A 72,089-nucleotide genomic window follows, 5' to 3' on the forward strand; every position below is an offset into this window, starting at 1 on the left:
GTCTTGGCCCCAAAATACTCTGCGCCATTAAGGCAATATATTCAGCTCCCCGGACCTCTGTGACGGTGAACGGTGGCTACTCAAGGTGGTTCCCATTAGAGAGAGGCACCAGGCAAGGCTGCCCATTATCTGCTATACTGTTTGTGTTGTCTCTCGAACCACTGGCACAGAAGCTTAGACTTGATAAAAGGGTGGGAGGAATTACAGTAGGGGATCAGGAATACAAGCTAGGCCTATATGCTGACGATATCCTCCTGCATACAACGAACCCCCTGAGCTCGATACCTGCGGCCATGGAAATAATTGGCGAATATGGTCAATTGGCGGGCCTGAAAATCAACACAGAGAAATCGGTCCTCCTCCCGCTAGACAAGAGTAGGGACTCAGAGGTTGAGCGATTTACACCCCTAGGGATGGAGGTTAGTCTCACTACGCTGCGATATCTGGGCATCAATGTGACTCGTAACCTGGGTGACCTGTTTGAAGCCAACTTCCCCCCCATGCTTAGCACAACACAAAAAGACATTGAACGGTGGACAAGGCTCACCATCTCGTGGATGGGCCGACTGAACACCATTAAAATTGTAATCCTACCAAAGTAACTTTACCTATTTCAGATGCTCCCCATACAACTCCCCAGGGACTTCTTTATAACCACCAAAAAAGTCCTACATACCTTCCTGTGGCAAAACAAAAAACCCAGGGTCCCTGCTGCCTTACTTCACCTCCCGAAAGACGAGGGCGGGGTGGGTCTCCCAGACATAGAGCTGTACTATAGAGCAGCACAACTGCGAGTACTAATCCCACACAGCAGACAACAAAAAGACCTCCAATGGATAGGCTTAGACAACTACCATCTTCGTCCTTTTATTGTGGGGGAATGGTTATGGGTACCTGGGCCCCAATTACGAAATAGCATCAAAAACCACCCCACCCTCTGGACCATATGGGCCATATGGAAACCAAACAAAGGAATTAAAGGGCCCAATGAAACAACATGGCCCTCCCCCCTGGCGCATTTGTGGGCCCCGGGCATCCAAGATGACATTCCCGATCCAGGCAGTTTCGAATCATGGTGCGAGGCAGGGCTTGAAAGGGCAGGCCAATTACGGAGGAATAACGCCTTCATCACTATCCAAGAGCTGGAAGAAGCTCTCGGCATAGGTCGGCTCTCAGTTTTCCAATACCCAAGACTAAAAGGTGTTATGACCCGGGAGGTATGGAGGGAGGCCCTGCAGAGAGACCTCACACTGTTCGAAAAAATTCTAGACACATACATAGGCTCCAAGGGACTCATCAGTGCAATATATGCAGCACTAGTTGGAGTCAACACAACCCCCTCAATCGCTCTGAAACAAAAGTGGGAAAAAGACCTTGGGAGACATCTCACCCCAGAAACATGGCTCAAGATTTGTAGAAGGACCTCGAAAACCTCTATCTCCTGCCAGTACAAATTGCATGGGATCAAGCTTTTGTATGGGTGGCAGTACAACCCACTGCGACTAGCCAGGATGTATCAGGATGTGAGTCCTCTCTGCTGGCGGGGCTGTGGCCAGAAAGCGGACTATTGGCACATGTGGTGGGGATGTAGGGCGGTCCAGGCATATTGGGACGAAGTACTCAGTTGGATAAAAGAGGTTGAAGGAGAGGAAAGGGAGAAGCACCCACTCTTGATCCTATTTGGTTTGGTCGAAACAGAAGAACAAACAACCAAATTGCCCATAATGACGCATGGGCTCTTGCTTGCTGCGAGGGCCTGCCTTACAACTGTGTGGAAAAGAATTAATTTACCAACTAAAGCTGAGTGGATCAACGTCTCCCGTAATATCTTCAACATGGATAAGCTAACAGCAGCCATTCATGGTGACCGCACTTCCATTGAAAATGAATGGCCCGAGTTCCCAGCCATGGATATCGCCAAAGTTGAGTGTGCAGCATGATATAGCCAAAGCACCATTGCAGTGATCTGCCTACTGCTCTAATGTTAATTTTGAAATGTCTTATGCAAATGCCACTTTTCCAAAAATTCTTTTGCCTATGAACTCCTTCACCGGACTGTAAAAATTACCTTAGACCAAATGTCGTTTCAAGGGCTGCAGGGTGGGGGGAGGGGGTCAAGTTGTGGTTAGTCAGTAAGTATGTGCAAATGTAAAGCAGTTGAGTTATTCTGTATTCTTTGTAATGAAAACTGCATTCTCTAGGTTTGAAAAACAATAAAACCAATTTACAAAAAGAAATTTAAAAAATTGCGCCAGAGCAGTTACATTACCCAGCGCATATGACAAAGGAGAATCTAGCAGCAACGCTCCCGGAAGACTGGTTCATAACGAATTTAGCTGAGCAGGTTGCATTCTTTATGTTGAACTGCATAATATGCCAGCAATTCACCGCTGGGAACACATTAAAAGTTATGAGAGGAGTCATCCCCAGGCCAAATGGGCCTTTTCAGCACTTGCATGTCCATTACGTTGACATGATTCAAGTATGCAATGGGTACAGATACTTAATTGTTGTGGTGTGTGCATTCTCTAGTTGGATAGTGGCAGGTCCATGTACACACCCAAACTCTATCTGTGCGGCCCAGTTTTTAGTGAGGGAAGTGTTCCCCAGGTGGGGGGTGTGTGAAGTCATGAGATCAGATAATGGGGCTCACTTTGTCAATGCAGCGTTCAAACAGATTAACTTGCTGCTTGGTATAAAGCACAAGTTCTCGTCGGCGTATCATCCACAACATAATGGGATCTGTGAGAAGCTCAATGGCTTATTAAAGGAAAGTATAGCCAAGTTGAAGCTTGCTCTAAGGAAGGGATGGTTGCACTGCCTTTCACTGGCATTGTATGCTCTTCAGAACCAACCTTGCTCCGACCATCATCTTACGCCACACGAGGTAGCCACAGAAAGAAGAATGAGAACTCCCTCAAAACCCCGAGCTAGATGTGATGCCCAGTCAACAGGAGAGGTTTTAGTGTCTGAAATGCAAAACTATCTGAACTGCATGACATCTTGCCTTACTGTAATTTCAGACCAGCTGCAGCAACAATGAAAAGAGTGCAGCGAAGCACAGGACACAGAAGGAGACACTGCAACAGACCCAGTTCCAGGTCTACGTTTTCCACTCATCTTCCCTGGAGACGCCGTCTTCGTGAGGAATCACACAAGGAAAAGGTGGGACGAGCCAAGTTTCAATGGACCGTTCACAGTTGAAGACGTTACTCCTTTGTTGTCAAGCTACAAGGAAGAAGAGCTTGGATGTTACTGGGTGATATCAAGCCATACATCGAAGGAATCCCACTGCCTGCACCCCACCACGAAGAGACTATAGACAATGGGGAAGAACCACAGCACGTGCAGACGAGATCCATGACGAGGAAGAAGGACGCATGACCAGCAAAGTAAAGACAAAGAACCTTTTGCAAGTTGTGGCTTAACTTGGACACTTCCTCTAAGCAAAAAATGGGATAAGGACATAGAAACTGACACTCTGTGCATCCTAGTTGCAGGGTGAAGAAGAAAATTGCACGTATAAGCCACAACATGTTTTGTTGATTTGAGCTTTGAGCTGAGGCACACTTAAGCCTTGATGATAAAAAAGACTATGGCCCTCTGTTTACACCATGGTGGATGGCGGATTTACCGCCCCATTCCAAGGTGAGTGGGGAAGGCGCTAATTACGGCACCGTAAATTACGGTGCCGTAATTAGCACCAAGGACGCTTAGCGCCTTGGTACTTAACGCCTGCTAAAAGATTTTAAATCAGGCGTTAAGGATTAACAGCGCCGACAGTGCTGTTAAACCCTTAACGCCTGGGTTGGAATGAGGGCCTATGACAAATGTTGACCAAGGACACTTACATTGGAAGCAAATACAGTATCCTGATTCGTTCAGTAGTGAGACCTTATTCGAAATCACTTATGGTGTCCCACAGTAGAGATATCACAAAGGACCTAGTCACCTACTTTGAACTTGTGCTAAGATCATACCCGTCATTGGTAGGGAGGCTCACAAGTGTCACAGACTTTCTCCAAGATCCTGAAAAGAAAAAATAATAAAACAACTGCTTACTGTTATTGCTCAACAACTAATCCTACTACCTGAGTACAGTGAGAAAGAATCCAATGCTCCCAACACAGGTGGAAATAGATGAGCTCATCAAAACACTGTTCTTTCGCATAATCGAAGACTGTCCAACCATTGTCGGAAGAACTACAGACACACTAACATTTCTTCGAGATCCAGCAAACATGGAATATTTGAGCGGTCTCTTGAATAAGATAATCATTTTGGTCAGACTCCCCGCGACCGGACAGTGCAAACATTGTTTACATCAAGGAAAAAATCCATGATCCAGAATCTTAACAAAGACAGAACAGATGTCCTTGTCACCAGAAGACAGCAGATTGGCATACAACGTCTCATTTCACCTTATCGAAGACTTTCCAGAGCTAATGGGAAGATCAATCAATGTTGACGTACTTACATTTCTCTGCGATCCAGTAAAGTGTACTCAGCTAAACATGCTCCTGCATGGTATTATAGCTCAAATCAAAATTTCCGATCTCCATCGAATCCTTAGGAGAAGATTGTGAAACTTTCCTCTGAAGGACAGATCGAGGAAGCAGAGTCAAGAACTTAATTTGTTATATTTGTTGTCATTTTTTCCCTATTTCTTCATACTGACCAGTGTCCAACATGTCCTCAGGACTGAAGCAGATTCGAGGGGTGGACTGGGAGCTCACGTACTTTGAACATGCACAGTAAAAGTGACTCACAGAAGTATTATTTTAATCTATTTTTCCCCTAGTCTAGCAAAGGAACTGTATCCTGCATTAAGAGACAAGTGTCACTCGCAAGAGGGGGGACACTTGTGAAGCACCTGACACTTTTGACACAGAACTCGAAAAACGATATTGGGTGGGGGAACAATAACATTGACATTTGGCGAATGATCGAGATGGGGGCTCAGAGCAGCAACCTGTTCCTCCCACAAGCAGAGAGGCCCCCCGCTTCTCTGGAAGGAAATACTGCCGCCTTACATATCGAACCATAATGCACTTATGCATCGTATTTGTCATTATTTTACTGTCATTAACAATCAGAACTGCATTCTTTATCAGTGCACAAAGCGTTCCAATTTCAGTGCACCCACCAGATGATACACGCATTAAAACTACGAAAGTGCCCAGACCTTATATAGTCATTCCAGTCACTAGAAAATCTGATGGTAGAGTAAATGAACTTGAAATTAATGTGATCAATAGTGATATACACACATTTATATACACACATTTATGGTAACAAATGAGTAGGAAAGCGGAGACAGGTTCAGCATTAAATGAATGAAAAAAAACACTGACAACTACACGCACAGACACACTGAATGCACACGAAACAGGCCTATTATCAATAATCGCAGAACCACAAACGAAAGGAGCAGAAAAGATGAGACTGCCTGCTATAAAAACCTTCACAGAAGATAGTGCGAGAAAACAAGAAGAATTAAGAGAAAGACCAACAGGAGCAGTCATATCAGAAACTCTTAAGAAAATGGAAGCGGTGTCAGAAAAACTTTCCGCAAGGACACAAATGTTAATAGACTTATTATTCCTGCACATAGCTAGAGCGAGGAAACTGCATGAGGAACTGAAAAATAAAACCACGGAGACTGCATTACCCAGCATATATGTTCCAACACAAGGGACAAGTACCAGTTCCACAATACAGCCATATACCGGACCAGTGTCGGGCTGGTTGACATGGGCATTTGCACGCGGCAGTGAAGAAATGCACGAGGACCAGGAAAGAGCTGCCAGACTCCTGTCCCCTCAAATGGCACAGTTGAAGAAGCCTGCACCATGGGCCAGGATACCTGAGAAACCTCCGGCAAGAAAAAGCCATACAGAGGCATTCAGAGATGTAGTTATAGCAAACTACAGGAAAACCTTAAGAATCAAGAGAAGCATGCATGAAGATAATAATGAATAAATGACTACCTGGATAGCACAGCACATCTAGGAAACAGCATTTGGTATCAGTACATGAAAGAAGTTGGAAGACGAAATTCAGAAGAAGAATGCTTTGTTTGTGCACTTCTACCATACAGCATGGGGAAGTCCAAGATCTTCGTAGCTGTAGAAATCGATATCCCGACAGCTCACTGTCGATCGCACATAGCAATGTGCAACACCACAGGCCAGTTCATAGGAAGGGATGCCTCATTAATATGGGCAACTGAGACAGCTTATCCCGATGAAAATGATTATGTTCAGGACATTAAGACGAGAAACAGAGATCATACTAGAAATCACGTGATCAGGTACGAGAAACCTGACGTTAAAGGAGCAGGAATAAGATGGGAAATAAACCCGAGACTAAATGTCCAAGGAAACACTCCAGAAGAGGCTCAAATTTGGAAAAACAGAGCCCAAATGAAGATTTGGGGAACAGTGCTTTCACCAAACAGATGGGAAGAAGGAGTAGTGATCTGCTGAGCATGGATGGTCCTTGGAGCCAGCAAGGAAGCAATAGAAAACTCACAGAGACTGTGCAAACCACTATGGCCTTAACTTACAAAATTACTAACATGGGTCGAAGACAGAGGAGGACCCTTGCAGATAGTGCCACTCGAAAGCCCGAAATTTTGCTTCAGGAACAATGGCACGGGGAAGATGGGAGAAAATCAGAACTGCGGACACATTTTTGAGGCTCCTGGAATGACTCATGGGACTGCAGTAATTATGGATCATTATTGAGCATGCGGATCCAAAGCATACATCAGACTGCTGAAAAACTGGGGAGGCATATGCAAAGTAGTGAATGTCCACGTTCCAGCACTAGTAATCCCGAAAAGCGACCTGAATATTGATAGTTTCCCAAAAGCAGATGCTCACCTGAGGAAGAAGAGATCTGTGGAACTGATAACCAGAATGAAGAGAGAGAATTACTACTCTGCCAAATCAGAAGAAGCATTTCATGCAATCCCATATGAACACAGGCTGTTCAGCCTCACCTCATCAGTGTTCACAACGATCTTCATGCCACGAATCCAAGTTCGAGTAAATACTAAATGGTTGCAGATAACCAGATGTGATTTATTGCAGACCATCAACACGACCATAAAAGGATTTAATGCAATTAAGGAAGAGTTAAGAGCAATTCGACTGATGACTCTCCAGAACAGATATGTCCTTGACATGATCACAGCTATGGATGGAGGAGTTTGTGCAAAAATTGGAGAATCATGTTGCACATTTATACCTTCTTAATACGAGGAAAATTGAACTTTAACAGAAGATATAAGTATGCTGACAAACCTGCAGAACCAGATGATCAAAGAAACCGACAAAGTTGATGATGACAGCTGGTTTGGATCACTGTTTCATGGGTTCCAAAATGGATGGCGGATGCATTCAAATTCTTAGGAGCCCTGCTAGTGATGATATTACTAGGATTTTGTTTTATCAAGATAATACTCTCGCAATGCCAGAAACCTGCAAAGAAAGCAATAGGGATGAAGATCATGATTGATGTCAAACCAACATGGAAGCCCAGAGATCTGGCTGATGAGGAAATAAGAGACTTTGCGAAGGCTAGCAAGCACACACCAGAAGGTAAAATTTTTCTTTATCCCAGAAAACGCAGAAATTATGAAGGAAAATTGATCTATTGCAGCACAAATGGACAGCTGATGAGATGGAGCAAAGACGAATATGTCAGGACAGCAGGAAGCCTGAAAGGAGTGATAAAAATATGGACTCCAAAGAGACACTTCTTCAAACCCTCATGTACAAACCCAGAAGATGAAGAAGGAATGAACCCAGAAGATGAAGTGAAGATAAATACATGAGAACCAAGTAAGATGAATCCAAAGGAGGAAGCAGAAGTGGTTGATGGATCGACCAGAGGGGGGGGTGTAGAGGAGGTCCCAAATAAATCCTTCACTCCAGTCACCCATTTTGAAGTACCAGGAACCTTCACACCGAGATATGTAACGTATGATGAGCAAATAAACCAGCAGAGAGCTGCAGTAGGGCTCTGCCCAGTGCCTATCAGAAGAAAAATACCTGTTGAAGTACCAATAATCCGACAACCATGGACAGTAAGGTATCCATTGAGAAAACCCTACCAGCGAATGAGACGAAATTAAGATAGCCTAAACACTGTCGCGGAAGAAACTCAAAAGACCTTAATTGAAGATGAATGGTGGCGTCACGAAGGCCCGGACAGACTTGCAGATAGAAGATAAGATGACCCAAAGATGACACACAGAGACGAATGCCATGAATGAGGATATTGTGAACCTAGAAGGAGAGACAATGTCAAAATATAAAGAACCTAGGCTGTAAAGCAGGATGAAGTCATTCAAACCAGCTAAACGCCTGTACATATGCTTGTAACCGCAAGAAAGCTAAGAAAACAGTGTGGCTTGCTATGCTTAGTAGAAGATAGACCACGGCAAGCACCATTATACACAATCTACCTCAAAACAAAGCATCTTATATAAGTGCAAGTCCACTTTACACAAAAGCAGAATTAACTAAGGTTACTAAAGGTCAAACAGGACAGGATTCGTATTCCAGCTAAAACGAGAAGAGATGGCTGAATCAAAACTCAGCAGAGGCAACGTGCACCAGGAAGAGCCAAGGTCAGGCCAATAGAAGGAGCGAACAGTAGCTTTGCAGAATGGAAACTTAAGAACAGAACAGCCTATCTCAGGAAGGCCGAGATAAGGGGGCCCAGGCTGCTGGCAAGCCGAACAAGAATTAAATGCACAAACTGAAGAAAACTAGGCAGATCCACGGTGTGAGCAGCACGTGACCATCCGAGCAAGAAGAGGCATGGGTTCACACCTACGCCTGGCTGTCGGCCAGACAGAGATATCATAACTTCTTCTGACAAGAAGATACAGTTTCGAGGCCGAACACAGCCAACTAATTGACACATAGCCACTAAAGTAATTATCGATTGAAGGGAGGCCGGGTGAATCTTGGGGCATCCTGCACCTGGCTGACCATTCTGCATGCTGCTAAATAAAGTGGAGATTTATGCATGGGGTTGAAGCCAACCCAATCACAATGGACCAAATAATCTAGGGTCCTATAGATAGTAGAACCAATGGGATGTCATACTCATAGTGACATCTACTAGAGTAATGTTAGAAGGAAGGTCTTAGATGCCTACCTGATAGTGTTTATCCAATCCCCTCACTCCGTTACCATATACAGATATAGTACCTAAAGTAAAGTTACCTTTTCCCAACCAATATAATTGCATGTTAACTTTTCGAGTGTTACACGTCAATGATGACGAGTTTTGGGTATAAATGTTATTGTTTGTATGAAGTTCTTGGGAGTTGAAGCGAGACAGACAATTGCATCACTGTTGATTTCCATGTTTTCCCGTCTTTTGTACTTGTCATTAAAGAGACTCCCCTTTGCCAAACCATTCAGTTGTCCTTATTGATTGGTGTTGGAGTATTATGCCCACACCCCCATCCATCTCAAAGGTGCAGCTATCTCCTCTTAAAATACTGCGGAGCAAACCCCGACTCTATGGGCCGGCCGGGGGTCTCTCCAGTACAGTTCAAGATTGGATTAGATATCTTCCTCTGTTCTCTGGGAGATGTTTAGGGGGGGATCTTGCTTCCCTCTTGGAGGTCATGGCATGCCTTCACTGTCTGGTGGAAAATGTAAGGCAAACTGTACATTCAGCCAGTGTCCAATGACAAGTTATTTCTGCTTCTGGTGAAATCTTCAAATGATCTTCCAGAAGAGGGGCTTGGCCCTCATTTAAAGCCAAATGGACCACAGGGAGTGGTGTTGGGTAAGCCTACCTTAATGAGCTAATCCTGGGTTCCCAAAGCAAACTCCTGTAAGATGGAGGTGATGACCATAGTGATTTGCAACAGAAAAGGCAAAGGATTAAAAACATGTAATACTAAGTCCCACCCATCTTCCTGTATGTTGTGGATCAAAGGGTCCCTCTGATTAATGGAGCTCTCTGCGGTTACTGATTAAAGCAGCAGTTCTCCCTTGAAGCTGTGGCAAGACCAGAATTTCTGGCTTTGTAAAACCACATACGCGTACCTTCTGAATGGGGTGCACCTGCAGGGATTATTACTGTACACACGCATTCCCAGACATAACATTTCACTGTCAATTGATACTTAGGGCGGCAGCTGGCTTCAGGTTAACACAGTGCATATGAAAGGTTGTCAGCATTTCCTGTCTCCTTTGTTGGCCTCTGCATCCAGGTCTCATGTGGGTCTGTTTGAATTAAACTCTAAATGGTGTGCAAATGCTGCCACCAGCTATACGGCTCAAGAAAAGGAGAGGGTGGATCCTTGGAGCATTTGTTAGTTAATTAGGCTGGCCATGGCAGGTCTAAGGTTTGTCCCTCCCCCTTCTGGAGCTGCATCATGTACTCCACCTGTAAGATCCCAACTAAATATGACAGGGAGGACTGCACCTACAGGCTGTATCCACCCAGAGTACACTGGTCTATGCGTATGCCATGCAGTGTGCATAGGAAAATGTGTGCAATTTAGACCCATACATTTTCTGGAGGTTGAACTACCATCGTTCAATTTCTTTTAAAAAAATAAAAAGCCCAGGTGAGCGCACACCCACTGTGTGGTTGGTCAAATTCCTCAAAGTACACTTGGATAGGCTAAGCATATGACATACATGGTCCTTAATGGTTACCATGTTCAGTCACAGGCTATAATAAAAGAACCTCTTCATTTACATTGCAATCTGTCCATGGCCAAACATTTTCAACAGGGTCATACTGCTACTTGAAGCCTACCTTTAAAAGTAACTTGAGACATACATGAAGTCTGGCTACCATATTCAAAAGCAAATGGTCCCAGCAGTAGATGCGTTTTTCACTTCTAGTTTTTAACTTGTATTTTTGTAAGATTCCATTAAGAAGTTATTTTATATTTACATTAGTGCCCATTTCGGGCATGCAGTCATCTTGTAGTCCTTTTTTTCCTTTATCTCCCCCACTGTAGATCTCATTCTGTAACTGCTGGGGATTTGTTATTTTTCTATTAAATTGACTGGAGCAGCATGGCACAATAGACCAACAAGGTAATCATAAAGGGTCTTGCTGATTCTTAATAAATTGGTGACACAGAATGACCTGACGCAAACCACACATGGCACTATGGTTGTCCTGCCACAACAAAAAGGCCACATGGACCACCCGAGATGTGAGGGCAGCATGACAGGTGGTCACCACTTCCAAAAGTAGGACTGTCAGCCTTCAAATGCCATTAGAAAAGCAAAAAAATCCTCATGGACTGCATGGGGACTGAGGCAAAAGAATGCTAGAAGTCATTGCTACCACGTCCACTGGTGGTGAACATACAGAGGAAGGCATTTCGAAGAGACAGCCACCAAACTGTACTACCCTTCCAAAATGTACATGGCAATGGAAAGACACCTTTTCACACCAGATATCAACAACCTGGTGAGACCATTGCAGAATACATAGCAGCGCTATGCATATTTGCCAACACATGCAATTTTGGAAGCTTTGTGGAAGAAGTTCTACATGATCAAATCATGGGCCATGAAAACTTCAATAGGACAATTAAAAGGCTGTGGCAGGCAGCAGACATCATGCTAGATCTGGCACTACAGCTAACAGAAAACGAGGAAGAGCCCATAACCTGGAGTTCAGCTTTCACAAAGGAAAGACAGAAGCTGAGATCCAACAGCATCCTCATCAGCAAACCTAACTTCATGCTCTTCAAGAGACAGTCCAGGAAGAACTGCAAGCCACCCCAGATGCCACCGGAAGCTGGTCCAAGGTCCCTAAGTGAACTCAAGCTAGGGTGTTACTGCTGAAGTGAGCCACACCCATGGGTAACATGCCAGAAATTGCCAGAAGATAGATTTTCTCTACGTGCGGTAGGAGGACCCTTTCACCACAGTGTGCTTGCAAAGTCTGGAAGGATTCACACCAGAGTGGTTCAGTCACCCTACACGATGGACCGGATGAGGATTAGCACAACCTGGATGCCCTTGTGACTTGAAAAACAACAATAAAATTAAGAGACAAAAAAACACTATTTTTGTACCAACCTCAGGTGGACAAATCCTAGTCCTGAAGAACTGAGCAGACTTCAGGATGACCCTCAAACCTGGAAGATTGGAACAAGAACACTCATTTAACAATGATGGTCTAACAAGACCAAGGAATAAGGTGATAAAATAGTGTCTGATGCGTTGAGTCAACGGTTGGACAAACTGATTGGGTACAAACAGAGAATCATCCTCAAACCCAGATGCATACCTGTTAAACAAAGTTTGAGGAGGGTGCTGCTAAGGCTAGCACCTAAACTAGAAGAGCCCCTGAGACAATAAGAGAGAGTAGGGATCAATGAGCCAACAGACTCGTCCAATCGCATCTCACATATTGTGTGTGCTGGCAAGAGTGAGTTGAATGGGATAGGTATTTGAGTAACTTAGGTCACTGAACAAGAATATCCTAGTGAGTTAGTACCCTCTCGTCAGCATAAATGAGATGGTGAATTTTCCAATAGGTTTCAGAATATTCTCCACACTCGATAAATAAATTTACTAGATTGAACTGAGCACATAATCCAAACACACAACAGGATTTGGAATCCCCTTCAGCACCTTTCAATCCTTACTGATGGCCTTTGGGGTAGCCAGAGCAAAGGCCACAGTAGCGTGTGAATGGTTTATTTTCTTTTCTCAGGATATTGGCTCCGCAAGCCAAACCAATCTTCTGAGAAAAAAACAAAAAAACAAGAAGGCCGCCACAATAGGGAAAAGGGACTTAGTCCCTTTTCCATTTCTATGGTGGCTGGGAGTGGGAGGAGTGCCAGGACCGGTGCACAAAGCTCCCATCCAGCAGGTACATGGGGAGGAGAAGGGTTGGGGAAGGGATTTGGTTGGTTTTGAGGGGTGGCGAGGTGGGGAGGCAACAGGGAGAGGCTGCCTGTTGCCTCCCCACATTCAGCAAAAAATAAATGATGGCGCCATCTGGGAAAGGACCTCGGGTGGCTGGAAACAGCAGGCAGAGAAAGTGTATTCTCGCCTGTTGTTCCAGCCACCTGATTGGCTCAGTGCCCTTCCCCGGATGCAAATACAACATATGTGTAGATTTTCTATATTTTTGGAAAGTCTTTGTGCAATTAAAAAGGGAAAGCAAATACAAACAGCTTTGATAAAACCCTGACCGAAATTCTTTGGTGACAGCCCTATTTGCGTTTTTGTTTCTTTTTCTAATTTGCACAGTGCAATACACAGTGAAGATTGGCAGACTTTATAGAGTATTGTGAGTGGTCGTTTGACCAAAGATTGAAGGTTGCAATCTTCTGCCATGGGAAGTACTCCAAGTGTACCTTTCAAGGAATGGTGCAGCCTTATGATGGGGGAAGCCCAGCATTGGCAACAGCTACAAATATAGAGTTGGGGATACACTTCTGTATCTTCCCAGTTAGGAACAGAAGTGCCCACATTGAAATATGTTCTATGTCAACCTTATGCATAGTATAGGTTTTGCCAATCTCAAAGGTATGATTGATAGGGTCTTAAGATCCTGGAGAAGTAGCTTAAATTGCAGGTATGGAAGGTTTTCTGTATCCGGTAGAAACAAATGATGTTAGCTTCTGTTTCTAATAGGGGCCAAGTCAGGGCTTTGTGAGCTGTTGTCATTCTCAATGTCATTATTCCCATCAGCAATGGAGGAGAGATCATTGTAAAATGACATTCCCACAGTCCTGGCATTTTGGATGTTGGGGATGGCTTCACAGTGCCCGATCAGAAAAATCGAGATATGTCAACCGGGCCCATGATGAAGGTCTCCCTTTTTATCCGTTTGGGCACAATCAATTTGTCTGCACCCATTTTTGGGACAGTCTGCAATCTGGCAAGAATACGTTTGTCCTCAATCAAGATTGAGATGAATCAGAGATGAATCAGAAAATGATCTGGGGAGTGGTTTGGTGGGGCATGCATAAACACTGGTTGTGGCATGGACCTTTCATGTGTCTGGAGTTCAACTTATTGCTGAAAAATGCTATCAAATACTCACATAATTCAAAGAGTTCCAGTTTCCTGTAAATATGAGACACAACTTTACAACTTTGGTATGATTACCAAAGCATGTGATACAGGCCAACAGAAAATAATTCTTCTTTGACCTAGTGCCGGCAATCTTCTAAGTATTTAGGTCGAACTAGCACTCAGTGGGATTGTCAGTTGATTGCTTTGGGGACCATTGGCATTCCAGAGAAGAGCCATTTTGCTTGATCTGACTGAGATCATCTGATCTGACTGAGATCATCAGTGAGACATTTTTAATTGCTTCTGTGGCTTAAAGTGTCTTTGTTGGTCTTAAAATGTGCATTTACACGTGAGCAAATATATCCCATGGGGTCACAATGACAAGATATTGAATTTTAAGCAGTCTTTATGAGGTAGTTTGGGAGGCAATTGTTTCAGGTCCTTTGCTGAAACTAATGAGAGTAGGTAGCAGCTGTAAATCATGAGCTCATTGGGAAGTGATCAAACTGTTTCAGTCAATGTCCCCTCGAGTGGATTGATTTGCATTCAGGGTGGGTGAATGGTGATGGTAGTAGGTGGTGTTGTTATCCTGCCAGATGTTCAAGTGCCTGAAAGTGAAGGCTTGTTTGGGGACAATTATGATACAGTGAGTTAGGTTGAGATTATCTTACTTTCCGATTTGCATGCACACAAGCCCAACAATGGATGCATGCCACTACAAATGTCTTAGTGAGGATATAAGCTGTTTCACAGATTACACTGGATATAGCCTTCTTCCTGCTCCCTAAATTGTGACCAAATCACCAAACTATGACTTTGTACATACTTTGGAGATATTGAATCTCCCATTCAGATCATGGAGCCTTCCATGTGAGCTCACAGTGATTTTATGTGGGATGCTCACAGAAAGGGGTTTTATTTAGGAGCATTGGGTTTCCCCAAATAATATGATATAAAAGCTGGTTTAGTAAAATGAAACTCTGCACATGACCAGACCAAAATCCTGTAACCTTCTGACTATTTACGTATCTACCTTTACACATATGGACATATTTATAGTCAAGACAAGAGAAGGCTCTTCCAGTGCTGCCAGTATGTCTGTTTTTTTAAGACCAACAGCAATACCAATTACGATGTCCACACAGCCAGAGAAAGGAGTATTGGAAATGTTGCACGGTTCACTGCAGAAACAGTATGTGCTACAATTGTTTAGGAAGGACCACATTTTGGCTGGTCAAAAAGTACAGCATCAGTCAGTGACCACAGATTGCATACCAACCACTGCAAGCATTCAAACGCTGGTCATGATGTTTGCTATTACTGCTTCTAATGTTATCAATGGCTTAGCTGTTTCTCTCACTTAACTGTAGCCAGCCCAAATTCCAACCTCCAGAAAATCAGAGTCTGGCAGAAGTGGAGATGTATCTATTGATCTCGTGTTGAAACAGTTAATCTTACATGCCCAGGTTCTGCAGGGGTCCCTTGGGGTGCCTGATGAAGAGCTTTTCGCTGAATCTGTGGCAGCAAGTGGAGATGTTCTTGAGGGCTGTTTTGATTTCCATCTCTGGCCAGGAGGTCAGTGGCAGCAAAGCCATGCCCAGTTAAAGGAGCAGAATGTTTCTCAGCTTAGCCCAACAACTCTATTACTCACTGCTTCATCTCTTTTGATGATGGCAATGGTGGTGACTATGATAACCAGAGTGTTGATAACACCCCCTCTTCTAATAAGAGAACACTGAGAGAGGTTTTAGCAGCTACGAATGGTAATACTGAGTCAGACCCTAGCAGTGAACTAGAGGGATGGTTGGAGGAACGCTTACAGTCTCAAAGGGCAACTACCACCACCACAGTTATAGAAATACCTTAATAAAGCACCTGCTCTGGGTACATTCTTTGTGAGACCTCAGAGATGCTGAAGTGTCAGTGGTGTATGTCAATCAAATGCAGGACTTACCAGACAATCACGGCAACCAGTGCCGCCCTTTGCTCCTGTATGCTTTGGGTGAACCATTCTCCCTCTTTTTCTGTCTCCTATCAACAGCCAATCCCACCTACTACCAGTCCATATATCATATATATGGTGTGTGATTTCTTTTTACAGGGTCAAGTGCAGCATCTTGTCACATCCACACTGTGCAGAAAGGTTGTGCCCCATGGGAATGCAAGGACCATTCTGGCCAAGCCATTATTACTGGGCCATATAAAGTGAAATCATGCACAAGAGCATATCCACTGGAGTCAGGGAAGATTCCGAAACATGCTGGTGCTGCCCCATACGGTTAATCCAGAACTGGCAGGTGTGTCATTCTGCAGCAAAGTAGTAGTTCTTCTAGTGCCATCAGCAACACCCAAAAACAAAGTAGCAGTAGTGAAAACAATGACTATGGACCAACCCACTCTCAGCGAGTCATTTGGGAACAGCCGGCAATATATTGGTAACCATTCAGGTGCTCAATGGTGAATTGGCAATAATGCTGGCAGGAGAACGTCTGCCATATGACCATGTGAATACAAAGAGTCTAAAGTGCTGGTAGCAAGGCTCTACCTGTGTTGTATGATGCAGTAGCTCTTGTGATGGGAAAGGTCTTGGCCAGGTCAGAAGGTGAGGATCCACTTCATTATGGATTTGTGGGCAAGTGGGCAGAGTGCTGATTACATTGCTGGACAGCACATTGGGTCCCTTATCATAGCATCTGTATGCTGCTTGCCATCAAAACACTTTCTGTGTTTAAGACCACAAGACCAGATATCTGGGACAAAGTGGAACAGATGGTGCCAGAGTGGTTAACTACTCTGAAACTGGCTTTGGGCGGCAGACAATGCCTTCAATGTCAGTGATGCCCTAAGGCTAGGAAACACAATATATGTGATATGCTTGGTACATATTCTCCACCTTGTGATAACATTTTTGGTTAGCGATTAATCCCCTGTTCATGGCACACAAAATCTGCACACAATTCAGCCAGTCATACAGTGCCAGAAAGTACAGCACAAACTCCCACACCACCAGCTAAAAATCTGTTCTGACCCATTGGAATTCAACATTGCATGTTTTTGTCTGACTGTGTGAGCAAAGCACTGCTTTCAGTTGCTAGAGTAACAGTCAGTGCCGAGCCTTTGCAGGAGCCTTCTTCACCCTGAATCAGTGGCAGGTCATCCACGTCTGCTGTTTGCTATGTACCTTTGAAGAAGCCATAAACCACGTAACCCTAGTCTCTATGGAACTGAATGATGTACTTCCATTGAACTACTTTTTCGCAAGTAACCTTTTCAAAAGAGCAAAGGAACATGATTGCATTTCGCAAACAAGTCAAAACTGCACTTTTTAACAAATATGCATGATTACCTATGTAACTACTGCTGACTGGACTGTACTGTAACTACCTATGCTTTACTGAATGTAATCTAGCACTGTGATACCTCTGGGTTCAGGGCGCGTATAACAAATTAAATAAATAAATGAACACAGACAATTAATACATTGCCCTGCTGGTGTGAGAACTGCTGCCCATCTTTCAAAATGACCCACATGTAAAACACATGAAAGACATTGAGCATCTTCTGGCATCCTTCATTGCCCTCTGTTTTAAGGTCAAATTGTCTGCATTCAAAACTGTAGACAATTGGACAATACATACAGAAGACATAGGTGGGATGAGCAAGACTGCACTCGAGTGATGTTTGCAAGGTCATTTTCTTGCAGAGCAGAGGCTTGAAGGACAGGCAGCAACAACATCAGAGCATCCCCACCAGCAAACATGAAGTCTATCTTCATATGGTAGTGCCCACTACACTGCAAATGTGCCAGATGAGGGAGTTTTCTTTAATGTGTCTTGGTCTGGGAGAATAACAGATAGCACTATGGGGGCAACATCTACAACATGACCGCTTGGTAAGGATTAGTTCTCCATGCAGTCTTTGCGGCCAAAGGGTGTCCCTTTGTAGCCATTGTTACCCCAAGCAGCACCCAGCTAATGTGCACAAATAGCACATTTTTAGTGCTGCTGGTGCTGTAGTATCTGAACACAGAAGAGCAAACTGTACCTCCTGTAGAACAACTGTTGTTCATTGAAATGAATGAGCACCATATTCCATTCAACTATAGCAAGATAATGTTGCCTTTGCAAGAACAGTGACAGGCACCTCAAAGTCAGCAGCAGATCATAGTTGAGTCAAAGGATGACCTGTGTCCCAATGGACAGAGGAGCCTGGGCTGTGAATGGGGCATGGCCATACTGTGATTCCAATTGATACTACTAGCTCTATAAATTGTATTGTGGTGGTGATGGATGTTGACCAAGCAGATAATGATGAACACCAATTTTGATGATGCACACACACACACAATATGAAGTAGAAAGTGTGCTGCATTTTGTGTCTCTAAAATCACAACATAACAGAGGTGTGCATCATCAATTTTTCATAGATGGTCCAATGATTGAAGAGTCATTCACACACTGAATGTGTATATGTCTCCACTAACTCAGTAGCGGAAACACACACAGAAATTGTACATCTCTCTACCCTGGTAGGGGTGGTGGCACACACTGAATTGTTATATCTGTCTTGTTTGCCAGGGGTGGGTGTACATATTACATTTTGAAGTATCTCCTAACAGGGGAGTGTGAACAAATCACATTTGAACACCTTTTCTGTCTTGTATGGATGGGGTCACACACTGAAAATGTGTTTCTCCTGTCTCACAAGGGTTGAGGCACACACTTCATTCTTACGTCCCTCCGGTCTTGCAGGGCTGAGAGTTAGCACTGATTTTTTACATATCTCCTCTCTCACAGGGTTGGTTGTACACACTATATGTTTTACATTTCACCTCTCTCGAATAGAGTGGGTGCATACTCTATATTTGTATGTCTCTTCTCTCTTGGAGGGGTGAGGGCATAGACTGATTTGTTTTCTCTCCTATCTCACAGGCATATGGAGACACAATTATGTCATAAGTCTCTACTCGCTGGCAGGGGTGGGTGTATGGAGTCAATATATCTCTCTTATTGCACAATGGTGGGGGCACACACTCAATTTGGACCTCTCTCCCGTCACAGAGGAGTGGGCACACACATTGCATTTTTACATCTCTCCTGTCTCTCGCAGAAAAGAGGACACATAGTGAATATGTACCTTTCTCCTGTCTCGCAGTGGTGGGGCACACACTGAATTTGTAGGTCTCTCCGATCTCGCAGGGGTTAGAGCACAGAGTGTTATTTTACATATCTCCTCAATCACAGGGTTGGATGCACACACACAATGTTTATATCGCCCCTCTTTATCAGGAGAGGGTGCACACAGTAGATTAGATAGGAGTAGAACCTGTGTAAAAAAGTCAACGGATTCTGCTAGAAGCTAAATGTAGATATTTATTAATACAGGGGAATGTAAGGTTCATTATGGCACCCCGCAAGTAAGAAGAAGCAAGCCTGACACACAAAGTTGGTGGTCAGGACAGTTTTGGACTAGTTCACCAAAAGAACTACATCCAGACAATTACAGTTCATCCAGTGCTGGCCCATTCCAATCCACACAATATCAGTGATTGGTCAAAGGTGTTAAACAGGGTCAAAAGGTCCAGTAGCCTCAGGGCTGTGACACTGAAGCCAAATGTTGCAATGCTCAGGTCAACCAGAGCTGACACCATGATATGATATATGATATGATATGATAATGGCATTTATAACGCGCCTTGCACAAGTGTTTCAAGGCACAATGAGGCAAGGGAGGGGGAACGGGGGAAGACAGAGACAACGATCTTACTAGGCCAGGTGACATTGAGATTGCACAAGTGCAGGGGAAGGGGGAAGGGGAAAAGTGTGAGGGGGCAGGGGAAGGGGGCAGAGCTGTACATGGGAACAACAACAAAAAATATAGAATGAATAATAGCAAAAGGTGAAAGTGCAGCCAGCTGGTGGCAAGTACAAGGGTAAGTGCATACATCAAGTGTCAAGTGTTGATAGGGGCTGTAGGGATACAGAAAGCAGTCCCCAGGTGTGGGGGATTCCAAAGAGAGTCAGTGTAGGAAGGGCCCTTGGCCAAAAAATCAGAGGGTCACCAGGTGACCAGTACAGTTGCAGTTTCAACAAGGAGTTCAGCAGGGGAGAGGAGGAGAGAAAGCAGAATCAAAGAGGAAGGTTTTTAGGTGCTTCCAGAACCAGAGATGATTCTCCTCAAGTTTCAGGGAAGCAGGGAGGCTGTTCCAGTCAGAGGCCCCAACAGAGGAAAGAGATCTACCACCAACTCCTTGCTTGGAGAAGCGACTGACCCGGAGGGAGTTGGAGGCAGATTAGCGAAAAGCTCGAGAATGAAGATATTTAGGAAGAGAGAGTTGAAGGTATTGAGGCCCCAAGTCCCAGAAGGCCTTGTGGACAATGCAGAGGGTTTTGAACCTGATCCTCGCAGCCACTGGGAGACAGTGCAGGGATTTCGGGGCTGGAGAGATACGATCCCTGGGCTTGAGGCCAAGGACAAGTCTTGCAGTCCTGTTCTGGATGAGTTGCATAGGGCAGAGAGTAGAAGCAGGCAGACGATGGCTTTGATGTTTCTGAGATAACCAGCAATGGAAGTCACGTGACTACCCAGCATGTACACATGGTCATGTCCTGCAATATTCCCCCAGCATCTCTATAAGAGAAGAAAGTGCCCATGGACCCAGAGGAATGCCCACGATCAATCAAGAATTCCCTTGTCACCGCATGGTAGAAATGTTTCTTAAAAGAGCAGCAACGTCGCATTAAATCAGCTAAAGCTTGACTCAAAAGCCTTTTCATTAAAAAGATGAGCTATTGGTCTTTGAAGAGGGTCTGCTACTTTGAGTCTTGCACATCGTTATCCCATCAACCCAGACGGACAGGGTGGTATGTCTGGGCCACAGGGCTCAGCAAGGTGGGTTTAATACAAAAGCCAACCTGAGAGAAAAAGTACGGTTCCCTGGACTAGAGCCATCAGTAGAACGATCATATTGCATAGATTGCCAACCGACAGAAACTGCCTAATTTACGGTCCCCGCTCCAGTCCATGCCCAGAGGTGGTAAACCCTATGAGTATATCTGCATGAACTTTGGCTCTTTACTCTGTGGCAGGTACACCCTGTCATGGTCGACTAATTCTCACACTACCCAGGGGTTGAAATCATCAGATCAACAGATCAGATCAACAGCTGCCAACTGTCACGTACCACTGTCACTGTAGTCAGACCACGTGCCCTGTTCCAACTGAGTAATTTCATATAGCTTCAGGATGTATCCGCCATCAGAAAATCACCTCTTGCTGGCCGCAGGCGAATGGTGACACAAAGTGCTTTATGCATACCCTCAAGTAGATGCTCTGCATAGCAACCGAGAATCAAATAGACCAGAAAAGGGTTGCATCCCAGTTTCTGCAAGTGTACCGGACAATGCCACAAAGAGCTATGGGCATGGCTCCTGCCAGCCTCCTTTCAGACAAAGCACTGTGCAGTACAACCTCAACAATCCCAACAACCCGCAGTTGGGCCCATGTAGGGCTACATCACAGCTTTGCGCCACGCAGAGCGAAGAGCCCAATCCAGCAGACAGTATAGCCGAGGGGTTAGAGAACCTCATTTAGGAGTAGGGAATACCATCCTGGTTAAAAAACTCACGCCCACACAAAGCGTTGACATTGACCATCAGCCGGTGGTGGTGACTGCTAAAGAGCGCAGCAGAGGCTCTGTGTCCTTGTGAAAAGAAGGGGCATCAACAGCACAACAAGGGACATGCCCCAGGAAGAGGAAGAGAAAAGGGGAAGACGATAGACGAAAATCTTCAATAGACAAATAAACGAGTAACGACAATCCAGACAGACTGTCCGGCAGAATTGGATATGGAGGCTGGACTGGAAGAGTTTGAAGAACCGATCGAAAGCCAATAGCTCTGTGCCCCACCCAGACACACGCAGAAGCATGGCATCACGCTGTGATGTGGGGATGCACCACTGCACCTAATATAGATGTGGGGTGCCATGCACAAGTGCCAAACCCGTGCGCACCACAACCAGCCTTGTCTGCGTTGTTTTTGCTTGCTGAGTATGAAGCATCCAGTGTCAGGTCTATCTTCTAACTGGGCAGGCCCTTGACCATGTGGAGTCAAGGGAGGCTGCCCTGTCTCCAAGAACAACAGGAGAGGGTAGAAGCCGTTTCCCCCAGGAACCAGCTGGGCCCTCTGCAGACTGGAACAAGCTGAACGTAGGACCCAGCGTAGTACATGATCGAGGGTGAATCAGTCCCATGATAGAGTGTTTCACATTATATTCTAAATACACCGAAGTGCAGTTGATGGTGGGTTCAAAATGGGACATGAAAGGCAGGTACATGAGAAGTTTAAAATAGCCAGATAACCTCTCCTTAAAAGCATTGCCTTCTTTAGCAGTGCAAACCTTTTTTTAAAGAGACCGATGTTTAATTGGATCCTGTATCTTGCACTCTTTATTTAAACACTCGCACCAGAAGTACAGAAACTTTGCCCCAATGCAAGTTAAATTAACACTGGTGCAAAAATGATACTTGATACTTGTGCAAAACAAAAAAAAAACACACTGCCTGATTCATGGAATTATTTGCGTGAAAAACGCAGATTTGCCCGCCTTTCTGCCCGAAAATCCCCATAATTCAAACAGGGATTTTCGGGCAGAAAGACGCGCAAATCTGCATTTTTCACGCAAATAATTCCATGAATCAGGCTGACAAAAATTTCAATGCATGTTTGCACCACAGCAAAAAACTAAGTATCCGGCAAACATTTCCCTGGTGCAAAAATGCATTGAAAGTATGTGGTGCACGAGTGCAATTTTTGCTCTGGTGCTAATTGCACTTTTCACTGATGCCAGGTTTTTGTAATACTGTCCATGCTGTGGATGGCGTGACTTACATTTCACCTAAAGATCTACTTGAGGCCTGTTTTGGAGTAAAGGCATCAGATTGTTCATTCTTTTTTTGTTTTATCAATAGTGAGCATAACAGGCTGTTGATGGACTCTGGTTGAGCATAGGGACTGGTGGCGTAACACGCAGGTACACAGAAAGCATTTACTGGAAGGAAGAAAGTACAGAACTGCATGGATCAATGTATGCATGCTTGCCCCACTTGATGCCTTTCGCCTCTGCTGCCATATGCACAGCTGAACCTTGAGCTAATTTTACAGCACTACTGCACATGGATGGCTTTTCATACTTCTACATATGACACACTGTCTTTTGGCATCTAATTAAAACTTCCTTTTTGCTCCTTAGGTAAAAAAGATTGCTCTGCTGAGATGAGCTCTTAATTAATGCACTGAGAGCCAGCAAGTCCCACCTCTCAGCAGTAATGATTGACATCCAAGGATACATAAATTACACTAATTGAGTTCTGCATCCAAGCCTCGCGCTCCACGGCCAACTCATCGGAGAAGGTGGGTGAACAGACCAGCAGAAAAGTTATTTCAGTATGCTTTATGTTCTCTCTAGGAGATGAGAAGAGGAAAAAAACGCATCTAAATTAGCCCACTACATTTATTATGAAGAATGGCGCGTGGGGGGCTCCTCCTGATTATTCCAAATATTATACTATCCTTCACTGCAAATGAATTACACTCCGCAAACTCTACCCTGCGCGTAGCCAGCGGCATTCTTGCAGGTCATTTGTTACATATAAAAATACGTGGGGAACATTTATTGATATCAAATCGTGTTGCTTAGCAATGTACACACGCAATCACAAACATATGCCGTGAACCAGATGTGGATTTCCACCAGCTACAGAGAGTATTTCAAAGTGCAGCTTTGCACCATTGTCGACTAGCTACTGAGATGGAACGCATTCCACGTGGCCTGGTTGCTTTTCGTTGCCCTCTTTCATCCCGTCACATTTTAGGTCTGGCTAGAGAGCGATGGAGCTTTCTGTCAAAGCTCTTGAGGATTCATCATAGTGTGTCAATTTGGGAGACGTGTTGGAGGCTGATTTTAAGAGCTTTTTTTTACATGCTGCTTGGTACATTCGTGTGTTGTTTGCTTGTGTTGCATTACCTTGTGTTGTATGGCGGATGTCATTTGTGTGGTAAAGAATATTCGAGCAAGATTCCCAATGCATAATGGCCAACGTTGGCAGTAGCAATTTTGCTTGGGTAATCTTTGTCTATTTTCACATTTGCGTCCATTATTGCTCGATTGGTAGCCTTACATTTACGCTATAGTGGGTTACCAATCCCTCATTGACACCATTCAGAAAATACAGAAAATAATGCGCGTCTTTCTTCTGCTTTTGGGCTGAGCAGCAATGGGTGTGCAGGTGGCAACACCTCACTTATTCGTCAGGTGCTTGCAAACCATGACTTCGGTGGAGGTGGCTGGATCTGCATCGAGTAGACATGGTTAGCCCTTGCATTTCTGCTAAGGGTTTGACTTCTTCTGAGAGAACAAAAGCAGCTCTCCACTCATCCAGCTCCTGGACACCTAGGTGTAAAGGAGCACCAGAGTAGCCGACAGAACATACGGGAAGAATATAGCATTTGAGAATGTATTCTTCTAAAGTGGTGGGATATCCAAACAAAGAGGAGCGATTGAGATGTGCATTAAGTGAGATTTCAAAATATGGGTGTATTTGTGTTTCTTTTGTGAAGTGAGCACATTATGTCGTTCCGCTGCCCTGTTATACGTGCCAGTGGTGATTCAGATGATCACTCCCACGCTCCCTCCTATGTGTATCCCTCTTGCCACTCCCTATTTGGACATTGCCTGTTGAGTTCTTGCTCCTTATTTAACGGAAGGGAAGCCCTTTACTATCAGGACAAAGATACTGATATAACAAAAAGTGTCCTAATAATCGGATTCAAAACCACAAATGTGTGGCTTACTTATTTAACCGTATGTGGCAGTTAATGTCCAATTTTTTCAAATGGTCTTCACATCATTCATAGTGCTAATAGTAACTTTTCAAACACTTTCAGAGTGGGTCTATTCATTACCCAGTCTTTTATTTTCTATTAAAAAGAATCATTTCACTCATTCTCTTGTCACTGTGACATACAATCATTGTCTAATCACATTAATTTTCCTCTCAACTAATACTGTTATGCCTCTTTTATGTAAGGCTTCCTCAATTATCAACCAATATAGACACAACAAATAAACAGTGAATATATATAAATTACACAATATTGTGTGCACACACCATTTGTTAAAATAACATATATAGACATACATAAACGATCTGTCTATAATCGATGAACGAGTCCATACATAATATGGACTAAAAAGTACCTGCTCCAGGATCCCCTGCTATTTTACACCGGGCAAACAGTTTTGGCATGATCACCCCCTCCAATCAAGGCTCAGGGGATACATTATCGAGGCTACCTTCTCATTTTTTAGTGTGCAGCACTTGATAAATGTAGTTATTGCTATTATTTGTTCGGACAGTCAAAATACTTTTTTGTGTGAAGTGAGCACATTATGTCGACAACACATCCTTATCTGCAGCTTGTGAAATGAAAGCATATTGCTAATTTGAACAATTTGCCCAAATAATCACACAATACAAATAAAAACAACTGCAAAAACAGCAGTTGGTTTCAGTTAGCAAAACAAAATCACCATATTTTTGCATTGCCTTCAACAGATAGTGTTTTTAAACCAAACTTTCAAAGAAGATTTTGCTGACAGTATTTCTATCAATTGCATCTGAGAAGAGATGTGTTCAAGTTCCTGAATTTCACACTGCTCTCAAACCCGGCCTTCACCACTTAACCAATGTGAGTGTACCTGCAGCTTTAATCACAATATGCCCTAGCTGGCAAAATTAGAAGTCTTTGCAAGGTATTCAGCTGTCTGCCTCTTCAAAAAAAAAATGTCTCACTCCTGAGATTGCAACATAGATAAATGGTAATACTGACAATTCATACACTGTGACATCCAGGAATATTTGTCTATTACCTTACACATGTCACATACTTGCCAACATGACCCATTCCAATCTGTAGGTGCTTATCCAGTCCTGGTTTTTAATTTGCATTCTGGGATGTGTAGTTCCACTTTTCTCATTATGAAATCGGAGTGCAAGTGTCAAAATGCAAAGAAAAAAACACGACTGGATAAGCACCTACAGATTGGAATGGGTCATGTTGGTAAGTGTGCATGTGAACATAATTTAACTTCCCATGATACCTTTGCTTATTTAATACTCATTTGGTGATATCACTTATGTCATTATTTTTGCAAATTAGGGGGGTGCACACATAGTGTGCCGCCCATGGCCCCGCAAATCCTAGGCTGGCCCTGCTGGCGCCCTATTATACACTCCCCCAGGCCCTCCCCCGCTCCAAAAGCTGCCTCAGCGACTGCGTAGTGTGCTCATTGTGCGAGGACTGCTTTCCAAGAAGATGGGTACATGTCTGGCAGTGACCTGTGCTCGAACGCGGTCAGTCCTTTGCTTCAAGTGCTCCCCCAAGTCTCCGTTACAGACGAAAACAAATATATGAAAACCCGGCTTGAACAATGTTTGAGTAGCAAAGAGTTAATCCAGTCAAAACAAAGCCCTCCTCGCGCTGGCGGCGGCAACCTTGTCAGCCTGTCTGTCAACACGCACGTCACTGAACTCCTTTCCTGAACACGGGGACGCGAGATCCACCTCAAGTGCCGGATTGAGTGCTATAATTGCAGTACTTTGCTGTGCAATCAAACTGCTCAAGGTGACACTCTCTTTAAAATCGAACGCTTACCCTGGAACAGTGATAAACAGACCGAGCCAGCGGCCGCATAATCCATAGTGCGCGCGCAGCAGCCCCTGTGCACGAGCTCCTAATTGGGTACCGTCCGCATGCTGTGTCCAAATACTGCACGAGCACCAATCTGTTTGCTTTCAAAGTAATTAAGATAAACAGGAATTTGACATTATTTACCCTAAACGAACGGGGACCATAACCTTGTGGCTCCTCAACAGTTTTTCTCGTGCGACTGTTCCAAGCCTGGCTAGGCTTCTCGTAGTGGCCTTTACACCCTTCTCATAGTGGGGTTTACGTAACGTTCTCGTATTTCACCAAATGCAGACCCTCTCCTTCTCTATAGTGTACAAAACACATTTTCAATCCCTCTTATGGAATACTGTATTGAGACCACTGTACAAGAGCCACACCTTTGTGTCAGCGCGTACACATGTAAATAATGACATGTATTTAAAATGCGGCACACTTACCGGTTTGATTGTGTAAGAGCAATAGGCATTGTTCATCAAGTCAAGCACATATTGGGGGTCATTCCGAGTGAGTAGGGCGGTAAGGGTTAACAGTCACCGTTAACGAGATTGGTGCCGTAAAACAGTTACCGCCCTATTCCGAGTTCCCTTTGCGGGTTGGTACTTAACACCTGCTTTTTGCAGGCGTTAAAAAACCAACCCGCAAAGGGACCTAGGATCTAATTACGGCACCGTAATTTACGGTGCCATAATTAGAGCCTTCCCCATTCCCATTGGGCCCTATGGGGCAAAAATGGGAATGGGGAAGGGCCCTTGGTGAATGGGGAATTACCGACCCCGCCAACCTTGGAATGGGGCGGTAATTCCGCCATTCACCATGGCGGAGTCGGAAAGATAACGGCGTCAACCAAGGCGCTAATAGCGCCTTGGTTAACGCCAGGGTCGGAATGAGGCCCATTGAGTGAGACAAGCTGGATCAGACTCATTGTATTTTCTTTTTTCGGAGGTCGAGAGTAGAGGGTAGTGGTGGAAATGGAAAAAATTTGGTGGGGGATCCCACAAGTGCTGGGGTGGTGGAGGAGTTGGGGGGGCGAGGTGGCGGGGTCTAGAGGGGGTGGGGTTGTTAGTGGCCATCCGATCAGATAAATACTTTAAAAAAAGAAAGAAAAAAAGCACACACACCTGCAACAGGGCTTTAAGTGGGACAGGGCCTGCCGGGGCTCATCCCTGGCACGCTCCGAAATTTCGATTTGAGGCGGGGCCCTGTGGGGCCCACTAATCTCCCTGCTAGCCCCAGCCACTACACGAATGGGATTTTTTTCTGAAGCCTGAAGCTTTCGCTCGTGTGTGAAAACTTCAGGCTCCAGAAAAAAATGCCTTTCAGCCATAATGGTGGCGCCACACCTGTGAGGCATCCCTTTAAGCAGATGTCCGTGGTCCGGCGCCACCTTTATGGAGAAAACGTGAGGCCGCTGGAAGCTGAGGCCGTTTTCCTGAAGACTGAAACTTGCGAGTCTTCAGGAAAACGGCCTCAGCTTCCAGTGGCCTCACCCTTTCAGCCTTAATGGTGACGCTGCCCCTACCCAGCTGGCAAGGGTCAGCGCCGCCATTACGGCTGAATAGGCGATACCCTGTCCCCTACCAGGAAAGCCTATAGAAAATAAATGCAGAGATCAACACACTCTCGCCCAGGGGGAGAGTGTGTTCATCACTACAAAAGGCTGCCTGGCAGGGGTGCCAGTAGCCCATTGAGCCGGGGCTCTTGGGGGGGGCGTGGCCTGCCAACAAAAAAGAAAAAGAAAAAAAAACGCCCGCGAGGGCAGCAGTGCCTTTTACCGCCGGCGTTGGCCTTGGTGTGTGAAGCACAATGCTTGCTGCATGTACAACTGATTCCTTTCAGTTGTACACGAGCATTGTGCATTACACATCAGTGCCAAAGCCGTGGTAAACGGCAATGCTGCGGTCGCGGACGCTTTTTCTTTTTTTCTTTTCCTTTTTCACGGCATGGTTCATGGGCTTGGGCGGCTGACTCTGGCTGGATCCCGAGATCCGGCTTCACATCTGGTGCCGGATCTCGGATCCGCCGAGAGCCGGCCCAATGACCAGCACTGGGAGAGGGTGAATATTTAGGCTGACCAGATAAAAAAAGAACGGGTCAGGCAATAGACATAGAAGTGGGACCACAGTAAAAACAAATAGCACTCAGATAGAGTGGTGGTCCTACTTCTATGTCGCTGGCCTGTTGTGGGGGTGTGCTCACAGTCATACTCCTCTCATTGGAGGAGAGCGGCCAGGGAGGGGAAGGTGGAGGAAATGGGAGCATGAATGAGCATTCACGCCCTCATTCACACGTAGCAAGAGTTGCGCCAGGCCCAATTTCAGGATTTCGGAATCGATTCCCGACAAAAACCAGTACCGTAGTCACCGACCCATCATATCCCAGGACAGGGTTTATAAAATTAAAAAACTTCCGGGCCTACGGGAAGGAGGGCGATTTCCCAGGACTGTCCTGGGAAAACCAGGATGTCTGATCACCATATGAATATTGCATTTTACATATAGTTCCATCTTGCCTCCACTCCACACCCCCAGGGTCGGACTGGGGTATAAAATTGTCTCGGGCACCAATGAAAAAGTGTCCCTCAGTCGCAAATGGTAATTCATTTCTTTTGTGACAGCCTGAGTATTATCCAATGGGAGGTTTTTGATACAGTGTGATGCAAATTGTACATTTTAAAGAATAGTTATTCACTAACCCTGGTCAAAACTACTAGACGCATGGTGAAGTAACTAATCAAACTGACCAAGACGGGCAAAAAAAGTAGCCCACTTTGACCAACAAAAAAAGGTTACCACACTAGCAATTTTGCATGTTTGGTTCGGGTATTGCGCTATTGCCCTTTTGGCCAGTCCGAGCCTGCACACCCCTGCAATTCTGGGCCATAAGGGATAGTGGGAGGGGGCTGGAAAAGCACTGAATGGGGAGGTTCACATGCAACATAAAGTTCATAAAATTGGAGATGTCCAGTTCCAACTAAGGGGAGTATAAGCTCCAAGTACCCTCATAGACAACTCCAGCATCGCTCCCGTTGACTATTAACATTCAATTGGACACTCAGTCGCCCGTCTATAATTCTAGACGCAATTTAGCACATGCATACATCCCTTTAATAAAGGAGCAGCGTTTGCATACATGCAGACAATGTCAGGTTTTCTTTTTTGTGTTGCATGCTCTACTGCGGTTGATGTGATTTCAAAGAAATATGTTCCTGTCAAAACAGTTTCTATTTGTTAATAGGTGTCCATGGTGATTGGGTTTGATTTTCAAAGGTTTTTCACAATGACGTAATCCCATTGAAAAACGCTTTGCAAATCAAGCCCATTTCGTTTCTCTAATGCAAAGCACCTTTCCAACCAAATATACTCATGCATGTAATTCCTCCCCTCTGGTCTGTCATCCTGCACAAATACCTTAAAGGCATTTCCACGTGACATTTCTCTCGAAGTTTCACCGGAAGCAGCAACGTGAATGAAAAGGAGGGTTCCCTCTCTTTTGTGATGCCATCCACCATCTCTGTAAGGGCCTCCAAACTGCAGATGAGCACCAGAGATGCAAACATTTTGAGGAATTTGATGAACCTCAGAGCTATTGCAGAGCCCCTGGCTGGAACGTGAAAACGGAATCGCACCTTCTTGTATGCTGACGTTTTTTATTTATTTATTTTTGCATTGTTAAAGCTCTCACACAGCCCGTGGGCATCTAGTCGCTGTTACAGGAATTGTTTTTTAGTTGCGTAATTGTCCACAGGTTTCTAAGCTCGGACCCCGGGATCGAACCTGTGTTGCTTCGTGTCCTCTTGCTTCCAAGGCGATCACACCACTGAGTTATCCTCCTGGACGACTTTTTAATGACTTTCCAAATATAGGTCACTAAAAATGATTCTCACACATCACTTTCATACCCCACACAAATTGCTACTGTACTCCCACTCAGAATGAGTTGATGGAAGAAATAAGAAACAAAGACATGGCTGCTGCTTCCAAAATGGACCCCTTCAAGGTGTTCCCTGGATATGCGCCCCGAAGTAGACATTTTCAATCGCTACTTTACATAGAACAGAAGTGATGGACTTTTCATCTTCGGCCTGAAGGACTTGTCAGTCCTTTGTGCTGTGGAGGGCGAGAGAGTATGATTGAAACTGCACATTTCATTATTGACCTCTCTACTGATGCTGCCAAGAAGAGTGCAGTTTGTGCCAATTCTGTTGGTGGTTTTCAGTGAAGAGTAACCGTTCTCCACAGGAAGTCCATTGTGACGATCAAATCATGGTGGGTAGGCTAACAAAGAAAGCTCTTGCTGGCTCTAACTTTGATTATGACCGAACATAGTCCTAAATCGAGCTGAAAGGCCATAATCATTGCCTGGAGTACATGAGTTATTCGGTCATTCAGTCATTCAGGACCCCAAGCATAGGTGCGCAAGAAGTGTGGAGAGAAAGAGAGAGAACAGACCAGATATGAGATACAGGCAACTGCTTCTGCAGCCAGTTCCTTGCGAGTGCATAGGAGATAGATGATGCAGAAAGGGCGGGCTAGTAGCTCATAGGCAGCAGGGGAAGTACTTTCGGCCCTGCCCCAGGCAACTGGTCAGTGGGCATGTCCAGATGCCCTGCCGGGTGGAGACATCTGGCCCCATATGGGCCCAACGCAAGGATTAAGGACATGAGACAACTAAAGCGGCTGCATATTACGTCCACAGTCCTTGGGTACTATATGCTACTGATTATAATTAAAAATGAGATGTCACTCTGCGCAAAATACATTGCTGAAAGGGACATTAAACATGTTTAAGGGTGCGTTATGGTGCAGCACACAACTACAACAGCCCTATTTGGGGGTTCCAAAAGAAACTCTAACCTGGCTATCACCATAGTAGAGCAACCATAATTCAGACACTGCCATGAACTGCTCATGGTGACACGCATGCCAATGTAAATGACCAGCACATACCCAGGGTTCATACATGACATGAGCAGAAAGAGCGCTAAATATAGCAGTATTCCAAACTGATTTGAGTTGCTTTTAGTTAGATGTGATTGGCAACACCATAAAAAAAAACCTGATTTAGCTAGAAGAATTATCTTGAAGACCCAATTGTCCCTGTCACTTGGCAGAAAGAGGGAGGCCATTGGCAAAGCACAGCAGTGGTCTAGGCATGGTTGATATGGGAAACCTTAAATGGCAAATTTGTGCGGTCATTTTAAGAGAGCTTTTTAATTGAGTATCACAATTCTTTTAGAGTACAGGGGATCGTCTGTACAGTGCAATAACGCCACATTTGGAAGGCATGATGCATTGACCTTCGTTGTGTGCCTTATCCAAGGCCAAAGAGAGAGTAACATTCTGTCTTACACACATGTGTGGCTTTTGTATATCTCAAACCACAACATTATTTATGTTTTTATATGAATTATTTATTGCAGACATCATGGTAGGGGGAAAAAAGAAAGAAACCCATGTTTGGGCTTTTTGCATATGTTTAAGACAAGTGCAGCTAATCACAGACAGTGATACTGTTCTCCTGCATCAGAACTGATGCGGGTCCATGGTAACATTGAACTAGAGTAGAAGAAGAGCATGGACACAGGCATGGGCCCGGGTACTTCATGCACTATGCACGCAACTCCCTGCATAGTTCTGGCCAGTGGTCGAAGTGTACACAAAGAAATAAGGGACCTATTTTCCCTGCTAGACAGCCCATATTCTCCACAAACCCCATTGCCACCCCACCTCCCACATGCATGTCACCCCCCCAAACGGAGACACCTGCTGCTGTTTAAGTGAATGTTCAGTGCACCGCACTGAACTGCAATGTCCAACTTCTTCCTACACTTGTATTTTAAAACGAAACCGTTCCGGAACGGTGTCTTTTTAAAATAGAAGTAAAGGAACAGTACAACATAAAAAGTAAAAGTAGAGGAGCACCGCTCCCAACCGCTCCCGCACACTTCAACCATTGGTTCTGGCAGAATTAGTGCGCCGAGGTAATCGCTGAAGACCATGCCGTGAGTGCAATACATGACAGAGGCACTATGCCTTGCTTGTAGTGCAGGCAATGGAAATGCGCCACAGACTATGCCTGATCTGCTATCCCCCTTGTCTGGTGCTCATAGCGGGAGATCAGAGGGAGATCTCATACATAGACACAACCTTACACGCATATATATGTATGATCACTTTTTTTTTTTTTAAAATAAAGAGTTAAGGTTAATCTAACAAGAAGTAAAGTCTACAAACACTGGGAATAACAAAGTTAAGGTAAAAGCACTCACTTTATAACACTACAAACCTTCAAACTCGAATTGTAAATACTGACTACATAGCACTACAAATCCAATCTTAACACTCACTTCAACTATGGGATTAATGTAAACTGCCCACAGACCATTGCAAAATGCCCAATTTCCCCCCTCCCACACCTTTCTTTTTCATGGTAGATCCCCGGGGGAAATCCATTCCTTTATAAACTGCAGTCACATCAATACTGCATTTAATTACCATGCTGATCCTTCCCAGAAATCCTTCCCATGGTAATGCATCGTTGGCCAATTGCCGCAGAAATGGGAAAACAAAAAACACATGAAAAGTTCTCCATCCCCACTGCCACTTTCCCTGGCCCCTCTCCTCCTTTGAAAGTCGCCCATCTGACCTGCTCTTTGCAAATCCTCCCTCACCATCTCAGACCATCCCCTTCCACACGCTACTTCCTATGACACATTTCATTTTATGCTTGTAATTTACAATGTTTCTGCTGGAATCCTGTGGCCATCGTGTGATTGCCAAGGCGATGCAAACATTTTCTTTCAAAAAATGGGCTCTGCAACCCACCCCAAACTCTCCAACTACACCCGTGGTCCTCTTTGACCCTCTCTACTTCTTACCTAATGTAAATTAACTGCTTACACCTTCCAAATTCAGTGGTCGAAGTGAGCGTGAGTGGTTGGGAGCGGTGCTGCTCTACTTTTTTAAATTACGTTTTTCCATTCTTATACTTTTCTTTTGAAAAGAAACTGTTCCGGAATGGTTTTGATTTAAAATAAAAGTGCAGGAAGAAGTTGAAACTTTCAATTCCAGGGCAGTGCACTGAACATTCTCTTGAACAACAGGCAAGGTTGTTTGAGGGTTTGTGGGCAGTGGGGCAGGCAAGCAGGGAAGATAGTTCCACTACTTCTTTTCGTATACTTCGACAACTGTGCACATTCCGTTTTAAGTCTGTTTCTTTTTTTCAGCTAGCTGTGGCATTCCCATGATAATAGATAATAGTGAGCGCAAAAAATTGTTGTTTTCATTTCTGAAACACCTCACTGCACATCTTCTACATCACATTTTTTTTAAAGTACAGACAGATTAATTCTAAAGCAAAACAGGGATATCTGCACTGCTTTGTGCCCAACGTCTTTTCCGTTTGGTGCACACCTGTCCAGTGGCTGCCACATTACGCGTCTTTAACGGAGAGCACCTTTTTCTCTTGGGAAAATTAATGGGAGTAGGCCGAAAACTGTATTTTTTTTATTCCTAATAACCTCTGAACAGCTTAACACATTTTACCTAAACTTTTCAGTTTGGAGAGTTTTGTGCCAGACAATTGTTTTACATATGTATACAGAGGAGTGAGAAGGTATTACAACCCAAAATTGATGATTATCCAATTTACTGATGTATACTGGACTGGGTTAGTGAGACCAGGCCTAACTAAACTAATAGTCTTAAAAAAATAGACTAGTATAACTCCGAAAGTTGTTTCAAAACTTTTTATAAAACAATATTTATTAATAATTAAGAGGAGAAAATACTCATTGAGCAATTTCTTACATAAAAAATGTTTTGGACCGAGTAATTACATACATGATGAAAAAGACTAATACACAACAAGTCACTACACTCAAATTAAACACCATTGAAACAATCAAATAACATGGTACAATAAATACACTCATTTGAGTATATCACTCAAATGTCATAAAACAATCCCAACATGTTTCAGTTCTTCCAGGCTATCATTGCATGAGCTTTCTTCAGGGGAAAAGACAAATAATTTTTTTATATCCACCATGCATTCCAGGGCCACACGTGGGTTATTCCATAATACGAGGCACAAAATACTCCTAAAATGAAAAACAACAGACCTTAGATGTACACCTCTACCCAGTTACCAGTATACTCAGAACATAGCTCAAAACATAGCATCACTGAAAAAAATCCGTGACCTCTCAAAAAAATCAGAGTCACAGGACCACAAGTCAAGGTGAAAAATCTACCCTGAATGTAACAGATATAAAACAATATACCTTATTTGATAATTGCGTAGCTGATGCTTTCCATGCATGCACCACTAGCTCCAAAATTCTCATTCAATTTTGTATACAATTCAACAAAGCTCCTTAATAGATGGAAATCTCGATTAGACCTACAACCAGGACCAAAGACAGCCAATAAGTTGTCTACAAGGGAATGTGACAAACCCACAACCGTAACAAGTCAGAAGGTAAAACACACCAAGCGCCGCCACCACTTGTTCGTGACACATTTACTTGCTTTCACTAATATCCTCCAGGGGCCATATGATATTCAATTAGTATTAACACCACCATGGTGGAAAGAAAAAGAGAGAGTGAAAGAGAAAGACCCATCATAAGTATCGAAAAAGACCTACACCTCGTGCTATAAAAGTTAGCTACAATTGTTTTACAACATCTAACCCAAATCTTTTCTCCTAGTCAAGTGTTATTTGCAATAGAAATCTGGGAAAATTCAATGCAATTAAGCTTTATCTCAACTATTAGGTAGTGTACATATATTGTTGGACAAAAAAGAGGAACAGTGAAGAGGATATCTACAAATATGCTGTTATTTAATTTATGATACCACGCAGTGCTAATATCGTATAGGGTCTGCGGTAGCGACCCTGTAGTTATGGTTAAGTTGTCTTTCCCATAAAAAGAGCAGTTTGCGGACAGCTCATCATTTTGGCGCTGTTAAAAAAATCTCCACGAATTGACAAACACAGATTTTCCATGCAGTTCGGCGAGCAAGTACCCTATTTTCTGCAAATAATTCCATGAATCGGGCCCTTAAACTAGAAAACAAAACTAAACAGAAGTATCATGTAAAGCCACCAAAACTGGAAGTATCTCTACACAAAATAAACAATATGAACAGAAAAACGACAATGCCATGTTCTTATTAAACAGTTGTCATGCATTCATAAATATTGGAGAAGTCCACGAATATGCTAATGAGACTGTTACTTCTAAACATTCATACTTTAGTCCAATAAATCAAAAGTGCCACCAAAACCAAGCCAGTACAGTAAATAAAATAGATCAAACCCCATAATTGTTTTTTAAAACTTCTTTTTATTGGTTTTACAACATATATAACACTCACTACCACTGGAAAATGTTTTCCCCAACAAACAACAAGACATTAATGAATTGTTTTATCGATATTAAGCACTATGCAATTACACTTAGGAAAAAGAACGCTGCTCTTGTCAAGCAACTGACTTCCAACCTACAGAAAAGGAAATGTCATTTAACTTCATATTCCAGATGTTAAAAATATTCCATTTACATAACGGCTATCAAACACAAGCATACCAGAGAAAAGTATGACATGTCGTCATGCATAAAAACAAACATACTAACACTACATATGGGTACATGATTTGTATACTTATGATATATAGCATATGATTTGAAGACATTTTAAAATGACTAAGTGTGTACGTAATCAAGTGTCAATATCATGGGAAGTCATAATACACAGGCAATCATTTATCATCATGGCAATTCAACAACAAGTGGGCATTACCTCTCCTCCATCTGGAAAGATTCCATTTGATACACATGCAATGACAAAAAAAGCAATCCCTGGTTCTTAAAAATAGGATTTAAAAGGGCACTATAAAGCTAAACACCCATCAATAAAACACTCACACAAAATAATCACAAAAGAGTATCTCAATGGCACCACCTATTAGACAATTAATTAAAATAAACAAGTAATTTTCGGAAGGCACATGTAAACAAACGTCAAAATGCAATCCACAATCCACAAACCTTCATATACAGAGAGCGTTGCTAAAATTAAGATACTGCCACTTAATATATACTGTTATATAGTATCGCTTCACAAACCACATTATTTCAAATTTGTTATCATATCACTAAACACATTCACGTGTAAGGGAAAGTAGGATCCACAAATGTAACATTTTATAATAAGACCATTGTGTCTGGAGTCATATTTATATGACAATTGTTTGCACTACTATACTCAGTCCATTGCCAAACAATGTGGAATTGCCATCCCTGGCCATGCCATACACGCTCGGACTGTTTGAATGATAACATAAATAAATCAGCAAATATCAATTTAAACTGGTCAGTTGTTAAACAGGTAAGAATGTGCATCTTTAAATATATGTATGTAAAAAAACAAATACATAATCGGTGGACAAAATAAAAAAAATAACGCTGCAATCTATACAAATTGAATTCTATAAACATTGCAAGTGCCAGTGTTTAGGTATAACTTATTATTAAATGGGAAACTTAATATATAATAAAATGAACACTAAAACAAACATATTTGGAACCTTAGACGTAGGAGCTGTAGTCTAACCTATCTTGGGCTGTCCCCTTCGGATAACATACTCCCAGGTTTTTCTATCAAATCATCAGGCTCGGTACTCAGGACTGTGGTACTTCTGACCTGCACCCATCAACACCAAAGGGTTTGCAACTGCCCCTCTCACTGTCCCACTAAGAATTCCTTCCCCTTCTTTTCTTACAGATCGCATGCAGTGAGCTCAAGACCAATGGCAGTAGGGGGTTATATAAGACCACTTTCAATGTGTTTTATCTGTCTTGTTCCTCATAGCCACATTAACAAAATCTGAACAACTAACTGTGGATTTCTGCAGAAAAGAGCCCCATTTCATCCATGTTGTCACCTTTTTAGTTTCCCCAGTAATACCCTAGTAAGTGCTCTTGCATCCCCATCCTTCCTGGCCTTTTCTGTACATGGAACAAGGACAAACCAATACCTTGTACCCCCTCTGCTCTGTTTGCAGCCCCAGAACCCTCCAGTCTTTTCCCTCCTCTCAACCGAACCCCAAACATCTCCCAGCATCCCCTTTCCTATTCCTACTTTCCCTGCTATATCACCTTTCACCCTCCTCTTAAAAAGGCCCCAGCACCCTCTACAGCTTGTTCTCTGCTCACCTTTTATCCTTAGACCATCTAACCTTATCCATCCAATTTCCCCTCTCCTCTCCTTGTATCCCTAGACCCTCCACCAGCCTTTCTCCCTCCACTCACCATAGTTACATACTTCTTCCAGCATTCCCTCTGCTCCTCTTGCATTCCCAACCCAGATTCACTTTTTTCCCCTCTACTTAACCCGGCTCCATCTCTGAGCCTTTGCTTTGCTCCCACTGAATCTCCAATCCTCTGGCTATTTCCACCCAGATTCTCTGAGCTCCTCTTGTATCCCTAGCCCTGCCAAACGTTTTCTCTGTTCTCAACCCACCCAAACCTTCTCCGAGATTCCCTGATGCTCGTCTTGCATCCCAACCCCTCTGGCATTTTCCCTTCTGATTAACCCTGCCCCAACAACCTCCCAGTGCACACTTTGCTATGGCTGCTTCCTCAGCCCACTAGGCCTTTCCATCTACACTCAAGACAGCCTCTACCCTGTCCCAGCATTCCCTCTGCACCTCTTGAATTCCCAGCCTCTCTGGACTATTTGTCCTCTACCCATCACCCCATGCAGATTCTCCAACCTTTTCCCGCCTGCTTCCTCTCTACTCTACTTACATTTTCAGCTCCTCTTCAAGTCGATCTCCCTACACCTAATGTGTCCTCAAGGCTCTCCCAGAATGTTCTCTCCTCGTCTTGAATATCCAACCCTTCCAACATTTTTCATTCCATTTAACATCTAGAGAACTGAACTTTTCCCCTCATGTGCATACACTGGTCCTCATTACGACCCTGGCGGTAGAGTGATAACGGCGCCGGTTGTGCTGCTGGCGCCGTTATCACTCTACCGCCACATTACGAGAGCTGCTCGCGGGGCCGCTTTGTACGCCTGGTCAGACCAGACGTGCAGAGTGGCACCCGCTAGCAGAACAGGATGGTAGCAACGGTCCCGTTATTAACGGGACCGTTGTTACCATCCTCCCCATTCCCATTGAGCCCTACAGGGGCTCAAGTGGGAATGGGGACATACTGGGTCCGGGTCCTGCAAAGGTCAGAATGGCCAAGGTAATTCCCATTTTTCGGGACCCGGGTTTGGCGGTAGCCATGCCGGTAAAAACGGCATGGCTACCTCCAAACTCGTAATGAGGCCCACTGAACTTTAAAGCATGCACCTTTAGATGGCAGAACTTTACCTCAAAATTGCATCCTTCGGGTTCAGGCTCTAGACAGCTATCCCCTGAAGTGCATACACTACATTATTGTCATCTTTTTGACAGCAGAGTTAACTCCCTAAATTGAGCACACTGGAATCCCAGAAGGGCGTATATGTCACAAGAAGGCAGAAAATGACCAGGCATATATATATGCATATATATATATTCATATATATATTCAAGGAAATACTTTGCGCCCCCTGTTGCACAGCCTGTGACCACAATGATCACATCACATATCACATCACTGATGACATCACTAATTACATTATAACAGTAACTGCGATTAAGCATGGCCTTCAGCCATGGTCAGTGTGCATGGTGAAATATATTTTAACACATGAATGTTTACTAGTCATGGCCTTCAGCTATGGACGGTGGTCACAACCTCCCCCCATGTTCACTGAATATTTTAAAACACTAACAGGCTACCAACCACAGATTTTGGCCTTTACCAGTGGATACAGCTTTCAACCGTGTCCACTGTATATTATACACACTGTTCAGGCACTAACCATGGGCCTTAGCACAATAAGGGCCAGTGAACACAATATTTGGCTGTGCTCACTATATATTCTAACATATGAATTGACCAGTAGCCATGGTCTTTGACCTTGAGCAGTTTGTACATCTTGAAGGTGAGAAGCCCCCAGGCCTGCTGGTGAATTGCCCAACAGAGTCAATAAAGGTACATCCCAGGAGGGAATAAGACCAAGACCAAGTGAGAGTATGATTAAATGCTTTTTATCTAAAGTTAGGGCAAACAGAATCTACTCTGCTCACGCCGAGAGCGTTCTGCAGAAAACCTGTTACATTTCATTTTTATACACATGATGACTCATCAGCAAGGGTGAGGCCTAGGGGGCACATATTTGATCGGGATCAGTCACTAAGAGGAGGCATCTATGGGTGCTATATGGTCGGTGATGGCTGATTGGTCCACAGGCACGTGACGAAATGATGTGATATGCGGGGTCGAGAGTTCAGCTGGGCTCATCAGTTGGACATCCGCTGGGTTTACACTTTGAAATTCTATTGCTGTAACATTTGCCCTTGTGGCCACACATTCTCATCCATTCATACGTTTGACTGGTTCATCCGGCTGCAAGGCTTGCACCTTGCACGTGTGAAAACATGGCATGCTTATTCATTACTGAACATCAATTATATGACTCTATCAAGGATATCACTATCTCTTGCTCAGGACATACTTGGACACTAAGCTGGGGGTGGGGGTTGTAAGGGCAATGTATGGTCGGTGATAATCATTCAATATTGACAAGGGGGAGGTTAGAGTATATGGTTGCTGTATCTGGATCACAAAAAATACATTTCATCTTAGATGTGCACTTCCTTAGAGAGGCTTAGGTGACTAAGTGTCAGAACAACATAACACTTTATGAATCCAGGGCAATTGGGGATAGGCTTAGGCCCCCCTTTCAGGGCTTTTAGTCTCTCATCACGTATTGACTGGAGGCCTTTGTATTTAGTCATACCGGGTTACTTGCTTCAAACATTTTTGCTGGTTTATCATTTGAGTGATATAAGCTTAGGACATCTAATAATTCCATACAATTTGCATACCATCACAAAACTAAAACAGGGGGTGGTAAGAGAGGAATAGCTGACAAATAACCACACAGCATGGGTAGCTGAGTATGACTAATGGTTCATATGGGGTTTTCTAACAGTATTCATACAATTACATTCTACATTATCAACAGTGAGGTAGCATTGTGTGAGCTTGCACAGATCTAAGATTTGTTTACTCGTTATGAGATTACAATCAGTCGTGTACATATTTCAACGTTATAGGTCAACATACACTCTGCCTTCAATATAACAGGTTAGCGTAGGAACTTCTAATAGCACACATATATGTATTTACACTGCTTACTCATTAGCTTGCTTAATGTATCAGCGGGCTCATTTGAACTCCACACACAATGAGAGGACATCCTTTTGCACATGCAGATCAGATGGGAAAATACGTCACTGATTTAAGGGTTTCTTTCATTGTTGACTCTGCTCTGGGGTACATGGGGATTAGGTTTTTATGGCCAGGGTCTAGGGGTGCAGGGCACATTTACGGGGACAGATAGCCCTGGCTCTAGCCCTCTCCCCCTGAGCTGCATCTGAATCACTGGAGGGAGTTGTACTACAAGTGATACAGTGTGCGTTTTGTTGCAATCCTGCTGCCAACCTTCTCATGGGAACCAAGCGGTTAGTGAACGGCAGAGAGGAGGTGGTGGGGGGGAGCTGCGCTGGCTGTGTGCTTGACAGAGATGCCTGCAGACTGGGGTGAACTCTGAATGGTCTTTTGCTGTTTACGAATGGAGTCTGTACGTTATAAATTTAAGTCCTGATCTCGTGGTGGAAGGATGTCCACGGGAATATGACAGTACCCGTGGATGTATTTGTACGAAAGGGGTGATGGTTCCCGGAAGTGTCCCCACATGAGTGCCCCAGGGCCGACGCCCTGGACCTTAAGCAGCCATGACTGGGCCCACTCGGGAAGCATGGGAATAAGGGGAGGGTGGGGGTCTTACGTGTCCCCTTTCTCCACTCAATCTTTTGGCCATGTCCAGTGTATATTTTAAAATTAAAAAAATGCAATAAGCAATGGCCTTCGTCTGTGCCCTCTGTGTACTATACAATACTAACTAGCCACTAGCTATGGCTTTCGACCGTGCCCACTATATATTATATACACTATTTTAACAAGGGGGGTCCTGGGAGTCTCTCTGCCAGACATTAGTCCTGGTTACGAGAGACTTACCCAGAGTCTTTAGCTCACTATCTTTTCACAGAGAAGAAATATCCCAAACATATCAGTCTTTGTCCTGCCCTGGGGCAGTCCAGCACCGAAATGCAAGGCAATTCTCCTCTGAACAAGAGTACCAACAGAAACCCCAGACACGTGTTTCGGTCTGGTTGGACCTCATCAGTAGGGTGGATCTGTGCCTCTCTAAGAATAGTGAGCAAGGGGTCCACGTCTGGATTCCCCTAGTAATTTAGGGTGAAACCCAAAGTTACTTAAATATGCAGATTTAACAAGGGGGGTCCTGGGAGTCTCTCTGCCAGACATTAGTCCTGGTTACGAGAGACTTACCCAGAGTCTTTAGCTCACTATCTTTTCACAGAGAAGAAATATCCCAAACATATCAGTCTTTGTCCTGCCCTGGGGCAGTCCAGCACCGAAATGCGAGGCAATTCTCCTCTGAACAAGAGTACCAACAGAAACCCCAGACACGTGTTTCGGTCTGGTTGGACCTCATCAGTAGGGTGGATCTGTGCCTCTCTAAGAATAGTGAGCAAGGGGTCCACGTCTGGATTCCCCTAGTAACTTAGGGTGAAACCCAAAGTTACTTAAATATGCAGATTTAACAAGGGGGGTCCTGGGAGTCTCTCTGCCAGACATTAGTCCTGGTTACGAGAGACTTACCCAGAGTCTTTAGCTCACTATCTTTTCACAGAGAAGAAATATCCCAAACATATCAGTCTTTGTCCTGCCCTGGGGCAGTCCAGCACCGAAATGCGAGGCAATTCTCTTCTGAACAAGAGTACCAACAGAAACCCCAGACACGTGTTTCAGTCTGGTTGGACCTCATCAGTAGGGTGGATCTGTGCCTCTCTAAGAATAGTGAGCAAGGGGTCCACGTCTGGATTCCCCTAGTAACTTAGGGTGAAACCCAAAGTTACTTAAATATGCAGATTTAACAAGGGGGGTCCTGGGAGTCTCTCTGCCAGACATTAGTCCTGGTTACGAGAGACTTACCCAGAGTCTTTAGCTCACTATCTTTTCACAGAGAAGAAATATCCCAAACATATCAGTCTTTGTCCTGCCCTGGGGCAGTCCAGCACCGAAATGCGAGGCAATTCTCCTCTGAACAAGAGTACCAACAGAAACCCCAGACACGTGTTTCGGTCTGGTTGGACCTCATCAGTAGGGTGGATCTGTGCCTCTCTAAGAATAGTGAGCAAGGGGTCCACGTCTGGATTCCCCTAGTAACTTAGGGTGAAACCCAAAGTTACTTAAATATGCAGATTTAACAAGGGGGGTCCTGGGAGTCTCTCTGCCAGACATTAGTCCTGGTTACGAGAGACTTACCCAGAGTCTTTAGCTCACTATCTTTTCACAGAGAAGAAATATCCCAAACATATCAGTCTTTGTCCTGCCCTGGGGCAGTCCAGCAGCGAAATGCGAGGCAATTCTCCTCTGAACAAGAGTACCAACAGAAACCCCAGACACGTGTTTCGGTCTGGTTGGACCTCATCAGTAGGGTGGATCTGTGCCTCTCTAAGAATAGTAAGCAAGGTGTCCACGTCTGGATTCCCCTAGTAACTTAGGGTGAAACCCAAAGTTACTTAAATATGCAGATTTAACAAGGGGGGTCCTGGGAGTCTCTCTGCCAGACATTAGTCCTGGTTACGAGAGACTTACCCAGAGTCTTTAGCTCACTATCTTTTCACAGAGAAGAAATATCCCAAACATATCAGTCTTTGTCCTGCCCTGGGGCAGTCCAGCACCGAAATGCGAGGCAATTCTCCTCTGAACAAGAGTACCAACAGAAACCCCAGACACGTGTTTCGGTCTGGTTGGACCTCATCAGTAGGGTGGATCTGTGCCTCTCTAAGAATAGTGAGCAAGGGGTCCACGTCTGGATTCCCCTAGTAACTTAGGGTGAAACCCAAAGTTACTTAAATATGCAGATTTAACAAGGGGGGTCCTGGGAGTCTCTCTGCCAGACATTAGTCCTGGTTACGAGAGACTTACCCAGAGTCTTTAGCTCACTATCTTTTCACAGAGAAGAAATATCCCAAACATATCAGTCTTTGTCCTGCCCTGGGGCAGTCCAGCACCGAAATGCGAGGCAATTCTCCTCTGAACAAGAGTACCAACAGAAACCCCAGACACGTGTTTCGGTCTGGTTGGACCTCATCAGTAGGGTGGATCTGTGCCTCTCTAAGAATAGTGAGCAAGGGGTCCACGTCTGGATTCCCCTAGTAACTTAGGGTGAAACCCAAAGTTACTTAAATATGCAGATTTAACAAGGGGGGTCCTGGGAGTCTCTCTGCCAGACATTAGTCCTGGTTACGAGAGACTTACCCAGAGTCTTTAGCTCACTATCTTTTCACAGAGAAGAAATATCCCAAACATATCAGTCTTTGTCCTGCCCTGGGGCAGTCCAGCACCGAAATGCGAGGCAATTCTCCTCTGAACAAGAGTACCAACAGAAACCCCAGACACGTGTTTCGGTCTGGTTGGACCTCATCAGTAGGGTGGATCTGTGCCTCTCTAAGAATAGTGAGCAAGGGGTCCACGTCTGGATTCCCCTAGTAACTTAGGGTGAAACCCAAAGTTACTTAAATATGCAGATTTAACAAGGGGGGTCCTGGGAGTCTCTCTGCCAGACATTAGTCCTGGTTACGAGAGACTTACCGAGAGTCTTTAGCTCACTATCTTTTCACAGAGAAGAAATATCCCAAACATATCAGTCTTTGTCCTGCCCTGGGGCAGTCCAGCACCGAAATGCGAAGCAATTCTCCTCTGAACAAGAGTACCAACAGAAACCCCAGACACGTGTTTCGGTCTGGTTGGACCTCATCAGTAGGGTGGATCTGTGCCTCTCTAAGAATAGTGAGCAAGGGGTCCACGTCTGGATTCCCCTACTAACTTAGGGTGAAACCCAAAGTTACTTAAATATGCAGATTTAACAAGAGGGGTCCTGGGAGTCTCTCTGCCAGACATTAGTCCTGGTTACGAGAGACTTACCCAGAGTCTTTAGCTCACTATCTTTTCACAGAGAAGAAATATCCCAAACATATCAGTCTTTGTCCTGCCCTGGGGCAGTCCAGCACCGAAATGCGAGGCAATTCTCCTCTGAACAAGAGTACCAACAGAAACCCCAGACACGTGTTTCGGTCTGGTTGGACCTCATCAGTAGGGTGGATCTGTGCCTCTCTAAGAATAGTGAGCAAGGGGTCCACGTCTGGATTCCCCTAGTAACTTAGGGTGAAACCCAAAGTTACTTAAATATGCAGATTTAACAAGGGGGGTCCTGGGAGTCTCTCTGCCAGACATTAGTCCTGGTTACGAGAGACTTACCCAGAGTCTTTAGCTCACTATCTTTTCACAGAGAAGAAATATCCCAAACATATCAGTCTTTGTCCTGCCCTGGGGCAGTCCAGCACCGAAATGCGAGGCAATTCTCCTCTGAACAAGGGTACCAACAGAAACCCCAGACACGTGTTTCGGTCTGGTTGGACCTCATCAGTAGGGTGGATCTGTGCCTCTCTAAGAATAGTGAGCAAGGGGTCCACGTCTGGATTCCCCTAGTAACTTAGGGTGAAACCCAAAGTTACTTAAATATGCAGATTTAACAAGGAGGGTCCTGGGAGTCTCTCTGCCAGACATTAGTCCTGGTTACAAGAGACTTACCCAGAGTCTTTAGCTCACTATCTTTTCACAGAGAAGAAATATTCCAAACATATCAGTCTTTGTCCTGCCCTGGGGCAGTCCAGCACCGAAATGCGAGGCAATTCTCCTCTGAACAAGAGTACCAACAGAAATCCCAGACACGTGTTTCAGTCTGGTTGGACCTCATCAGTAGGGTGGATCTGTGCCTCTCTAAGATTAGTGAGCAAGGGGTCCACGTCTGGATTCCCCTAGTATCTTAGGGTGAAACCCAAAGTTACTTAAATATGCAGATTTAACAAGGGGGGTCCTGGGAGTCTCTCTGCCAGACATTAGTCCTGGTTACGAGAGACTTACCCAGAGTCTTTAGCTCACTATCTTTTCACAGAGAAGAAATATCCCAAACATATCAGTCTTTGTCCTGCCCTGGGGCAGTCCAGCACCGAAATGCGAGGCAATTCTCCTCTGAACAAGAGTACCAACAGAAACCCCAGACACGTGTTTCGGTCTGGTTGGACCTCATCAGTAGGGTGGATCTGTGCCTCTCTAAGAATAGTGACGTGGACCCCTTGCTCACTATTCTTAGAGAGACACAGCTCCTCCCTACTGATGAGGTTCAACCAGACCGAAACACGTGTCTGGGGATGCTGTTGGTACTCTTGTTCAGAGGAGAATTGCCTAGCATTTCGGTGCTGGACTGCCCCAGGGCAGGACAAAGACTGATATGTTTAGGATATTTCTTCTCTGTGAAAGATAGTGAGCTAAAGACTCTGGGTAAGTCTCTCGCAACCAGGACTAATGTCTGGCAGAGGGACTCCCAGGACCCCCCTTGTTAATCTGCATATGCAAGTAACTTTGGGTCTCACCCTAAGTTACTAGGGGAATCCAGACGTGGACCCCTTGCTCACTATTCTTAGAGAGACACAGCTCCTCCCTACTGATGAGGTTCAACCAGACTGAAACACGTGTCTGGGGATGCTGTTGGTACTCTTGTTCAGAGGAGAATTGCCTAGCATTTCGGTGCTGGACTGCCCCAGGGCAGGACAAAGACTGATATGTTTAGGATATTTCTTCTCTGTGAAAGATAGTGAGCTAAAGACTCTGGGTAAGTCTCTCGCAACCAGGACTAATGTCTGGCAGAGGGACTCCCAGGACCCCCCTTGTTAATCTGCATATGCAAGTAACTTTGGGTCTCACCCTAAGTTACTAGGGGAATCCAGACGTGGACCCCTTGCTCACTATTCTTAGAGAGACACAGCTCCTCCCTACTGATGAGGTTCAACCAGACCGAAACACGTGTCTGGGGATGCTGTTGGTACTCTTGTTCAGAGGAGAATTGCCTAGCATTTCGGTGCTGGACTGCCCCAGGGCAGGACAAAGACTGATATGTTTAGGATATTTCTTCTCTGTGAAAGATAGTGAGCTAAAGACTCTGGGTAAGTCTCTCGCAACCAGGACTAATGTCTGGCAGAGGGACTCCCAGGACCCCCCTTGTTAATCTGCATATGCAAGTAACTTTGGGTCTCACCCTAAGTTACTAGGGGAATCCAGACGTGGACCCCTTGCTCACTATTCTTAGAGAGACACAGCTCCTCCCTACTGATGAGGTTCAACCAGACCGAAACACGTGTCTGGGGATGCTGTTGGTACTCTTGTTCAGAGGAGAATTGCCTAGCATTTCGGTGCTGGACTGCCCCAGGGCAGGACAAAGACTGATATGTTTACGATATTTCTTCTCTGTGAAAGATAGTGAGCTAAAGACTCTGGGTAAGTCTCTCGCAACCAGGACTAATGTCTGGCAGAGGGACTCCCAGGACCCCCCTTGTTAATCTGCATATGCAAGTAACTTTGGGTCTCACCCTAAGTTACTAGGGGAATCCAGACGTGGACCCCTTGCTCACTATTCTTAGAGAGACACAGCTCCTCCCTACTGATGAGGTTCAACCAGACCGAAACACGTGTCTGGGGATGCTGTTGGTACTCTTGTTCAGAGGAGAATTGCCTAGCATTTCGGTGCTGGACTGCCCCAGGGCAGGACAAAGACTGATATGTTTAGGATATTTCTTCTCTGTGAAAGATAGTGAGCTAAAGACTCTGGGTAAGTCTCTCGCAACCAGGACTAATGTCTGGCAGAGGGACTCCCAGGACCCCCCTTGTTAATCTGCATATGCAAGTAACTTTGGGTCTCACCCTAAGTTACTAGGGGAATCCAGACGTGGACCCCTTGCTCACTATTCTTAGAGTGACACAGCTCCTCCCTACTGATGAGGTTCAACCAGACCGAAACACGTGTCTGGGGATGCTGTTGGTACTCTTGTTCAGAGGAGAATTGCCTAGCATTTCGGTGCTGGACTGCCCCAGGGCAGGACAAAGACTGATATGTTTAGGATATTTCTTCTCTGTGAAAGATAGTGAGCTAAAGACTCTGGGTAAGTCTCTCGCAACCAGGACTAATGTCTGGCAGAGGGACTCCCAGGACCCCCCTTGTTAATCTGCATATGCAAGTAACTTTGGGTCTCACCCTAAGTTACTAGGGGAATCCAGACGTGGACCCCTTGCTCACTATTCTTAGAGAGACACAGCTCCTCCCTACTGATGAGGTTCAACCAGACCGAAACACGTGTCTGGGGATGCTGTTGGTACTCTTGTTCAGAGGAGAATTGCCTAGCATTTCGGTGCTGGACTGCCCCAGGGCAGGACAAAGACTGATATGTTTACGATATTTCTTCTCTGTGAAAGATAGTGAGCTAAAGACTCTGGGTAAGTCTCTCGCAACCAGGACTAATGTCTGGCAGAGGGACTCCCAGGACCCCCCTTGTTAATCTGCATATGCAAGTAACTTTGGGTCTCACCCTAAGTTACTAGGGGAATCCAGACGTGGACCCCTTGCTCACTATTCTTAGAGAGACACAGCTCCTCCCTACTGATGAGGTTCAACCAGACCGAAACACGTGTCTGGGGATGCTGTTGGTACTCTTGTTCAGAGGAGAATTGCCTAGCATTTCGGTGCTGGACTGCCCCAGGGCAGGACAAAGACTGATATGTTTAGGATATTTCTTCTCTGTGAAAGATAGTGAGCTAAAGACTCTGGGTAAGTCTCTCGCAACCAGGACTAATGTCTGGCAGAGGGACTCCCAGGACCCCCCTTGTTAATCTGCATATGCAAGTAACTTTGGGTCTCACCCTAAGTTACTAGGGGAATCCAGACGTGGACCCCTTGCTCACTATTCTTAGAGAGACACAGCTCCTCCCTACTGATGAGGTTCAACCAGACCGAAACACGTGTCTGGGGATGCTGTTGGTACTCTTGTTCAGAGGAGAATTGCCTAGCATTTCGGTGCTGGACTGCCCCAGGGCAGGACAAAGACTGATATGTTTACGATATTTCTTCTCTGTGAAAGATAGTGAGCTAAAGACTCTGGGTAAGTCTCTCGCAACCAGGACTAATGTCTGGCAGAGGGACTCCCAGGACCCCCCTTGTTAATCTGCATATGCAAGTAACTTTGGGTCTCACCCTAAGTTACTAGGGGAATCCAGACGTGGACCCCTTGCTCACTATTCTTAGAGAGACACAGCTCCTCCCTACTGATGAGGTTCAACCAGACCGAAACACGTGTCTGGGGATGCTGTTGGTACTCTTGTTCAGAGGAGAATTGCCTAGCATTTCGGTGCTGGACTGCCCCAGGGCAGGACAAAGACTGATATGTTTAGGATATTTCTTCTCTGTGAAAGATAGTGAGCTAAAGACTCTGGGTAAGTCTCTCGCAACCAGGACTAATGTCTGGCAGAGGGACTCCCAGGACCCCCCTTGTTAATCTGCATATGCAAGTAACTTTGGGTCTCACCCTAAGTTACTAGGGGAATCCAGACGTGGACCCCTTGCTCACTATTCTTAGAGAGACACAGCTCCTCCCTACTGATGAGGTTCAACCAGAACGAAAGACGTGTCTGGGGATGCTGTTGGTACTCTTGTTCAGAGGAGAATTGCCTAGCATTTCGGTGCTGGACTGCCCCAGGGCAGGACAAAGACTGATATGTTTAGGATATTTCTTCTCTGTGAAAGATAGTGAGCTAAAGACTCTGGGTAAGTCTCTCGCAACCAGGACTAATGTCTGGCAGAGGGACTCCCAGGACCCCCTTGTTAATCTGCATATGCAAGTAACTTTGGGTCTCACCCTAAGTTACTAGGGGAATCCAGACGTGGACCCCTTGCTCACTATTCTTAGAGAGACACAGCTCCTCCCTACTGATGAGGTTCAACCAGAACGAAAGACGTGTCTGGGGATGCTGTTGGTACTCTTGTTCAGAGGAGAATTGCCTAGCATTTCGGTGCTGGACTGCCCCAGGGCAGGACAAAGACTGATATGTTTAGGATATTTCTTCTCTGTGAAAGATAGTGAGCTAAAGACTCTGGGTAAGTCTCTCGCAACCAGGACTAATGTCTGGCAGAGGGACTCCCAGGACCCCCCTTGTTAATCTGCATATGCAAGTAACTTTGGGTCTCACCCTAAGTTACTAGGGGAATCCAGACGTGGACCCCTTGCTCACTATTCTTAGAGAGACACAGCTCCTCCCTACTGATGAGGTTCAACCAGACCGAAACACGTGTCTGGGGATGCTGTTGGTACTCTTGTTCAGAGGAGAATTGCCTAGCATTTCGGTGCTGGACTGCCCCAGGGCAGGACAAAGACTGATATGTTTAGGATATTTCTTCTCTGTGAAAGATAGTGAGCTAAAGACTCTGGGTAAGTCTCTCGCAACCAGGACTAATGTCTGGCAGAGGGACTCCCAGGACCCCCCTTGTTAATCTGCATATGCAAGTAACTTTGGGTCTCACCCTAAGTTACTAGGGGAATCCAGACGTGGACCCCTTGCTCACTATTCTTAGAGAGACACAGCTCCTCCCTACTGATGAGGTTCAACCAGACCGAAACACGTGTCTGGGGATGCTGTTGGTACTCTTGTTCAGAGGAGAATTGCCTAGCATTTCGGTGCTGGACTGCCCCAGGGCAGGACAAAGACTGATATGTTTAGGATATTTCTTCTCTGTGAAAGATAGTGAGCTAAAGACTCTGGGTAAGTCTCTCGCAACCAGGACTAATGTCTGGCAGAGGGACTCCCAGGACCCCCCTTGTTAATCTGCATATGCAAGTAACTTTGGGTCTCACCCTAAGTTACTAGGGGAATCCAGACGTGGACCCCTTGCTCACTATTCTTAGAGAGACACAGCTCCTCCCTACTGATGAGGTTCAACCAGACCGAAACACGTGTCTGGGGATGCTGTTGGTACTCTTGTTCAGAGGAGAATTGCCTAGCATTTCGGTGCTGGACTGCCCCAGGGCAGGACAAAGACTGATATGTTTAGGATATTTCTTCTCTGTGAAAGATAGTGAGCTAAAGACTCTGGGTAAGTCTCTCGCAACCAGGACTAATGTCTGGCAGAGGGACTCCCAGGACCCCCCTTGTTAATCTGCATATGCAAGTAACTTTGGGTCTCACCCTAAGTTACTAGGGGAATCCAGACGTGGACCCCTTGCTCACTATTCTTAGAGAGACACAGCTCCTCCCTACTGATGAGGTTCAACCAGACCGAAACACGTGTCTGGGGATGCTGTTGGTACTCTTGTTCAGAGGAGAATTGCCTAGCATTTTGGTGCTGGACTGCCCCAGGGCAGGACAAAGACTGATATGTTTAGGATATTTCTTCTCTGTGAAAGATAGTGAGCTAAAGACTCTGGGTAAGTCTCTCGCAACCAGGACTAATGTCTGGCAGAGGGACTCCCAGGACCCCCTTGTTAATCTGCATATGCAAGTAACTTTGGGTCTCACCCTAAGTTACTAGGGGAATCCAGACGTGGACCCCTTGCTCACTATTCTTAGAGAGACACAGCTCCTCCCTACTGATGAGGTTCAACCAGAACGAAAGACGTGTCTGGGGATGCTGTTGGTACTCTTGTTCAGAGGAGAATTGCTAGCATTTCGGTGCTGGACTGCCCCAGGGCAGGACAAAGACTGATATGTTTAGGATATTTCTTCTCTGTGAAAGATAGTGAGCTAAAGACTCTGGGTAAGTCTCTCGCAACCAGGACTAATGTCTGGCAGAGGGACTCCCAGGACCCCCCTTGTTAATCTGCATATGCAAGTAACTTTGGGTCTCACCCTAAGTTACTAGGGGAATCCAGACGTGGACCCCTTGCTCACTATTCTTAGAGAGACACAGCTCCTCCCTACTGATGAGGTTCAACCAGACCGAAACACGTGTCTGGGGATGCTGTTGGTACTCTTGTTCAGAGGAGAATTGCCTAGCATTTCGGTGCTGGACTGCCCCAGGGCAGGACAAAGACTGATATGTTTAGGATATTTCTTCTCTGTGAAAGATAGTGAGCTAAAGACTCTGGGTAAGTCTCTCGCAACCAGGACTAATGTCTGGCAGAGGGACTCCCAGGACCCCCCTTGTTAATCTGCATATGCAAGTAACTTTGGGTCTCACCCTAAGTTACTAGGGGAATCCAGACGTGGACCCCTTGCTCACTATTCTTAGAGAGACACAGCTCCTCCCTACTGATGAGGTTCAACCAGACCGAAACACGTGTCTGGGGATGCTGTTGGTACTCTTGTTCAGAGGAGAATTGCCTAGCATTTCGGTGCTGGACTGCCCCAGGGCAGGACAAAGACTGATATGTTTAGGATATTTCTTCTCTGTGAAAGATAGTGAGCTAAAGACTCTGGGTAAGTCTCTCGCAACCAGGACTAATGTCTGGCAGAGGGACTCCCAGGACCCCCCTTGTTAATCTGCATATGCAAGTAACTTTGGGTCTCACCCTAAGTTACTAGGGGAATCCAGACGTGGACCCCTTGCTCACTATTCTTAGAGAGACACAGCTCCTCCCTACTGATGAGGTTCAACCAGACCGAAACACGTGTCTGGGGATGCTGTTGGTACTCTTGTTCAGAGGAGAATTGCCTAGCATTTTGGTGCTGGACTGCCCCAGGGCAGGACAAAGACTGATATGTTTAGGATATTTCTTCTCTGTGAAAGATAGTGAGCTAAAGACTCTGGGTAAGTCTCTCGCAACCAGGACTAATGTCTGGCAGAGGGACTCCCAGGACCCCCCTTGTTAATCTGCATATGCAAGTAACTTTGGGTCTCACCCTAAGTTACTAGGGGAATCCAGACGTGGACCCCTTGCTCACTATTCTTAGAGAGACACAGCTCCTCCCTACTGATGAGGTTCAACCAGACCGAAACACGTGTCTGGGGATGCTGTTGGTACTCTTGTTCAGAGGAGAATTGCCTAGCATTTCGGTGCTGGACTGCCCCAGGGCAGGACAAAGACTGATATGTTTAGGATATTTCTTCTCTGTGAAAGATAGTGAGCTAAAGACTCTGGGTAAGTCTCTCGCAACCAGGACTAATGTCTGGCAGAGGGACTCCCAGGACCCCCCTTGTTAATCTGCATATGCAAGTAACTTTGGGTCTCACCCTAAGTTACTAGGGGAATCCAGACGTGGACCCCTTGCTCACTATTCTTAGAGAGACACAGCTCCTCCCTACTGATGAGGTTCAACCAGACCGAAACACGTGTCTGGGGATGCTGTTGGTACTCTTGTTCAGAGGAGAATTGCCTAGCATTTCGGTGCTGGACTGCCCCAGGGCAGGACAAAGACTGATATGTTTAGGATATTTCTTCTCTGTGAAAGATAGTGAGCTAAAGACTCTGGGTAAGTCTCTCGCAACCAGGACTAATGTCTGGCAGAGGGACTCCCAGGACCCCCCTTGTTAATCTGCATATGCAAGTAACTTTGGGTCTCACCCTAAGTTACTAGGGGAATCCAGACGTGGACCCCTTGCTCACTATTCTTAGAGAGACACAGCTCCTCCCTACTGATGAGGTTCAACCAGACCGAAACACGTGTCTGGGGATGCTGTTGGTACTCTTGTTCAGAGGAGAATTGCCTAGCATTTCAGTGCTGGACTGCCCCAGGGCAGGACAAAGACTGATATGTTTAGGATATTTCTTCTCTGTGAAAGATAGTGAGATAAAGACTCTGGGTAAGTCTCTCGCAACCAGGACTAATGTCTGGCAGAGGGACTCCCAGGACCCCCCTTGTTAATCTGCATATGCAAGTAACTTTGGGTCTCACCCTAAGTTACTAGGGGAATCCAGACGTGGACCCCTTGCTCACTATCCTTAGAGAGACACAGCTCCTCCCTACTGATGAGGTTCAACCAGACCGAAACACGTGTCTGGGGATGCTGTTGGTACTCTTGTTCAGAGGAGAATTGCCTAGCATTTCGGTGCTGGACTGCCCCAGGGCAGGACAAAGACTGATATGTTTAGGATATTTCTTCTCTGTGAAAGATAGTGAGCTAAAGACTCTGGGTAAGTCTCTCGCAACCAGGACTAATGTCTGGCAGAGGGACTCCCAGGACCCCCCTTGTTAATCTGCATATGCAAGTAACTTTGGGTCTCACCCTAAGTTACTAGGGGAATCCAGACGTGGACCCCTTGCTCACTATTCTTAGAGAGACACAGCTCCTCCCTACTGATGAGGTTCAACCAGACCGAAACACGTGTCTGGGGATGCTGTTGGTACTCTTGTTCAGAGGAGAATTGCCTAGCATTTCGGTGCTGGACTGCCCCAGGGCAGGACAAAGACTGATATGTTTAGGATATTTCTTCTCTGTGAAAGATAGTGAGCTAAAGACTCTGGGTAAGTCTCTTGCAACCAGGACTAATGTCTGGCAGAGGGACTCCCAGGACCCCCCTTGTTAATCTGCATATGCAAGTAACTTTGGGTCTCACCCTAAGTTACTAGGGGAATCCAGACTTGGACCCCTTGCTCACTATTCTTAGAGAGACACAGCTCCTCCCTACTGATGAGGTTCAACCAGACCGAAACACGTGTCTGGGGATGCTGTTGGTACTCTTGTTCAGAGGAGAATTGCCTAGCATTTTGGTGCTGGACTGCCCCAGGGCAGGACAAAGACTGATATGTTTAGGATATTTCTTCTCTGTGAAAGATAGTGAGCTAAAGACTCTGGGTAAGTCTCTCGCAACCAGGACTAATGTCTGGCAGAGGGACTCCCAGGACCCCCCTTGTTAATCTGCATATGCAAGTAACTTTGGGTCTCACCCTAAGTTACTAGGGGAATCCAGACGTGGACCCCTTGCTCACTATTCTTAGAGAGACACAGCTCCTCCCTACTGATGAGGTTCAACCAGACCGAAACACGTGTCTGGGGATGCTGTTGGTACTCTTGTTCAGAGGAGAATTGCCTAGCATTTTGGTGCTGGACTGCCCCAGGGCAGGACAAAGACTGATATGTTTAGGATATTTCTTCTCTGTGAAAGATAGTGAGCTAAAGACTCTGGGTAAGTCTCTCGCAACCAGGACTAATGTCTGGCAGAGGGACTCCCAGGACCCCCTTGTTAATCTGCATATGCAAGTAACTTTGGGTCTCACCCTAAGTTACTAGGGGAATCCAGACGTGGACCCCTTGCTCACTATTCTTAGAGAGACACAGCTCCTCCCTACTGATGAGGTTCAACCAGAACGAAAGACGTGTCTGGGGATGCTGTTGGTACTCTTGTTCAGAGGAGAATTGCTAGCATTTCGGTGCTGGACTGCCCCAGGGCAGGACAAAGACTGATATGTTTAGGATATTTCTTCTCTGTGAAAGATAGTGAGCTAAAGACTCTGGGTAAGTCTCTCGCAACCAGGACTAATGTCTGGCAGAGGGACTCCCAGGACCCCCCTTGTTAATCTGCATATGCAAGTAACTTTGGGTCTCACCCTAAGTTACTAGGGGAATCCAGACGTGGACCCCTTGCTCACTATTCTTAGAGAGACACAGCTCCTCCCTACTGATGAGGTTCAACCAGACCGAAACACGTGTCTGGGGATGCTGTTGGTACTCTTGTTCAGAGGAGAATTGCCTAGCATTTCGGTGCTGGACTGCCCCAGGGCAGGACAAAGACTGATATGTTTAGGATATTTCTTCTCTGTGAAAGATAGTGAGCTAAAGACTCTGGGTAAGTCTCTCGCAACCAGGACTAATGTCTGGCAGAGGGACTCCCAGGACCCCCCTTGTTAATCTGCATATGCAAGTAACTTTGGGTCTCACCCTAAGTTACTAGGGGAATCCAGACGTGGACCCCTTGCTCACTATTCTTAGAGAGACACAGCTCCTCCCTACTGATGAGGTTCAACCAGACCGAAACACGTGTCTGGGGATGCTGTTGGTACTCTTGTTCAGAGGAGAATTGCCTAGCATTTCGGTGCTGGACTGCCCCAGGGCAGGACAAAGACTGATATGTTTAGGATATTTCTTCTCTGTGAAAGATAGTGAGCTAAAGACTCTGGGTAAGTCTCTCGCAACCAGGACTAATGTCTGGCAGAGGGACTCCCAGGACCCCCCTTGTTAATCTGCATATGCAAGTAACTTTGGGTCTCACCCTAAGTTACTAGGGGAATCCAGACGTGGACCCCTTGCTCACTATTCTTAGAGAGACACAGCTCCTCCCTACTGATGAGGTTCAACCAGACCGAAACACGTGTCTGGGGATGCTGTTGGTACTCTTGTTCAGAGGAGAATTGCCTAGCATTTTGGTGCTGGACTGCCCCAGGGCAGGACAAAGACTGATATGTTTAGGATATTTCTTCTCTGTGAAAGATAGTGAGCTAAAGACTCTGGGTAAGTCTCTCGCAACCAGGACTAATGTCTGGCAGAGGGACTCCCAGGACCCCCCTTGTTAATCTGCATATGCAAGTAACTTTGGGTCTCACCCTAAGTTACTAGGGGAATCCAGACGTGGACCCCTTGCTCACTATTCTTAGAGAGACACAGCTCCTCCCTACTGATGAGGTTCAACCAGACCGAAACACGTGTCTGGGGATGCTGTTGGTACTCTTGTTCAGAGGAGAATTGCCTAGCATTTCGGTGCTGGACTGCCCCAGGGCAGGACAAAGACTGATATGTTTAGGATATTTCTTCTCTGTGAAAGATAGTGAGCTAAAGACTCTGGGTAAGTCTCTCGCAACCAGGACTAATGTCTGGCAGAGGGACTCCCAGGACCCCCCTTGTTAATCTGCATATGCAAGTAACTTTGGGTCTCACCCTAAGTTACTAGGGGAATCCAGACGTGGACCCCTTGCTCACTATTCTTAGAGAGACACAGCTCCTCCCTACTGATGAGGTTCAACCAGACCGAAACACGTGTCTGGGGATGCTGTTGGTACTCTTGTTCAGAGGAGAATTGCCTAGCATTTCGGTGCTGGACTGCCCCAGGGCAGGACAAAGACTGATATGTTTAGGATATTTCTTCTCTGTGAAAGATAGTGAGCTAAAGACTCTGGGTAAGTCTCTCGCAACCAGGACTAATGTCTGGCAGAGGGACTCCCAGGACCCCCCTTGTTAATCTGCATATGCAAGTAACTTTGGGTCTCACCCTAAGTTACTAGGGGAATCCAGACGTGGACCCCTTGCTCACTATTCTTAGAGAGACACAGCTCCTCCCTACTGATGAGGTTCAACCAGACCGAAACACGTGTCTGGGGATGCTGTTGGTACTCTTGTTCAGAGGAGAATTGCCTAGCATTTCAGTGCTGGACTGCCCCAGGGCAGGACAAAGACTGATATGTTTAGGATATTTCTTCTCTGTGAAAGATAGTGAGCTAAAGACTCTGGGTAAGTCTCTCGCAACCAGGACTAATGTCTGGCAGAGGGACTCCCAGGACCCCCCTTGTTAATCTGCATATGCAAGTAACTTTGGGTCTCACCCTAAGTTACTAGGGGAATCCAGACGTGGACCCCTTGCTCACTATCCTTAGAGAGACACAGCTCCTCCCTACTGATGAGGTTCAACCAGACCGAAACACGTGTCTGGGGATGCTGTTGGTACTCTTGTTCAGAGGAGAATTGCCTAGCATTTCGGTGCTGGACTGCCCCAGGGCAGGACAAAGACTGATATGTTTAGGATATTTCTTCTCTGTGAAAGATAGTGAGCTAAAGACTCTGGGTAAGTCTCTCGCAACCAGGACTAATGTCTGGCAGAGGGACTCCCAGGACCCCCCTTGTTAATCTGCATATGCAAGTAACTTTGGGTCTCACCCTAAGTTACTAGGGGAATCCAGACGTGGACCCCTTGCTCACTATTCTTAGAGAGACACAGCTCCTCCCTACTGATGAGGTTCAACCAGACCGAAACACGTGTCTGGGGATGCTGTTGGTACTCTTGTTCAGAGGAGAATTGCCTAGCATTTCGGTGCTGGACTGCCCCAGGGCAGGACAAAGACTGATATGTTTAGGATATTTCTTCTCTGTGAAAGATAGTGAGCTAAAGACTTTGGGTAAGTCTCTCGCAACCAGGACTAATGTCTGGCAGAGGGACTCCCAGGACCCCCCTTGTTAATCTATTATATACACTAACCAGCCACTAGCCATGGTCTTCAACACAATACTCACCAGTAGCCATGGCCTTTGTCTGTGCCGACTGTATATTCTGACAAATAATGGGCACTAGCTATGGTCTTTAGCCGTGGTCACTGATTAACTCTTTTTTAACGCTGCCCACTGTATATTTTAAAACAGTGATGAGCTACTAAGCATGGATTTTAACCATGCACATTGGTATTTTTTAACACTAACCAACCACTAGCTATGGGCTTTGGTGATGTTATATCTAATTCCATTATTAATGTAATTGGTTACATACAATGTAATTAGTGTTGTCACCAGTGATGGCATCAGTGATGTGATTTGTAATGTCATCTGTGAATTAGTGATATCATCAGTGATGTGATCTGTGATGTCATCATTGTGCTCATAGGTTGCGGAACTGGGGGCACAAAGTTATGGTGGCTTTAGCTGAATTTGAGGGGTTTTGTTGTGTTAAGTTCTCACTTTAAGATCCCTGCAACTAAAGATGTTTCCTTTAATTTCATGGGTTTTGTTATTCCTTAGATTATTAGAACGCTTCCTGACCTTTGGCCATGCCCACTGTCCATTTTAAAATTCTGCCAGACCACTAGCCATGGCTTTTTGGCATGGTCGGTGGGCACGGCCGAACACTACCAAACCAATAGCCATGGCAACTGTATATTTTAAAACACTTGCAACTCACTGTTCAAAGATGATATTCAATCACACACAGATTGTGTCCTGTTTTGACAATGTTATTGTTATGTATAAAAGATTGCATGCTTTGAGAACTCACAATATTGTTAGGCAATGCACAGTAAGATTACAGTATTTGCCATGGACCACACCCTTTGGTTAAGCAGTGTGAGCCAAACTTTTGAGCCATATGCCCAGGTACTTTCTGCGCCCATAGCGAAAATGAAAATCTGGCACCCATGACTATACGCACAGTAAGTGAACATATATCTTAAAGTGAAATATACAAATGTAGTTAATTTGATGTTCCACTTAGAAGAAAGTGTGCAAGACAAAATAGCAATAAATATTCTGGCAAAAAATAAAAGTCCTCACCCTTAAACCCAGCAATCTGTCGTGAAATATTCCCTGGTAAACAAAATCCCAATACGAAACAAGTGCTTCTGGTCTTGTGGTTAAGAATCTGCATGGGGAACATGACACCATGATTAAAATCCTGGTAGCCAAATACTTGAGAAAACTTGCAAACCTCAAAAAAAAAAAAAAACGTGTTGTGTCCGGCCTCTGAAAAAAAGTTATGCTCTTCACCCATATGTGTCCTTTACTTGTTCCCTGAAAAACAGCCACACTCAGAGGAAATGAACCGCACCAGTGTCCAGGATTATAAACTCTCTTGCCACATCATGGGCAAATACTCCTGACTTATTTGCCCTCTCATCATTTCCCCTCCTCACCCTCATGTCTGCCTTTCAACAATACTCTGCTTTATAAATATAAGTAGAAAAGGCCACATTCCATATTGTCACTCAAATATATAAATTCTTACAGAACTATGTTAGGCAAAAAGTGTACAATTGTGCCATTATTCCTCCCATCTTGACTGTGAGACTACAAATACCGGAATGTAATTCAGCAAAAGGAAAAAAAAAATGTTCTGTGCGCAAAACATTCAAGGACTGAGAATAGCACTGTTTAAACAAAAATATCTGAAATGTCGTCAGGCCGAGTACGATAGTTAATTTCACATCCTTACTGTTCATGGTCTGTAAGAATGTTATTGTATTTTCCTTTGTTCCCTTCCTTGACTTGAAGCACTTTGAAACACATTGTGTATAGGCGCTATATAAATAAACATATCATATCATATCATATAGGCAATGGTTGCAGCTTGCACCATAGAAGTCCAATATTTTTAATCTGGTAATTTCTGATAGTAAAATAAATGCTACCATATGAGAGTTTTGAGTAATGTTAAACTTGGAATATATAGGTAACAATTGAAAACTTACCACACACGTTTGATAGTAGAAAGAAAACATGAAAATGCACAATACACACAAATTAGAGGCGCATATAGGAAAACTAAAGTAAGGACGAAAGAAACAACAGCAACAAAAATGACAATAACATTAGAGTTAATTATCATGTACACAAATTAATTGTGTGTTTGAGGCGTGGTTATTGCCCCATGTATGTGCACTATGAGCTCAGAATAAATTCTAAGGAATGTACTTTTAGAACATATAAAAAGTTTAATGTGTAGATATATATATATATCACCTTTTACATTTTGGAAATTCTCATTGTCAGTAAAAACTAAAAACTAGCGTAATCATGTTAGTAAATAAAAACAAGTGGTCCAGATATGTGATGTCATCAGTCATTTGTGATGTCATCTTTCATGTCCTGGGTGTTAGTCTAAGCAGTGCACAGTGGTGGCATGAGTTATGGTTGCTTAGCTTACCATAACTGGTGAATTTCCATGGTTTTACTTAACATCCCTTTAACAAACTTTTTCATTGAATTTCATGGGTTTTTATTAATGTAACTTAACCATAACGTCCCTTTAACAATGTTTTTTCACTGAATTTCATAGGTTTTTATTAGTGCAACTAAACCATAACGTTCCTTTAACAACGTTTTATCAGTTTTATGGAACTGTGAAGGAGCGCTTGGAAAGAGGAACGTTATTTTTTCTTGCCACTCACTACAGCAGCACTGCGAGCTGTGTGTGCTCTTGCTGCTCCCCGCATCGCTTCCTGGAGGAGGCGGGTACTGTTGCGGTCACGTGACATCACGTGACATTTATCTCCGGCATTTATTCCAGGCATAACCGCCCTTGTGGCGCTAAGCCCTGGAGGCAGTAAGGGCTGGAGACGCTGTTTTGCTGTTCGGCTGTGATCTGTGAGTAACCTGACCTCGGATCTTGCTGCAAAGTACATATCACTTTATCAGCTCTAAGGGTCTGGGGTGGAGAGTCGGACTCTGGCAGCTCCACAAGCTGTCGGGCGTTCCCTACCCTGAGACTGAGCGCTCCTCTTAGATCCTCAGACAACTGTGGTTTCAGCTAAAATTAATCCTCTTTGATTACGTATGGACTAAGATTATTTATCCTTAGCTCACAATACATTTGTTTTTATTACTCTGTTTTGGGGCGGGGGGGCTGCATAGATCCTTTTCTTTCTGTATTTTTAATCTAAGAGTGTTCTTGGGACAATTGCTATTATTTTCTTTCTTTTTTGTTGGCTGAGGTTGCCTTGGTCTTCAGTGTAACATTTATTAATTATTAGATTGCTGTGCTCATATTTCTTATTGACTGTGGTGTATATAATAGGTATCATTGCAATTCCAGTCCACTTTTAGCTTAACCTTTCGCTGCTATATTCTTAAGTCCCCTGTTTTTAACTACTGGGCTCTGGTTCTCTCTGAATGACACGCAAGGGACTGCGAAGTCAGACAGCTATGGAGGCCTCCCTGGCCTCGACTCCGTCTGCTACTGGTAATTTACCCTCTGTCTCATCAGTTATTAATGTCAGTCCCTCCCCGGTCACAATGGGGAATTTACAGCATGTCCCACCAGATGCCCCTTATAACCCTTTACTCCTTAAAACCCTAGCCCGGGCTCAAATCCATGTCAGCGATAGGTCCGAGGTACTTAATGCTATGGGTAGTTTACCCCGCAATGCAGCCTACAATAGCTGCATTTTTAATGGAACTCATGATATCTCGATAGACACACAGGAAGAACGCCTAGCAGCTACTTTAGCCTCTAATCTTGCAAAAGGGGCTACCCCTCAAAAAGATAAGGGCCATCTGGATTACTCCAATAACAATGTGGTTAATTCCGTTCTTTCAACATCTGCCAACTCCGACTCCAGGATGCCTATCCTATCTGTTAGGGCGGCTGACTCTGTAGCTACTGCCTCCGCACTACCAAGGATAACGGTTAATGGGAACTCTGCTCTTCCCTCCACTGAACCTCCACTCGAGGTTAACTCTGCAATTAGGGCAATTAATCATACTTCGACTATACATGTTAATCTGTCTACTAATGTGGCTGGTACTCCATATACGCCTAAAGGGAAATCGACACCTACTATGTTCAAAACTCCATTTAACAAATCCCATAATCCCTCCCTTAAAATAAAATCCAATCTGGGTATCCAAGGGAAACCAATTCAAGGGAAAAACATTTCACACTTCTTTGGAAAGAGGTCTACTTCTAGTACCCTTGTTAAATCCTTACACTCACTTCCTACAGTTTCTTCATTAGATCATACTAATCTAGTTGATGTAGTTAAGAAATTGGTGATTGAAGATCCTTTACCTCAGGATATTGACGATATCAGCATCATAGAATGTGCAGACAGGGCAATTGCTGATAGTCACCAGGCCCCTAATTGCAATAATACTAATAATGTCACCCAGCAAATTTGTGATGATTCTTTTGCAGGCTCTCCTACTGATCTCATCAATTTTATTGATGAGTACACAGAGAAACAAAATTGGTTGAAAGAAAGGGGTTTACTCCCAGACTCAAAAAAGGATCAGGGTAGCGAATCGATCTTACATCACACTCTTAAGGAGGCAGATGAAAGAATTAAACTTTCCCAACCCACTATTTCGGCTCTGAATATGGTTCTGAGTTCCTTTGTGAGTCTGTATGACAATATATGGTCTGAGGTCAGATCGCACTCTCTCCTCTTATCTGAAATTTATTCTAGGTTAGAGGGCCTTGACAGATTTGAAGAGCTAGTTAAAATTATAAAGGAAGAACATCCACTTCTGCCTACACACGGTCATGACCGTACTCCTCTTAATCAACTACCCTCTGCAGCCCATACCGTACATAAAGGACTTACCGTGATCACGCCAAGTATGCAGGAGGTAGTTTTAGTTCAGGGCCAGAGTCCTACGGTCCCTCAAGGTCCAGTTTTGAATTCTTGTACCCAACCCGCTAAGATGTCGATAACTACCTCTGAGGGTGGGCGAAAGTTTACTGGATCGAAGCCACTACTAACTACCCCTCATACCAAACTTACGATGGTATCAATGGAGGAGAAAGTCCAAGAGGAAGCGGCTGGTCAGCTTCCTAATCTTATTGTTCAAGGTCCTCCCCTTATGGGAGGGTCTTTAGAACTGGCAGATCTCTCCAAGGGTCCCCCCATCGCCTCCTCCCTGGAGTTCATATCTATTTCGACTTCTGAGAATTCATCTATTTCCATTGAACCCATCAAAGAAATCCTACATCAAAAAGTTGTGCCCTGTATAGGAAGGAAAAGGAAAATCACTCAGCAAATGAAGAAAACTAAAAATCAGAAAAACGTGAAACATCTAAATTCTTATACGAATCAATTTTTTAAAAATCTCTTCTTGGCGAATACTGTGGCTTCCTCATCTACTACTCTCGTTCCGAAGGGGACTGAGAACCATGCTGATTCAGTGGCTTTTAGGACCCCCATTCCGACTAGGGTGGCTAATGCAGCCACAGCTGACCTACTTCCCATTACAGCAGTTCTATCTCCCTTACCGGATGGTATGGTTGATGGTCTTTCGATTAATAACATTCCTTCTCTAGTACTGGGACCCAATATTGAGGGGGTTGTGGACTCTGTGGCTTCTGGTACCCTGACAACAACCGCAACTTTACCAAAGCCGACCTCCGTTGATGCCTTGACTGTGCCTACTACTTATGCTACTGTTAAAGCAAAGGATTTCTCTACTGATGCAGTATCCCCGACTATCTTATCTAACTGTATATCAGGGTCAGTTCAGAGTCACTCAGAGACTACTCGGCCAATGACTACAGCAAACCTGGTTAACATTGATATGGTCAAACATCTTTTCCGGGAGATACTGGCTCCTAAAACTGTATGTGGGGCAGTGCCTAAATCTAATGTATGCCTGTCCCTAGATGGGGCTTCTTCCACCCCGCCCCTATCTCTGGAGCCAACGCTCACTGCTGTCACTGAGGGTTGCCCTGTGACTACTGAGCTTATAACGAGGGACGGGGATATGGGAGCCTTATTAGAGAGGGATTCTTCTGCCCCTCTCCCTTCTAACCCAGCTTTTCTAAGTTTACCTATTGCTGCCCCGTTTATGGACCGTGAAGGTGCTCCCTTTGGGCTCGATTCTGTTCGCTACAATACTTCTCTCAATCTCTGTGAAAGACTCCCAGTGGGTCCAAATGCTATTCAAAATAGGACCATACTAAGAGGTGCTAGGGGTCCCGACTTGGCGGTTGATTCTTTATCTCAGTTTACCAAAAAGATCTCTGACTCCCTTCCCAATATGTCAGAATCAAAAGCTCCTCAGGATATTATACAACTTACCAGCCTTTGGGGCCAAGATACGCCAATTTGCTTAAACCGTGGAAATATTTTAAAGATCTTCCATCAACTTCCCTCGCTCTCACTCATCTCTAGCTATGACTTGGATAGCATTATCTTTCCCATTCATGACCGGGTAGATGTTAGTAACATCATCCTTAAATCAAGAGTGGTTTTGGATTTGATCATGGGACATAAGGAAGGGTTAAAGCAACTTGGCTTTGAAGCAAATTTACTGAATTCCACCCAGCCCTCCACTAACAATGAAGGGGATCCAAAATATAGGGATAATCTCACTATGGTATATTATCCGGAAAGAACCTCACAGCCCCATGGGAGGCAATTCATGCCCAAATCAAATGGACACTTTCGCAATTGGGCACAGGTCACTGCAGGTCTGTGGAAATGAGTCCCTCCTGATAAATCCAGAACTACCTCCAGATGCTCTTCCTGTGAATTCCTTTGAGTTTCTCTCTTGGAATTCTAGAGGTAACTCTCACCTCTTTACGAACTTAGATACTGTTACTGTGATCAGGGCTTCACACTGCTTCTTTCTTCAAGAAACCTGGATGCTCTCAACTCCCATTCTAGATGGGTTTAATATCTTTTCTCAAAATGCTAGACCCAGCCTGGGAGGGAGGCCATCGGGGGGTCTTCTCATGGGATTAAGAACTTCCTTGGGTTATAGGTCTAAGGTGCTTTTGGATACGCCTTTTGGTATCCTGGCCCTGGAGGTGTTCTCTCTTGATCTTACGGTTACTCTACTTCTGGTTAATGTATATTGGCACAAGGGAATCTCTCCTCTTGAGCCGTTTTTGCAAAAGTTAACGGATTTGCTTCTTTCTTGGAGATCTGTGCATCCCAGGGGTAAACTGATCCTGGCAGGTGATCTTAATTCGGATTGCTCTATCTTTTCCGAATCCAAATATGACGACTTGGGACTAGCAATGGAGGACGACTCCCGCCTAGGCATGAAATTTGCACGTGGTCGTTGTTGGAATCTCGCCATGGATTCAGTGGGTCTTACTTGTCTCAATGGTTACTACGACGCTACCAATTTATCTCGACCCACATGGCGTAGATCTTCATTAACATCTACCTTAGACTACGTGTTTGTAGATCACTCTCTCACTCCTTTCTCGTCTAATGTCGAGGTTTCCTTCAATTCATGGAGTGACCATGGTATTCTTCGGGTCTCATTTCTTTGTCTCCTTCCAACTAAGTCTTTGCCCGTGGGGGGACCTACCCATCTCCAAACTGTGGGACAAGGGACAGGGGTTCGTTGGACTCCTTTCAATATCAGCCTACTGAATCGTAAACTGATCTCTTCTTTCAACCATACCTCTTTTTGTTGGAAATTGGCAGTTTTCAATACAGGTCATTTCGATAGCTTTCTCACTGCCCTACAGCGCAGTATTCACGGCCAGCTTAGGAAAGGTGTTATTAAAATATCTCACCCTCATAGATTTGATCAAGAATTGGCTAACGAAAAGGGTCTCACTAAGAAACTCATTAGAGATGTACAAGCCCTAGACATGGAATGGGCCGTCAAAAATAAAAAAATTAAAACCATCCGCCAAAAATATAAAAACTATTGTAAGTTTAGAAAAGCTTCTATGCTACAAAATGATGCAGATCATATGCTTGCAGTGCTCATAAAACGAGATCTGAGGGCATTTTGGGTTACAGTAGCTAGACTAGATAATGCGGCGGTCGCCGACCAGATAAATGCCATTCCTGAGGCTCAATGGGTTGAGCACTACACCAAACTCTTTGACATTGGGGGTGAGGGATCAGTTCCCTGTCCTCTGGGGAACAACCCCTCTAAAGACTCATGGAAACCTCTGACTGATTCCGAGACAATACTTGGACTCATCTCCAAAGCCAAGAAATCTAGGGCTCCTGGGCCTAACGGCCTTACTAACAACACATTCAAAGCTGAGCCAGTTCTCTGGGCTAACCTCCTTTCTCTGCTCTTTGAAGATGTCGTTAACTCCAGGAAGGTACCCACTAGTTGGCAAACTGCTCACATTGTCCCAATATTCAAAAGAGGCCTGCGTAACGAGGTCAAAAATTATAGACCTATCTCACTTATAGATGCGGATTGTAAGCTTTTTGCCTCCTTGTTGCTCTCGCACCTTAATGTCTGGATCAGGGAAAATCATATTCTCCCCAAACTACAAACAGGCTTTAGGGCAGGCCACTCAACTAATCTCAATGGTCTTATTGTCAGTGCCCTACAATCCGCTTCTTGGGGTAAATATGATGGTCCTCTCTATGTTGCATCTATTGACCTGTCAAATGCTTTTGACCTGGTTATCAGGTCAAGACTATGGGGAAAACTAACCAAATGGGGCATTCCGGCAGGGCTTCTATCTCTTATCATGGCCATGTATGACAATTCAGGGGTCCATATCAGGCTCGACTTGGCAGGAACCCTCTCCAGAAGGATTAGGACACGTATTGGGGTGAGACAAGGTTGCTCGTTAGCTCCCTGTCTCTTTATCCTTTATATGGCCGATGTGGATGACTTCCTGAGAAATGCAGGCATGGTGAGTGCTAAACTAGGGGATCTGAGGCTTTCATGGTTGGCTTATGCCGACGACTTTCTTCTTTTTGACAAAACTAAAGTGGGCCTGCAGAGACTCATATGTAAATTTGAAGAATATGGTATTCTTAATGGCCTTAAGATTAACCCGAGCAAAACCTGTACTATGGTCTTTTCAAAGGGGAGAATGGGGAATAATAAAGTATGGAAAATAGGTGGCGAAAATATAATTAGAGCAAACAAAATCGTCTATCTTGGTTATCTGATTTTGGCTAGACCCTCGGCGATCGAACTTAGACGATTTCTCAGACACAAATTGCTCCCTCTCATCTCCCAATCCCTCAAATTAGATAATAAATATGGTATGTTCTCCCTTAAGCCTGTAGTAGATTTTTTCAAGGGTAAGGTTACTCCTAAACTTTTGTACGGAATGGAATTTCACTACTTGGCACTTTTGACTTTCTGGGACTCTCTTGAGGGTATCTACTGGAGGAAAATTCTAAAACTACCAAATTCCATTCCAATAGCGGCTATTAGGTATGACTTAGGGTTAGTCTCATTTCGAGCCAGGATTCTCTGGAGGATTCTCTCACTTTTTTCAGCTTTGCTTTCTCCTAAACCTGACACTCTTTATGCTGATGTGGGCCACATGATTTCTACTCAGGGACATTTAGTCAAGAATCTATATCTCAACGCTTTTAGTGATCTCTGTGACAGGACCCTGTTGGATATTTCCTCCGATAGGGACACCCTACTAACGAATCCGAATAAGGTCAAGGAGAGTCTCTTTTCTCATGACTGGAGTAATACTATTGAAAAACTACACTCGTACCCCTCTCTGAGAGATCTACAATTTGATCATAAAAAAAGAGGCCTGTTGTCTTTTATTTTGAACCAATTCCCCAACAGATATTATCGCTCCCTTCTCATTAAACTCAGATGGAATCTCCTCCCTACTTGGGAAGTTTTACATAAAAGGAAGGAGTTCTCTGATTTAGATCCTAGTTGCCGTTTCTGCAAAACTATGGGGGTGATTGAAACCGCTCGGCATCTCTTTTTAGACTGTACTGCTTTGACAGCTTTAAGGGACAAATATCTAGGACGTTTTAATGTAATGGGGCAAATGGGGGAGCCCCATTTTATCTGGTCTCAGTGTCTCACTATTTCAAACACTAAGGATGGACTTGCTGTGGCTGGATTTATCAAAGCTTTAGATTTATACGCCCCGCTGTTATGATTATGCTTGTTATGACTATGCCTGACTCTATGAAATTTCTCTTTATTCTCTGCAGGCTTCTTTTCTATTTTAGAATTTTGTAAATTTTAAAGTTTAGTGTCGGTATAATTTTAATGCTGCAGTGTATTTTGCACCGAACTCTTTAAAATTTAAATTTAAATTTGTCCCATATTCTCTGGAAATCTTAAAATCTTAACTGGAAATTGGATCTATGTTTTAACGCTTGTTTGTATAGTTGAAATTTAAATGTAATGAATGCTTTTCTACCTTTTAAAGACAATTTTTTTGTAAAGGTTTCTTGTAAACCATATACAATAATAAAAAAAAAAAAATATCAGTTAATTTCTTAGGTTTTTACCAGTGCACCCTTCATTTCCTACAACTTACTAACATAATATGTACCCCAATATAGCAACATTTTTGTCCAATTTACAAAGGTTTGCCTTAAAATTGTGCCATTCCCCACCTTCTAGCATCATTTTTAACACTTCTGTAAGCTTTTTGCAACTTTTTCCACTGTTTTTATGTTTGTCGACGTTTGCGAACATCTGACGTCATCACAGACTTTCTGGACAATGTCACGTGACCATGTACACACGTGGCATGATGATGTGTCCACATCTGCACTTCGCAAATGGGTCAGTGCTTCATGAACAGTTCACAACTGCATTTTCTGCTGATCAAGGAACATTCAAGCTAAAAATGTACCGTTGCACAGTTCCTACACCTATTCTTACTCATTAGCCTTTAAAAATCTAGCAAAGATAGCACATACTTGGAAGAATATTATCAAAACTACTATTTAGCTTAAAAATGTCATCAGCTATTACCATCCCTCCTCCCGAAGAGCCACCACCAGCACCAGCTGGAAGACCTACACTACAAAAAAAGCGCAATACTTCCAAAGGCAATGAAGAGGACCAAGAAGATGAGATAGAGGAAGTGCCTACCTCTAGCACCCAGATGGAATTATGGGTGTGGCAGTTCTTTACCACTGTTGTGAGTGTACCAAATGCTAAAGCTACCAAAGTAAAATGCACTGAGTGCAACGTTGTAGTCAGTCGCGGACTACCTAGATAGTACTCCTATGGGACCACCTCCGTGCGCCACCATATGAAATCCAACCATTGCAATGCTCTCAGAAAGATTCTTCCTTACTTAGAAAGTAGTATGGTGTCTTCCTCCACCTCATTTTCTTCAACCAATACTGTAACCACACAGCCTACTTCTGTGGAACACAAAATCCCACCAGCTACTGATCCATATCTTTTGAAGACAACAGTACTGTGTATATACTGCAAGACACCACTCTCAAGGGGGGAGCAATTTCGAATTTCAAAGTGCTTTTGAAGCTGTAATCAAGGAGCATGAGAAACACTGCCCCCTATCTTACATGTAACACATGCGCAACATCTTCCCCTGTCAACTTGCCCCTCCATATTAGTAATTGGTGCCTCTTCCCTCATTTCCCTCCCCAACTTACTTTTTGACCTATCCTCAAAAAAAAGAAAAGTTCATTTAAGAACCACCTATCACAGTTAAAAAATAGAACTCAAAAAAATAATCTTATAGACTCCATCTACTTTACATTTCTCAATAAAGTAGATAGCCTCAATAACATTCTCCAGCATTTACATTAGATTTTGTGTAATACTAATGGGAATAAAGTGGTGTTCTTCCCCCGTTCCAGGTGCTGGAATGGGGGATAACAGCCCAGCAGCCCAGGTTATTGGCCCAGGCGAAGCGAGGGTGGATAACAAGGGCTTGAAGCCGTTATCCCAATTCCAGGCCCTGCAACAGGGGATGAAAGCTATTTCCACCAAGGGTTGCTTTTCCTTTGTACAGTGGGACACATGCCGCATCCCGCTATAGGAAGGAAAATCCTTCTCCAAGATGGCCACCATCCATATGGAGCCCCTCTTCCTTTTCCATGACAGCCTGCAGAAGGTGAGGAGAAGGAGTGAATGCGGCAGCGGCACCTGCTGCCAAAATAAGGTAAGTAGAGGGGTGGGTGGTGAAAAATAAAATGGGATGGAGGGTGGCAAAAAATGGGATGGAGGGTGGCAAAGAAGATGGTGGCGGGTAGAGCCGGCCATCAGGCGGCTTGGAACACAGGCTTGTGCCAGCAGGTCAAGCCCACGTTCCTAGTTCCTGATTGGCTAGCTCCTCTACCTAGGTGCTAATGGACAATTGTATATTAGAGAAAAATATAAAAGGAGAGAAACAATTTTCTGTCCCAAATACTTTTCTCTAGCATGCAACGAGCATGCAATGAGGACTATAATCAATGAACCTTTATTATAACTATTGATAATCTCCACAGTCTCCTTTCCAGGCCATGGATCATTAATGGACCTGGGTGGCATGTGCACACCATCACACAAGGCAGCCCTTCTACCATTTGCATTTTTATTTTTGTAATACTCCCTCACTGCCTGATTTCAAACAGTCACACATCCATCAACAAATCACTTCAAAAAACTATACATATAACCCTGCAGCCATACTAAGCTTCCACACACCAACTGCCACTTAACAATCTTCTACAAATATTTTGCATTTCCCTTACTTATACAAATAAATTGTACACAATGCTCCTATTAATGCACATATGCATTGTTCAGTGAGAGAAGTGCATTAATAGAAGGGGCAGTACGCATGGGCATGTGCTCATGAGAACCCAGGAGGGAAATGCCAAGGGATGCCCAGGTGGGACACAACTGGCTACTACTGGAGCAGAGGTGTCCCAAGGGTGGGATGCATCTTAATCATAACATCCCTTTAACAATGTTTTTTTTTTCTGTCAATTTAATAGGTTTTTATAAGTCAAAATGTTTAATGGTGTTTCATCACTGTATATACGTTATTAATTCCTCTTTTCACATATATCAAAGAACTATAAACCTCCTTTAAGAAACATATTTTTTTCAACACATAGTCTGTCGTTATCAGCAGCACTTGGTGGGGAGTGGAAATCATCGTTCAATTGCCTATGGTGTAAGACTCCACCATGACGCCAGCCAAACCAAACCACCCCTATTATTCATTGCACCTACCCTGCATCCTAGCTCAGTGTCCACTATACCCTAATAAAGTAACCAATGGCCAGGGCTCATGGCTTGCAGCCATAGCAAGTCTCCAAATCCATGGGGCATAGACTTCGTCCATGCCGCATTCTCCAATAAGCAAATCAGAGAACGCATTTGCATTTGCATTTGCTGAGAACCAGGCCCACTACCCAGACACCACATCTATATCACTAGTTTTTCTACTTACATTCTTACACTTTTGAAAAATATAACACAAGGTATATTTCCAAAAACATGCTTTCAGGTCCTAAAATACAGCACATGTTTGCAAAACCATGTTTTCAATTTCTTGCAAGTTGCTGCAATCCCATCCAGCACTTCAACCTCTACCCACAAGCAGATTTGTGCCACGAGTGGTGGCGTGGTCCCGAAAGCGTGCTTTTGTAAATTTGTTGTAAATCCATCCAGTATTTTTTTTAAAAAATGGGTAGAAACATAGGTAATAGAAATAGTGATATCTGAGTCCGGTCCATGGACTCACTTCCCAATTCAGGGTCGGCAGACGCCTCTGGACCAATCATAAAGCAGTGCGATATTCACAGACATCGTATGCACCCACTGATTGGATGCTCAAAAGGGTGAGGTGTGTCATGTTTTTTTAAACGGGTGCCATGTTGGATCCCCGGATAGAATCCAGTGTTTGTGATTTTCGCGTTGGGGTAAATGTATGGAAAATACATTTGGGGTTTTTAAGGGTGGGGGAGTGGAATAAAGAGGATATGGAGCTGTGTTTATAGTTGAAAAAATGGTGTGCAGGTGCCACCGAGTCTGCGGTCAATTCTCACTTTCCGCTGACATTATCGGGATGAAAGGGGGTTCTGGGTGAGTTTTGTTATTTGAAGGTGTATTGTATGTAGGGT

This window comes from Ambystoma mexicanum, chromosome 6q (assembly GCF_040938575.1).
Source record: "Ambystoma mexicanum isolate Mex_15411 chromosome 6q, UKY_AmexF1_1, whole genome shotgun sequence".
In the NCBI taxonomy this organism is placed as follows: domain Eukaryota; kingdom Metazoa; phylum Chordata; class Amphibia; order Caudata; family Ambystomatidae; genus Ambystoma; species Ambystoma mexicanum.